The sequence below is a fragment of the Herpailurus yagouaroundi genome, unplaced genomic scaffold, assembly GCF_014898765.1.
Source record: "Herpailurus yagouaroundi ecotype Mexico unplaced genomic scaffold, PumYag 186, whole genome shotgun sequence".
NCBI lineage: Eukaryota > Metazoa > Chordata > Mammalia > Carnivora > Felidae > Herpailurus > Herpailurus yagouaroundi.
The window spans coordinates 2,474,126-2,546,214 of record NW_024412417.1 but is presented as its reverse complement, the minus strand read 5'-3'; the positions used below and the strand labels follow the sequence as shown (position 1 = coordinate 2,546,214).

At 37.6% G+C, this 72,089-nt stretch overlaps 2 protein-coding genes and 2 long non-coding RNA genes across 5 annotated transcripts; 1 reads left to right on the top strand and 3 right to left on the bottom strand.

Moving 5' to 3' along the window:
- Positions 1–5,718: 5,718 nt before the first annotated feature.
- LOC121042670 (uncharacterized) lies at positions 5,719–18,344 on the bottom strand. Its single transcript, XR_005796375.1, has 6 exons — positions 17,020–18,344; positions 15,889–16,014; positions 12,700–12,805; positions 11,265–11,369; positions 9,860–10,036; positions 5,719–5,964 (listed from the first exon to the last, which is right to left on the bottom strand). It is a non-coding gene; the product is annotated as an uncharacterized LOC121042670 (long non-coding RNA).
- Positions 18,345–19,003: 659 nt separating this feature from the next.
- On the bottom strand, positions 19,004–21,275 carry LOC121042671 (uncharacterized). The gene is made up of 2 exons (XR_005796376.1): positions 21,069–21,275; positions 19,004–21,002 (listed from the first exon to the last, which is right to left on the bottom strand). It is a non-coding gene; the product is annotated as an uncharacterized LOC121042671 (long non-coding RNA).
- Positions 21,276–22,902: 1,627 nt separating this feature from the next.
- RIPK2 (receptor interacting serine/threonine kinase 2) lies at positions 22,903–52,943 on the bottom strand. 2 transcript variants are annotated; one of them, XM_040493927.1, is made up of 11 exons: positions 52,748–52,943; positions 48,139–48,292; positions 45,785–45,940; positions 37,606–37,763; positions 36,854–36,903; positions 35,375–35,536; positions 30,758–30,843; positions 27,060–27,149; positions 26,093–26,186; positions 24,307–24,462; positions 22,903–23,710 (listed from the first exon to the last, which is right to left on the bottom strand). In XM_040493927.1, the coding sequence occupies exons 1-11, from the start codon at positions 52,918–52,920 to the stop codon at positions 23,373–23,375; spliced, it is 1,617 nt and encodes a 538-aa protein (XP_040349861.1). In that variant the 5' UTR covers positions 52,921–52,943; the 3' UTR covers positions 22,903–23,372. The 2 variants fall into 2 exon arrangements, with proteins under 2 accessions (XP_040349861.1, XP_040349862.1); XM_040493928.1 differs by lacking the exon at positions 52,748–52,943 and adding an exon at positions 47,186–47,286 and having other exon boundaries at positions 48,139–48,244.
- On the top strand, positions 52,882–54,717 carry LOC121042669 (uncharacterized). The gene is made up of 2 exons (XM_040493930.1): positions 52,882–53,304; positions 54,394–54,717. Exons 1-2 carry the CDS (start codon positions 52,883–52,885, stop codon positions 54,527–54,529), a joined length of 558 nt encoding a protein of 185 aa, XP_040349864.1. The 5' UTR covers position 52,882; the 3' UTR covers positions 54,530–54,717.
- Positions 54,718–72,089: the final 17,372 nt, after the last annotated feature.

The window sequence follows — 72,089 nt, the reverse complement described above, 5'->3', positions numbered from 1 at the left end:
CTTTTACTTCTTTTTTCTCTACAGAGAGGGATTCTAATCTATTTCTGACTCCAGCTAGTGTTCTATTATCGTGATTCTAAATCTGGTTCAGACATCTTACTTGTATCTGTGTTGGTTAAGTCCCTGGCTGTTGTTTCTTCCTACTCTTTCTTTCGAGGTGAATTCCTTCGTTTTGTCATTTTTTTTTTAATTTTTTTTTAATGTTTATTTATTTTTGGAGAGAGACACAGAGTGTGAGTGGGGGAGGGGCAGAGAGAGAGGGAGACACAGAATCGGAAGCAGGCTCCCGATGCGGGGCTGAAACCCATGAACTGTGAGATCATGATCTGGGCCAAAGTCGGACACTCAACCGACTGAGCCACCCAGGCGCCCCTCGTTTTGTCATTTTGAAGGAAGAAAAGGAATTAGTAAGGTAAAAAAATTAAAAAAAATTAAAATTAAAAAAATTAAAATTAAAAAATTTTAAAAAACATACACACACACAAAAATCAAATAAATGATGTTAGATCTTAGGTGTGTTTTGGTCTGGGTGTTGAAAGGGGCTTGATAGATTAGAGAAAACGGGGGGGGGAAGGAAACCGTTTGAAAATTTGAAAAAATGAGTACAAGTACACTGAAATAGAATAAAATGAAATTATGGAAGTCAAATAGAATTTGAAAAATTTACAAAAAAGTAAAAAAAATATAGTTGAAAGGAATTTTTAAAATATTTTAATAAAAGTTGAAAATAAAAATAAATATTTTCTTTCTGTATTCAAGAAAAAGAAAACGGAAAAGAGAAAAAAAAGAAAATTGAATAGATGGACCAGCAAACAGACTGAAATATGATTGAAATTACTTTATTTTCCCCTAGAAGTCAAACTATGAAGTACTTTATAGTGCGTAAACTCAGCAGGCAGAGACTTGTGTTCCTGAGGAGCGAAGTTGGTCCAGTTGGGCGGGGCTTAGTGTAATGGCTCCATTCTCCACTAGATGGCACTGCTTAGCTTACTGGGGTGGATTGTTGTGGCGTTCGTATGTGCATATGCGCATGTGTGGGAGTGGTGAAAATGGTGTCACCCAGCTACCCAGTCTCTAGTATCGGAGTTCTGTTTTCCCCAATTAGCAATCACGCACCTGTCCTTTGTCTCTGGCTTCCATCCACTTCCTGCTTTCACACTGTCTGTGATCCAGCCCCAGGCAGCATCTCCCTCCTGAGTTTTATCTCAGATGTGGCTGTTTTTCCCGACCCCTTACTTCTGAGGGACTGTGGCTTTGACCCATTCTGCCCCTCTGCCGGAGGGTCTCACCGAGCAATGCCTGGGTGCTGGCTGCACCCAGGAATGTTTGCAAGACTGTGCTGCTGCCGATGCCCAGAGACTGCGGCTGGGTTCCAGTCAACCCCAGAAAAAGTTCAAGCGATCATGTAGCAGCAGTGTTTCAGGGATTATGGAAAATCACAACACACATCTGGCACTAGGTTTCACCCTTTAGGACCTTGTTCCAGCACCAGCAAATGTGGTTGTTTTCCTGGGTCCACTGGGGCCTTTGCCTGTGGGAGAGCCACACAGCCTCTACCAGGTGTCCTCCCAGCAGGGGAACTGGCTCTCCCCATGTGGCCCAAAGACCTCCGGACTTCACTTTGCTCCTGAGGATTCACCTTTCTCACCAGACCACCACCAGGTTTGAGCTGCGCTGTTTCAGACTCTGTGCTCCCCCGTTTATAGTGTCTTAATGGAATTTAAACCCTTTCCTTTCTCCTTTCTCCCTTTTTAGTTCAGTCCCTGTGCCTGTTTCTACTTTACCACTTTCTCTCCAGCTGCTTTTGGGGGGGTGTTTTTCCTGTATTCTCCCCCCCCCCACTTCCCCCTCCATCCTCTGTCCACAAGCAAAAACAGCTCCCTGCCCTGCAGAGCTTCTCTTTCCCCCAGTTCACCTCTCCATGCCATGTACCTGCTGAGTTCTTTGGTTCATGTTGTGCAGATTGTTGTGTTAATCCTCAGATCAGTTTTCTAGGTGAGCAGGAAGGTTTAGTGTTGATCTGGCTGTATTTCATGGATGCAAGATGCAAAAAATACAATTCCATGCTGTTCCACCTGACCTTGGCTCCTCCCGACCTTCTCTTTTTCTAATGTAATCTCAGATATAATCCTCACTCCTGAACATCACTGAAAAGTACCAGGGAAATGTCTCTCTCCTTGCTTCCTGGTGACACCTTTGAGCAACTGTTCTCCTGCCATCGTTTAACAACCTCTCTTTATTCTAAGTCACTTCCAGATCTCAGTCAGCCATGGCCTGGAGTAAAAGAGGTGAGCATAAGGACACAGGATAACCCACCATATTTCTCCTTTCATAGAGACACTCAGCCTCAATCTACTGTATCTATTGTTTCCACACCTCCCAGTGGGGCTTTCTCTGTCTTCCTGATCCACTTGGACAAGCCAAGGCATCATCTCATATGATGTCTTCATATGAGAGTCCAAAGCAGGCTTTTTTTTTATTTCTAGAGGATAAATTCAGACTTATGAATTCTTGTAAAATGCAGTATTTCCTAATCTTTAATGGTAGAAATTTTAGGCAACTTTGAAGAGTAAAGCCAGTGAATTAAGGTTAAAGTGCCCATGGTCACATCACTGGACAAAGATAGGCCTAGAATTCAGACTCTAATTCTAGCGCTCATTCCTCTAAACCAGAATACCTTGGATGTGGAACCTAACTGAAGACCATGACATAGCTTCTGTTTACTTAGAGAAGGAAATGTGACAAAGCATATGTCATTTGTTTCTGTTTAAATGTTCAAGTTCCTCATCTTTTTTTTAAAGTTTATTTACTTTTGAGAGAGAGAGACAGAGCGCAAGCAGGGGAGACATAGAATCCGAAGCAGGCTCCAGGCTCTGAGCTGTCAGCACAGAGCCTGACCTGGGGCTTGAACCCATGAACCATGAGATCATGACCTAAGCTGAAATCGGATGCACAACTGACTGAGCCACCCAGGTGCCCCTCAACTTCCTCATCTTAAAGAATTTGTTGCATAACAGCTAACACTCAGGTTGGATGTTTCAGGAAGATTGTTTAGAATGTTTTTTAAAAAATGTGCTGGAGATTTTCATAGAAATTTCTACTTTTCCTGATAGCTTTTATTTCCTCATCTTTCTCTTTCTTCTCACATACACATGCAAGTTTTTCTCTTCCTACTGTTTGCACAGAAACAGGATATGTTGAGAACAAGTTCAAAGAGGTACCTATGTGGAAAGGTTCACAGTTGACACAAATCAAGAATAGATCAGTGAAGTGGAAACCAGTGGAACAATGTTATTATTGTTTATATTCAGGTAACATTGGCAAAAATACCCCGCGCACTGTGACATGAAACTGAGCTTCTAAATAAGCGATAACTACTTTAGTGTAGAGCTTTATTTTCGTTAACTTGTTTACTTTATGATTGTAATGCTACTTAGTAATTTTCTGTTAATGAACTTCCTAAGATCATTAGTGTATAGTCTTAAAATTAGGCATGCATCCTTGTTTTAATAAGAGCTTGCAATGCACAGGAGCCAGCTGTCACATTTTCAGTTTGAATATAAGAATTATCCTACACGCCCCTACTGAATCAGTATTGACATATATAAACAAGACTAATAGGAGATATAAAAATAATAAATGATTAGCCCTGTGAATAGGCATGTGGAATTACTTATTGCTTTTCCCTGTTCTGTTTGTTAATGTTTATTTATTAAACAGAGAGATAGACAGACAGACAGAGTGAGAGTGGGGGGAGGGACAGAGAGAAGAGGAAGACAAAGAATCTGAAGCAGGTTCAAGGCTCTAAGCTGTCAGCACAGAGCCAAACACAGGGCTCAAACCTACCAGCCGTGAGATCATGACCTGAGCGCAAGTCCGATGCTTAACTGACCTGAGATGAAACAGGATGCTTAACCTACTAAGCCACCCAGGCGCCCCTCCCTGTTCTGGTTGTTAACCAGAGTTTGATTACCTGTAATAAACACAAGCAAAATGTATATTGTTTCATAGGATTTAAAAAAAAAAAAAAGAAAAGAAAAGAAAAGAAAGGAATATTTCAGGCACAATATCCTGAGTTAACTCTCACAATACTTCTTAGAAAAAATGATCATCCCCATTTCTAGTAATGAATAAGATCATTCCCAGGGAGGAGAAGCAAGTGGTGGAAAGAAGATTCACACTCATCATCCTTACACCACACTACAGGCTTTTTCTGCAATGCTTGCTTCCTTCCCTCCTTTTCAAAGTTGTGTGTCCTTCCTCACAACACTTCTCATTTCCAATTCTGAGGCAAAGCATTTATACAAATACACTGACAGACACTTGCTTACTCACGATGGGTTATTTCCACTGTCCTCTTTTGAGTATTCCCAAAACTGAGGGGAAAAGGCTGCTTCCGATCAGCCTTTTCTAGTGTTACATATCCTTTCCTCTCCCTCTAATCTGAAGGAACACCACAAACATATATATAGCACTGAAGGTCATTCTTTTCTTTCTTCAACTATGTTTCTCCTTTCTCCTTCCCATTTTCTATTCTGGCACTGGAGAAGCACTGGAAAGCACATCCTTACAGACATGCTCTTTTTTTAGGGACCCTATTTTTTAAAACAATTAATTGCAAAAATACATGATGTAAAATTCTTAAGCATTCTCAAGTGTATAGTACCTTTACTATATTTACATTGTAACAGATCTCTAGAGGTCTTCTCTCCCGAAGCTGACACCCTATATATCCATTGAATAACTAACTCCTCATTTTACTCTCCTTCCACCCCAGTCCCTGGCGACTACCCTCCTACTTTCTGTTTCCATAATTTTGAGCATCCTAGACATCTCATATTTGTGACTGGCTTATTTCACTTAGTGTGGTGTCCTCAAGGTTCATCCATGTTGTGGCATGTAATAGAATTTCCTAATTTCTAAAGGCTGAATAGTATTTGATTATTTATATTTACTACATTTTCTTTATTCATCTATCACTGGACATTTGGCTCCTTCCACCTCTTGGCTATTGTGAATAATGCTGCAATGAACATGGGTGTATAAATATTTTTTTGGGATCCTGCTTTAAGTTCTTTTAGATATATACCCACAGGTGGGATTGCTGGATCATATGGCAATTCTAACATTTAGTTTTTTGAGAACCTTCCCTACTAGGTTCTACATATTTGCCAAAACTTGTTATTTTCTATTTTTTTTATATAGTGGTCATCCTAATGTGTCATTGGGATTCTGTTTTCCATTTCTGTAATGATTAGTAAGTATGCACTATTTTTTTAATTTAAAATGTTTTGGTTTTATAATTGAGAACATACTATGTGCTAGGTACTGTGTTAAGTGCTTTGTATGCAATAGCTTATTACTTTTAACAACCATCCTGTGGCCTAGTGGTATTATCCTTACTTTGTGTTTGAAGAAACTGAGAATCAGAGTTTGAGTAGTTTTCCTAAGGACAGAGAACTGCTACACGGTGAAATCAGAATTCAAAACCAGTTTTGATACCAAAGCTCACATTTCTAACAGTTGAGTTATCTCCCTGCTTTTTGCTTTAGCCATTAATTCGCTAAGCCAATTTTTGGTGATGTATACAGTTCTATACAAAGGAAAGGGAGAGTAATATTTGTTAAGTGCCTGTCTTGTGCCAGACACTGCTAAATGCTCACAGATTCGTAGGTGTGAGTGTGTTTTGGAGTGGGGTGAAAGAGGGAAGTCCTTGCATTTTACACACACAAGCTTTTATTCCATTTACATGGTTGGCATTGCAAGTCACAGAGTGCAGTGGAAACAAAGTTGAGTTTGTTTTCTTACCATAGTCTTTGTAAATTTGAAGGTCATTTTTGCTGATAAATATACTCTTAAGAAATATGCAGGAATTCCAGATAAATTCCAATTCCAATTAAGGAGTTGACTGTATCTCATAAAGAGGGTACACAAGCAATAAACTACTGGAAAGAAGAGTCTTAGCTAGGATAAAAGGAAACAAAAATAAATGAGTACATAAACTAGGAACTACCAGTTCGTTTATTCTCTTGAGCACTTGCTCTGCTGCACCAGCTCTATTTTCCCCATGTAGAGTGCCTACAACTGCTTCCATATTGTCTCCCCTGTTCTACTTCACCTCATGGTAGAAACAAAAACAGTGGGTCAAGAGGTATTTTAGTTTTGCTAACACAGTGAGAAATTCAGAACTGATGGGACATTTAAGATGACCCTAAACCCAGGAAAATTGAGTCACGTGAATACATGACTCTTGACTGCCTGTGGTAACCCCCTAATACTGACATCTTTAGCCCAAACTTCATTTGGTCATGAAAAGCATGAAGAAAATGGGAAGCTAAAATCATTTCATCTGTGCCTTACATTTAAAAAGCATATTAACCTCTTATCTGGATTGAAATAGTTTGGGATATATTACTGCAATATTTCAAATTCGTAATACCAATTATAAACAAAAACATCTTTAGGTAAGAGTATAAATCTCCCAATAAACTTACAAAAGAGGTGATAAAAATGGCTGCTGGTATTTATAATATTCGTCAAGTGCTGCTAATGTTATAGAAACCAATAAGCTAGCTAGTTTTTGTAGTTAAATATGATATTGCCACAGCCTTACCCCTAAAACGCAGGGACAGTGTAAGTGCGGTAATGTATTTTGAGTCACAGCCTTTAGTGTAAATCATGAGCCAGACACAGCATGCCATATTATCTCAACTTTTGTAAATTTTATAGATTTAGAATTGCTGAATTGAAATGAAACTACCAAGTAAAATTAAATGCTGTTCATAGATATCCTATACCACTGTTGGGAATCACAGCCATCTGTGAAAATTATACCCAGATTTATTGCTCCAACCCATTGCATTTGTGCTCTTTAGCAATGTTCTTTCACTCTTTTTGCTTTCTTTTCCTCTTATTTGTGATTTATTATCTCCTTCTTTCATCTCTATTAACAGTTCAACATCTCTTAATTATACCTGAATGAGGCTTCATTATATGCTCTTCTGAAGAAAAAATGGCTTATGACAGTAAATGAGAAAACAATTCAAGAAAACAAATGAAAGCCACAACTTTGCTATGTTATTAGTACTTTATTTCATATTGCTTAGTCTTAGTTCTTAATTTTTATGTATTATTCACCAGGAAGTTTGAATAGTTAGGCTTGCAAAGCACCCCATAACACAGTCGCAAGTTCTGTTAATTATTTTGGTGTTGAGATATAAAAGTTAAGTCTACAATGTAATGTATATTTCACAATTTCTCAGAGTCCATGGCTTTCACATGAATATTTTTAATGAGGCAGTTCAATAAAATTTTTATAAATGAATTTTAGTTAACAAAAAATTGTCCCTGTGAAATAGAATTGCTCTATTGGTATTTCTTTATTTATTTATTAAAAAAATTTTTTTTTAACATTTATTCATTTTTGAGAGACAGAGTGAGACAGAGCATGAGCAGGGGAAGGGAGAGAGAGAGGGAGACACAGATTCTGAAGCAGGATTCAGGTTCTGAGCTGTCAGCAAAGAGCCCAACATGGAGCTCGAACCCATGAACTATGAGATCATGACCTGAGCTGAAGTCAGACACTTAACCCGCTGAGACACCCAGGTGCCCTGGTATTTCTTAGTTTATAAATGAGAAAACAGTAGCTTAGTAAGGTTAATGGAGATACCCAAGTCATATGGGTCATAAGTAACTACATGTAATTTGGATGTATAAATATGGATGTCATATTCAAAAATCTGTGTTTGACCCAACATATCATACTACTAATGCTATCTTATATTATGTTATTTTCACTTAAATATTTTGTCATGTAAGTATTTCTATCATTTATATGGCTATTATTTTTTATTATTTATATAATTCCCCACCAAGTTGATCGATATTTTCTCTGGTTTGCTTTTGCTCTTGCAAATAAAGATATAGTTGACATTGTCACACATATGCTTTCATTTCTGTTAAATTTTATCTTTAGAATAAATTCCTAGCTATATCCATGTTGAGTAAAGAACGGTGTCTTCAAAAGTTGTCTATGCTTCTCATAGGTTATTTTATTTAAAAATTTTAACAAGAAATAGGGCGCCTGGGTGACTCAGTCGGTTAAGCATCTGACCTCGGCTCAGGTCATGATCTCATGGTTTGTGGGTTCGAGGCCTGCATAGGGTTCTGTGCTGACAGCTCAGAGCCTGGAGCCTACTTTAGATTCTGTGTCCGTCTCTCTCTGCCCCTACCCTGTTGATGGCCTGTCTCTCTTTGCTTCTCAAAAGCAAATAACGTTAAAAAAATAAATAAATAATAAAAAATTTAAAAAGAAACTACATAAATAATCCGTTATACTAGTTAAAAAATTATCAAGAAATGTAGTAAGACATTTCCAGATAGTGTATATGTTGCTCATTCTGATTGGCCTTGGTCTTTCAGACTGTGTTTTCCTTACATTCATTAATACTATAACGGAGAGCCTGGCATAGAACCAGTAGCAGAAGGAATGATGAGAGTTGAAACATGTCTTCCACCAGAAGATTCATCATGGCTACCATGCTCTACCAACGTAATGAATGGATGATATTTCAGTTCATTGGTTTATATTTCCAGGATTTCACAATGAATATATTCACAATGAATATAGTAATGCTTGCTATATTAAGATCCTTTCTTAAGAACCTTTTATAACATAGTTCCTCATGGATTATTATTTATCTCTTATCAACTCAGCCTTTAAGTTTTCTACTCTAGAAAACCCTACCCAGAAAATCTCTTTAAAATAATCTCATTTCTCCTGATTATGAACACTCATCAGCTTACTCATCCTCACGACAGTGATTCATTCCTTTATCCAACAGATGATTGCCAAGTTCTCTAGATACTGAGAACAGAGCAGTGTCTAAGAGACATATTAAGATCTTTGTTTCCACAGAGCTTACAGTATTGTTGGAGAAAGCAGATAATACAAAGCAAATAGTCATTTTCGGTTTAATCAGTACTATGAGGTTATATGTAAGATAGGGATATTGGACAAAGATAGTCATGTGGTGGGTTGGGGATAGATGGCTTCTATCTTAGAGTGCTAATGAAAGACTTCTCAAAGCCTTTGAACTAAGACCTGAAAGATGAGGGATAAGGGGGCCAGGAAACAATAAATGCAAATGCCCAGGAGAAGCAAAGGTTTGTCCTGTAAAATAGAAAGAAAGCCAGAGGGACTGGAGTGTAGTCGATGTGGCAGGAGATGAGCTTGAAGAAATTCTCAGGGCTGATCATATTGGGCACTGTGGGTCATGCTAAGGAATTTGGATTTTTACTTTGTAAGGAGAACCTCCCTTTGGAGGTTATCGAATAGGAGAATGGAATGATGTGCTAAAAGATCATCTGGCTGCTGTATGTCTTGTCCCAGGTCAATCACTTACCCATCTGGCGATGACATCTAGTATCTAGCACATAGGAAACACTGAACAACTAAGTACAAATTATCCGTTTTATGTTCAATATCTTCTCCAATATAATCTCTCTTTTTGACTATCCCTTTTTTCCTGTTTCCCTGACTACAGGGAAATTTCCAATTCATGACAACTCAGCGAAAGCATTACTTACTCTTCCTGGGAGCCTTCCTATCTTTAGAATCTACATCTTGTTTACCCCTGCTCAGTCTTTGGCCCAGGGTCTTAGTTCCCTCATAGAATAAGACGCTTTAAGATGCTGTTCTCCCTCGGGACTCGGCAAGACATAGGCCCTTGCATTCCTTATTTTATAGCTGGGCAGAGAGCTGAATATTCTCCAGTAAATGTATATAGAAAATGAGTGGGACAAGTGAGGAATTCTTGACAATAACAGTTTCTGTAAGATGTACATTGGATTCACTTACTTTGGAGAGAAGAGCAGGGACCAGTGGTGTGAATCATTCCACAGGGATCATGCTTAAACCAAAGGGAAAGTGCCCTTCCTTTGGGCCCACATAAAGGAGCCTGAAAACTGGGTGTGAAGAATGAGAGGCTTTGGCTGCCATCAGTTAGATGCTCTGCAAACATAGCAATTGGCATTTCTATTGTAAAAATTCAGGGCAAGAAAAAGAAAGAAATTCAGATGGCACACATAATGAGGTACTTTTTTTTTTTTTTCTGATTACTCCAGAAAAATCAAAGGCCACACAGGAACCAGATAGTAGCACTGGAAATCCCCTTGTACTTCTCATTTTGTTTAGTTGCTTATTACGAGTAAGGAAAAGGATGAGAAAAGAGCAGATAGGACTAAGTGCTGCCACTGAGGTTTTGTGCAACCACTAAATAACACAACCGAGAGAAAATGAAAATGGGAGCCAAATCCTGTCTTTCACTGGATGGAAGCAGAACTCAGTCATTAATAGCAAGGGGAGGCATGGTGAGGTGGAAAAGCCGTAGGGACTGGAGTCAGAAGATGTGAGTCCCAAGCTCTGCTGTTCACTGATATGACCTTGGATAAATCCGTTAGGTCACATTGAATGAGCTGATTTACTCAACTCATAATGGTACTATCGTTAGCAACAATTTCGCGGGTTTGTTAAATGAGACCAGATTAGCAAAACGGATTTGTTATTATCATTTCAATAAAAATAGCTGAGACCCAGAGGGTGGTGGGAACTGCTCCGTCTTTACTACACCCCATCCCAAACTAGAAACATTTTCCCCAAATCTCCTTCCAGCACACCTATACTGTAATCTCTCCTCTTTTTACAATTACTTTGTTGAGCAGTTTTCTGATGGCCCATCATGATGCTAGCCAGCTGTAGGGCTAAGGTGGCCAACCAAGGGATCTGATTTTAAGTACACTAGGTGAGCGGGTGTGTATTAGCATTGATTTTTCACAGCCTGTTTTGCTGTGTTCATCAGTTGGCTCTTCTCCCTTTGGATTCATGCACTCAGCACATTTCCACATTTGTACTTTGCTTTGCAATTATCCCTGACAAACAACTATTTGCAGTATGTGATGTTACTAAACAGTTTTCATGCAAACCCTGCTTTCCCACATCCCGGAAAAGATTGACTCTTTTTTAGAGTCTATTTAAAATGGGCCGCATTTATGCACTGACTGGTGAAAAAGACAAACATGACCAAACAGAATCTCTAGTTTAGCATTTGAAATCCCTGAAATAGGTTGATGGTAAAAGCAAGACCAAGAGGTGGTCAAAACGCTTGGCTGTTGTTCATTAGTGACATTAAACATAAGCAGTGATTGATTTCCCTTAGCTGAGCTTTGAAAACACAAATAACTTACAGCACATTTGATTTTCTTACCTGGATGCTGTAATGACTGATTGAGTTCAGTTCACTGACACAAGCCATGGTCACTGTAATAGGAATTAGTCCCTGAACATGGCTTTGGACCTTATTACCAAATGTCTGGGGGCAGGGAGGGAATAAGAAAAGAAAGTTATTAGTGAAAAGAAAACTCAATATTGGGAATCTAGTTTATTTTTATTAAAAAATTTTTTTTCAACATTTATTTATTTTTGGGACAGAGAGAGACACAGCATGAATGGGGGAGGGGCAGAGAGAGAGGGAGACACAGAATCGGAAACAGGCTCCAGGCTCTGAGCCATCAGCCCAGAGCCTGACGCGGGGCTCGAACTCACGGACCGCGAGATCGTGACCTGGCTGAAGTCGGACGCTTAACCGACTGCGCCACCCAGGCGCCCCTGGAATCTAGTTTATTTTTAGCACTAACCTCAGGATACAGAAATTTGGAATGAAATGGACTCAATACTAATTAAGAGACTGATGATCCCTATGGTTTGCGTCGAGAAGTATCAATGAACTGTAAGTCAGTCAATTAACATGTAAAAGATAAATAATACCTATATCACACATATTTGCAAAAATGTCTCTAGGTTGAGTTCCCCTCAACTACCTAACACTGAATTATAAGTTCATACTAGACCAACACTACTCTCATGTGAAGCCTCCCAATATTTTTCTTCCTTCTTTTTTTCTTGATTTCATAGGAAATTAGAATATCTATTTATAAAAATGTGGCAGTTTGGGAATCAGATCTAGGGGTATATAATCTGGAGTTTTTCCAAAGGTGGAAATAAAAGGTTAGAAAAGAAAAATAGCTAAACAAGACCGTATATTAGGATATTGTGGACACAGTCAATTCCTCACACAAGTCTTATCAACCAATCTCCTCATATGAATTTGTTATAAATGCAGTCTTAGTCTTTGGGCAGGAAAGTAGATAATTTAACTCAGGCCCTTTGAAAACCACGCAGGTCACCAATACAGTAATGTAAACATGGCTGGAAAATTCCCATTTCAACTCTGGTGACTACCTTGGCTGTAAGCAGATTTGATGAGGAAATCCTATGCCTGTTTTTGTGGGTCCATTCTAAGTTTCCACAGGGAAACAGAACCACCCCTCCTGATGCTGCCTGGTATGCATAATGTGGTCCTTAGTGGATAATTGTGACATTAATGCGTGTCTCATCCTGATCTGGAGTTAGTGCAACAACAACAATAGAAGAAAGGGAACCTTTCTTTATTCCTGTGCCACACTTTGTGGTAAGACATGCATGTATTAACTCATTTAATTCTCACAGTGCTCCCATGTTATTATTTTCCTCATTTTTTTCCAACAACCAATCTAGCACAGAGAGGTGCAAATTGCCCATATTTTCCTCTTATGAAAAAATTCTGAATGGAAGCAAGGAGCAGTGGATCATTTCAAACTTACCACAGCAACAGCTTCGGGAAAGAAGGCATATGTAAGATGACATTGTAAGCCACATTGGTCAGCAAATAAAGGACGGTCACAACGGGCATGGATACAGAAACGGACACTGGTAGAGTCCAAAGAAGAAAAACAAAAGGACATTTTACTGTTTGAACATTTGAAAAGAACCCAAGAATATAAGCATTGCATCCAAATGGAAGATTTTCCTGTGGGCAAAGGTGATGACTCTCCTCACAGTTTAGAGCACTTTCTCCAAGACATCTTTTCTCTCACTTTCTCTCACTTTCTCTTTAATCCATTAAGAAACTGTCATCCTGATGAGCACTGGGTGTTGTATGGAAACCAATTTGACAATAAATTTCATATATTGAAAAAAAAACAAAAAACAAAACTGAGAACAAACTGAGGGTTGATGGGGGGTGGGAGGGCTGGGAGGTTGGGTGATGGGTATTGAGGATGGCACCTGTTGGGATGAGCACTGGGTGTTATATAGAAACCAATTTGACAATAAATTTCATATTAAAAATATAAAAAGAAATAAAGTTATATAATGTAAAAAAAAAAAAAGAAACTGTCATCCTGAAATAAATAAACTGGTATGATCTGTTTTGAAAAAGTCAATTATATTCACTTTCCTACAAGCATATTTATAGCTTCCCATCAGAGAAAATATCTTCCCTTAAACTTTTGCTAGGTGACAAAGGAAGATATGCTGAGGCATTAACAGTGTGGAAGAAAGATTTTGTCCCCCTCAGTCTAAACCCAGTGTCATGCCTGTGAATATGCTGCATAGGTGGCAAAAGGAAATTAAGGTTACAGATGGAATTAAGGGTGCCAGTCAGACTTGAAGAGATCACCTTGTATCATTTGGAAGAGGGGCAGGAGAGGCTGAAATTTACAGAGAGGTTCTCCTTGTCCTTGTTGGCTTTGAACATGGAAGTGGACCATGAGCCAAGAAGTGTAGGCAGCCCTTAGAAGCTGGGAACAACTCTCAGAAGACAATGGCATAAAATGGGGACCTCAGACTTACAACTGCAAGGAACAGAATTCTGGCAATAACCTATAGGAGCCAGGAAATGGATTCATTCCTAGAGTCTAAAAAGGAATGCAGCTTTGCCTACACCTAGATTTTAGCTTTGTGAGCTCTGTATCAGGGGTCTTACACACAAACATAATAAAATACACACATATATACCTACGTGAATAAAATAATAAAGTTCACTCTCTGCCATAGTGTGCTATGTCCAATGCAGTGCTACATATATGAGCGCGGTCATATCCTTTAAAAAGTATGTTGAGGGGCGCCTGAGTGGCTCAGTCAGTTGAGCCTCCAACCTTGATTTTGGCTCAGGTCATGATCTCAAGGCTGTGAGATCAAGCCCCGCATCAGGCTCCATGCTTTGTACATTTTGGATAATTCTTTGGTTTTCGTTTTCTGCTTTTATACCGAGGCTGATCTCTTTAAAGGCAAGAATGCTTCTTTTTCATTTTTTTTTCCTCTCTAAGCATTCAAATATATGCTTGTTGAAAAATAATTTTGTGAAGGTTTTGACTTACTTTGAGGTATTGGAGCTTCTTTGGATGGCGCTAATATGCATGGCTTACAAGTACATTAGTAGTAAATAAAACAAATGCTATTACCAGAAGGTTTTTAAAAAGTAGGTACTTTACAAAAATAGCAAGCTCATAAGAAAAGGTATGTTCATCACACAATGATGTGAATGTTGACTCTAGACCTGTAAGTAGCAATTCTTAATGTTCATTGAATTTTTGGTACTGGTAGGTCCTTAGGAATTTCACCTGAGAGCCACTCGTTTAATGGCTCTGAAAATTGCAAGCTGGTATATTTCAGTACTTTTCTCAAGTGGCTCTGTGCTGCTAGAGTTACATTGGAATCTAAGTTTCCTGACTTGATATTAGAGTACCTTTTCCATAGTCTGTTAGAGCATTTAAAAAATTTTCCTACATATCTAAGATTTTGAAGACTTGCACTCATGATGGGATGTGGCTCCTCAAGGACAGGGATGTGCCTATTGATCTTTGATTAGCTAAAGCTTAGCACTATGCCTGGGCCAGAGTCAGCATTTGTCAAATGAGAGGTTTCATGAGTGTCTTCCCTGGGTAACCTTGGGAAATCACTTCGTCTTCCCAATTCTCACTTCCTGATCCATAAAATGGGAACAAAACTCACCTTATTTATTCCTAGGTTGCTTTAAAATATATATTTATGTTTGCTTATTAAGAAAATTATTATAGTTTTTCAAAATGGTAAATTTATTATGGCATACATATAATTACCATTTTGAAAAATACATACTTATATGCATAGGAAAAAATATATACATTATTTTATTTGATATATTAATAAGTTAATATTTTAAAGATTTATATGCATCAATTATTCATATATTTATATACCTGGATATAGCTAAATACAAACATATAAAAGTGCATTGTTAAATCTTTTACTGCAAATTTTTATATGAATGAACAAAAGGATAAAGGATTACAATCAGAACTTGGGTCTTTTTTTTCTTTTCTGTAAAATGACTAAGTTATTTTATGCCTGAAATAGTAAAAATTCCTTTTGATCCCACACAACTGTTAGTGCTTTTTGACATTCTCTCAAATCATGTTGTCAAAGATTCCTTACTTTAAAAAAATTATTTCTAAAAATATTGTTTCTAATAACCATTGTTGTTTGTTGCTGTGTATTTTGACAATGTTGCCTGTGAATATTTCCTATTCTTAAGTATTTATGACTTATATTTGATCTTCTTAACAATATTTTTGATTTTGCCTATCCCAAATTCAGACCCTGTAGTCAAAATTAAAAAAAGAAAAACAAAACTATTAAGATGTCTTTTGTGAATAAACAATATTTGGATTTCCTAAAATGGCCATCAGGTAACACAGGTTGGCTTTGATGATTAAATGAGACAATTATGCTGAAAAGCTATCGAGAACTGAAAAGCTAGATAAATTTACTTTTCTCAGGGCTGGAACATTTCATAGTGGCTACATGTGAAACTGCATAACGTAACTTGGAGCCTCCTCAACAGTCTAGCTTAGTCTCTGAGAACTATACTGTAGGTTAATATTCATGTAATACAGGAGTTTGTATTCGTTTAACTACTTCATAGGTGTTTTTTGTTTGTTTAGTTACATATGCCCAGCTTTTGGTCTTACCTTTAGAAACAAAATAGCCATTCATCAATATAATTAAGATGGACATCAAGATCTTCGCGTACATGAAGATATCCTTCACTCAGCTTTCCTACTTCACACTCATGCAGTGAGTAAATGCTATGGTTCCTATAGAAAGAATGAGTGTAGTGAGTAAAATACAACGTGCTGCTCACATCTGAGGCATGGGCCCTCACAAGAATCAGGGTTCAGGAAGGACTCTCCACAGGATAAAAGTCCATTGTTTAAAAAAACAAAAATCCCACACTTTCCGTTTACACGGTAGTTTTCAAACTTTATCTACTTTTATTTTCCTATCTATCTACAACCCATGGTGAAAGTGGCTTGATGAGTTCGGAAAATGATCCTGAAGTAGAACTTGGTCGCAGCGCCTCCCTGCATCTCACCAGGCTTCTCTTCTGCATATATGGGAAAAGTGGAGTTCACCTGTTGCACCCCTTGGGGAGGACATTCCCACAGAAGACCTCTCTTGTTTGCCTGTCCTCAGACCTTTGCTTGGCTGTTTTCTACAGATGGCATCCTCTACTGTACATGCCCTTGTGTTTGCCAAAATCCAGTGTTGCAAAGTCTATCTTGATAGTGACCTTCTTTAAGAAACTTCTCCTGACCCCCAGTGCAAATGTGATCTCCCTCACTTTTGAAATTTTACAGCACTTGTTTATACTTTTCTGATGGAATGTCATTTTCGCTTATGCTGTTCTTTATATGTCTTATGCTATCACTAGGATATATATGCTAATTGTGGAAGACCCTATTTCTATGTCCCCACAGTTTCTAATGTGTAGAAGGTTCATAACTGAATAGAAGGGAACAGAATTAAACTATCAGTCCAGGTTCATGAACTGTTAGTGGGTGATGAACCTGGAGTTACCAGTTATTTTTCATAAAATTTGTAAAATCAATATGAAATAAATGAATGTAACTTTCAGGGAGATGAAGGCCCCAACTTAAAAAATCTAGTATTATCAGAAATACAAATGACTATTTTCCACAAATAGACTAGTCGTCAGCTAAATTTGAAATATTAGGTTGGCAGGGCTTTAAAATAGCCTACGAAGTCTCCCTGATTAGAGTAAGATTTTATGAGTCTGAAGGGAAAAGTAATATACTCACATATGCAGGCAGTCACGATCCATTTCCCTTCCTCATAAGCGACTCACAATTTGTCCAAAGAGGTGTGATAACAAATTTCATAAATGTGATTGTCTTTATGGCCTGTCTATCCTATTGGCTCAATGAGTAAAGATGATGAAAGTCAGATGAAGACAGTAAATCCACAAAATGCTTCCAAGATGTATGCATAGCTTGTCCTTGACTACTGGGTGGAGCTTTCCATAATATGAAGCCCCAAACAGTGAAAAAAGTCTAGTAATAGCTCAAACATTCAGGAAAAGCCTAAGAACCTCTGTGGGCAATACAAGTGTGCCCGAGCCTCATATATCCCACTATGAGACAGATGCCAGTTAGTACAATATTATGCTTAATTTGGACTTTTTCTTCTTGGTCCTCGTCTTGCTTGTCTTCTGCTGGTTCTCCATTACTGGGTGTGACATGTTTACCACAGCACGAAGAAAAATGACCAGCCATTTTGTGCTGGAACATTCCTGTGGGTTGGTGAAAAGAAAAAAAAAATGATGCTATTCATGAGATGACACAAGAGAATGACAAAAACAACTTTTGACTCAAACCATAATAACGTAAAGAATGGTTGAAGGATATCCAGGAGAAAGTTTTGAAATGATGTCACTGAGGGAACACACTATGAGTCAATTTTCAGCATGATCTACCCATTCATTTATTCATTTTGAAAAGCAGTTAAAGAACTCAGGAGGCATAGTTCTAGGAACACAAATAACAAAGCCTAGTCCTTGCCCTCAGGGCTCTCAGTCTGCTGCAAAGAGTCAGAACTCAATGAAAAAATCACTTGGGCTGCAATAAGCTCATGAAGGAATCAGCAACTAACCTGTCTGGGATTTTACGAGAGTGTCCTTATGGTTGGGAATGATGACTCAGTGCCATGGGGTGCATGAGAGGAAGAGTAAGTGGTATTCCAGGTAAAGTTCACAGCACACGCAAGGCAATGACAAAACAAAAATGCAAACAAAAAAGTAGTCTGGTGTAGTTGAAGTTTAGGGCATAGAGAGGGTGATGCTAGAAGCAGAGCCTGAAAAGCTACACAGCTGCTAACTTAAATGGTTTCTTGCCATCAGGAGATTGGCCTCTCTCCTGTGGATGTTTGGGGGACCCTTGAAGATTAAACAGGTGTGACATGATACATTTCTATTTCAGAAAGGTGGTCTGGCATTGAATGACAGGGCATTTCTTTACAGTAATTTAAAAAAAATATTAAATTCCAGCAGTTCAGTTTTGAAATCAGGCCATTTCTATCCATTCTAGTCAAGACATCATCTACTGAACAGTCTCTTAAATGGCTCTCCCTGCTCTAGCCCCTCTCCAGTCATCTTTAGTAATCTTCAAACATACCAACCACAAGACGTCATGTCATTTCTCTGCTTGAATTTATCTAGTGGCTTCCATTACACATATCATGACACCCAAACTCTTCCCCAAAGTCCTGTGTGATTCTGGCCTCTGCCTACTATTTTGGCTTCAGCTCACAGCTCCCTTGTCCTCAGTCACCACCTCCAATAACACTGGCCTCACTCATTCTCATCTTCACCTGCAGACTCCTCCTCTTCCCTAGGGGAAATCTCTCAGAGCTCTCCGTTTTCTACCACAACAAACTCCCTAGGAATGAGAAGTGGGAGTGAGAAGTGGGACGTTTTTCAAGAAGAAACAGTTGCTGGGTTACTATTTTGAAGATCGTAGCGTGAAATTTTTCTAGATTTTACTTTGTGTCTACGTCATAGCAACTTCTACTTTTAAAGATATTCCCACTCAAATCTCTCTAAGGGTATTACTTATACTTATTTTAAGGTTGTCTTCTCGTTAGTCTTTAATTTTTATTTCCTTCAGATGTTGAATTTGGGGATTCTTTATACAGCTGGTCTACTTAAATCATGAGATTTTGGTGGGCACAGTGCCTTGCACCTAGATTTCATAAGCAGAGCCTGAACAATACCATATTGTTTCTATGTAAGGACAGGAGACAAGTTCCTTTTTAATATTTAATGTACTCATCCCCCAAACACCCAACAAAAGTATGCTTACCTTGAAACACATTTTGGATGAAAAAATAATCCAATGCTCTAAAAACTGACCTGGAAATAGATACTATTTTGGTGAAACGTGTAGATTACATAGTCTTTTATGATAATGTGTAACACTTTAAGAATATTTCCATTATATTCATTAGTGAGTAGGTGCATAGTTGTACCTAAACAGTGATGATTAGTTGAGCTTCGTCAAGTTAAGGGAGGAAGCCTGTGGCATTCTGCAGACTCTTCCTTGGCCCAGTACCATTCAACATTTTAATTACTAACTTGGAGGAAATTACAAACAGCAACTTTGTCAAATTTGTGGATGACAAGCTGGGAGATTCCAGATTTAGGAATCAAAACTATACTGAGTGGGTGGAACTAGGAATGAATTTAGAAAAATGAAGAGGGATAAAGGCATAGCCTTATATATGGGCCCCAAACCCAACTCAGCTTTGAGTACAGAAAAGAAGGCAAAACAGCATAGTTACAAAAGACAAAGGATTTTTAGCTCATAGTTAAATATCAACTCAGCATCATGTGAGTGTTAAAAAATGGGCTTTTAATATATTAATTACAAGGGAGGAGATATCCCAACTGTGCTGGTAAGACCTAAATGGATTAGAAGTAACAGATGCAGTTGTGGGTACCATATGTTAAAAGAAATACAGATCATACCTCTTAAATAGCCATTGAAGAAAGGGATTATTTTAAAGTACAAAAAAAAAGCCATCAGGAACAGAAGTTACCTGGAAATATATAAAGAGTTGCCATATGGGTAAGGGAATAGATGTACTCTATATACTATCCCAATGTTTGGAACCATGACCAATAGATATAAACAATAGGGAAATAGATTTTTAAATCACTGTAGGAAAGAAGTGACCTGTCTGGAGATGAAGCATATTGCCTGAATAGGTAAATGTTTCTCCCCCTCATCAATACAAATTTTTGATCATGAGATACTTACCTATCTAAAGTCTTTATTTGAGGAATTTGAGGCATAACCTTGCATAATTATTCCTTTCAACCTAGACATTCATTAATTCTAGGACATCAAATTTTAAAAGATTAAGAGTGAAATTGGCAACAAGATTAAAGGCAGCATAATTTTCCAGGAAAAGTTTGAGAAGGGACAGATCAAATAAAAGAATTTTGTTTCTAAAAGAAATCTGGGTGTGTGACTTTGAAAAGAAAAAAAGTCCAGGGAAGCGGAGGAAAAGCAGGAGGTTGTTTGGGAACTGGGCTTGAGAGATGAGAGTACAGAGAAAAAAACGCATTTCTGAAACCAGTGAGAGGTTTTGAGGATGGCTACACATGAAAGATTACTGATTCTCCTGTTCTCCCAATTGGTCATAGTTTTTCATCATAAATTAGGAAATTGAGTTGGGGTGGGGGAGGGTGAACAGAGGATTACCGACAGAAGGGAGATAAAAACCAGCTGCCGCTGCTGGGTACCTCCGCTGCCACGCCCCGGTCTTTTCACCGTGATGCCAGTTTCTCTAGTATAACTTTCAACCCATCCAGTCTTGCTTCTTGGCTTTCCCCACATCAGCTCTGCTCTTCTGCTGTCGTAATTCAAGTGTCTGATCCCTTCTAAAGTACTTCTTTAAAGAGCTGAGTGATAGATCCAATCAACTGATCTGATTATCATATTTAAGCAATCTTTCCAACATGCAAAACATGTCTAATATTGTTTTGGGAATTCAAGTGGATGCAAAAAACCCCAAAAGTTAAATTTCCTAATCACACCTCAGTTCTGAGACTACACCTCCTGAAGACAAGTGTGGCAGACACAAGGAAAACTGATCTGTGAACTAAAGGGAAATTATCTTATGCATAGTTCTATTTTGTTTCCTAAAAACAAAGGGGCTTGAACTTTAGCACACACATAATGGTCTGGATGGTTTATTGACATAGATTTCTGAACCTTACTACCTGAGATTAGTTCAGGTCTGAGAGAAGGGCCCCGGTTTATTGACATAGATTTCTGAACCTTACTACCTGAGATTAGTTCAGGTCTGAGAGAAGGGCCCCGTGAATTTGCCTTTCTCACAAGTTCCAAGTGATGTGAATGCAGCTGTTCTGTGGACATTTGTGGGTAAGACTGTTTTAAAACAGATGAACATAAGGGAAACAAAAATAATATAAAAACAGGGAAGGAGACAAAACAGAAGAGACTCATAAACGTGGAGAGCAAACTGAGGATTACTGGAGGGGTTGTGGGAGGGGGGGCGGGCTAAATGGGTAAGGGGCATTAAGGAATCTACTCCTGAAATCATTGTTGCACTATATGCTAATTTGGATGTAAACTTTAAAAAATAAAAAATTAAATTAAAAAAAAGTACAAAGGAATGTCTCTCTCAAAAATAAATAAACATTAAAAAAAAAACAAAAACCAAAGTACAAAAAAAAATACACTGCAAGGAATGCCACTTTCAGATTATCTAGTACTATCTAGTTAAAAAAGAGATAATTATAGATTATTAGGTCCCTTCCTTAAGTGACTGAATCTTACTATCATCCTTCTACTACGCTTCAATGATAGCTGGTACACTCACATTCTACCTATAATTCAGTATTTTGGATTGCCTTGAATATAAAATGAAACTTTATATATTATACATACACAATTAGTACCACTTGTGATATGTGGATCATTTTCAAATAAAATACAATTTTTAAAAAAAACTGTAAAATTCTTGCTAAATACTGTTTCTGAAGTTTTGAGACTGAAGCCTATTCTTTTTCTTAACAAGGGGGATTAAAACATGACAGCACAACTGTGACATTCTCCTTTACTTAATTAGAAGGCTCAAGGGAGAACTGAAAGAACTTCTGTACCATATGACTCAAATGTTATTTGGTGCTGTATCTATGTACTACCTAAAACAATCTCATTTTCTCAACTTATTTCCCAAATTAAATCCTTATCCTAACATTTAAAAATAGGAGATAGAATAGATAACTCATATACTTAATTGGTTTCCATCTTTCCCTAGTAATTTCCGTATTTCTCAGAGATACAGTAATGAGGCACCACCAGTTAGTGTCAAGCTCCAAATGGAGATTAAAACACTCATCGTATAATCTTAATAAAATATTTAATTGCCCCAATACCTTCTGGTCATTTAAAAAAGATGTTAACAGGGAGAGGGAAGAAGGGAGGGGCAGAGAGAGAGGGGGACGGACAGAGGATCTGAAGTGGGCTCTGCATTGATGGCACATAGCCCTATGAAGACCTTCTGATCATTTTGACTCTTACTTTTTTTTATAATACTGTGGGTCTGATACCTCTTGAAAGTCTGTACTTTTGAATTTATCCTGCATCACACTTTTTGCTGACATTGGTAATAAACATTTTCAGAAGAGAGATTATTCCTTGTAAGTTTTCATTTAGTGACATAAGCTGTTAAACATAAAAATAACTCATGCTCTATCTTTATTGTTTTGGCTAAATCTGGTGAACAGCTTAATAAGATAAAGATGCAGCCTTGATATTATGCAGCAATTAAAAAGGATGAGTTAGATTTATGTATGATCTGGAAGGCTACACATGATGTACTATTAAGTGCAAAAATTAGTGCCGTATAACGTATTAAAATGATAATACTAATGAAAGACCCTTTCCCAAATGAGCATATACTTTACATAGGAGTAGGAAGAAGGGTAAAGAAGGATACACATTATGTTCTTAACTTTGGTTACCTTGGTTGCTGGTTGTGGTTAGAAATGAGGGTGGAAACATGCTGAAAGATAAATTTTTTCTTCATATATTTTGTATTTTATCTTCGAAATATTTTTTTAAAGAGATTCCAATGAATAAGATTTAAAAATGTAATCTGGATAATAAAGTTTAATGAACAACTTTTTTGGAGAGGATTTGAACCTGGGACTACGCATGAGAAATGCTGTACCATCTCTAATTTAAAGGTTACATTTCAAAAAGCCAAACTGTATCTGAGACAAGTAATAAATAATCCAAAAGAAAGTGAATATGAAAATGGCTTCCATGAGAAATGCATGATACCGTAAGACATTGTTATGTACAAGAATGACATTATATTTGAAAACTAATTTCAATTAACCAAAGAGAAATCGAACTATCTAGCAAAATGCAAACCTTCTACCATATTAATTAAAAAAAAAAAAACTGTAATGTCACAGGAGAAGACTAATATTTACCTGAGGAAGAAACTCCATGAAAGCTTCTAATACTCATGTGGATTTTGTAAAAACAATATGATAAAGGCAACAGAAATATAAAATACTCTCATAGAATAACTTTTCTTCTTGAAAGAGAGTCACTTACAAGCTTTTATTTTGACATAAATTTAAAGATTGTGATAGAGAAACCACAAGTATTTCCGGGTAAGGCTGAAGACCCATTTGCTTGTTATCTTTCAACTTTTGTACTATAACTCTGGCAAATTCTTCTCCTTGAATGTCAGTGGTGTCCAGTAACTGTCTGACTTTTGAGGTTCTTGTAGGTTTGGTACTAATGAGTTCATAGTCCTCCTTCATGATCAAGTCCCTGGACAGAAGAGCATCCAGCGACTGGTTAAGGCAGGCTTCTGTCATCTGGCTCACAATATCTTCCCTTTTGCTCTGGATCCACTGTTGGGCTATGCCAGGCTGTAATCGCTCTGTAGGAGAGCAAGGGATGACAAATGAGTTGAAGACAGATAGACAGCTATGAAAAAAATTGGATGAAAAAAGAAACAGTAAGGAATAAAACCCAACTTTACTGTGATTAGGCTAATATGAAATACAAGTACTTTGGGGGATGCTGTTAATTTTCAGGAAACATACAGATATTTGGGTTCTCTCTTCTTTTCCCTTCAGTTCCCTTCCCAGAAAAAGCCTTTTTATATGCTACAGATCCATAGGAGCAAGCCCCACTCTGTTGCAGATATCTAGATCTATATTTCTATATCTATATATTTAATATAAAAGATACCTGCATATTTTTAAAAAAACAAAAATAACTCTACCTTTAGTAACATATTAAGTCACACCTCCTCCTGGCAGTCCCTCACTAGATAGGTGTTCATGGAATACCATGTGGGCCTATTATTACATGTCAGCACTCACAGCTTCCAGGATTGGAAGGGCTTTCTTTCTTAAGAAGGTACATATTTATCATGTTGAAGAAATAAAGACAAAACTTCCTGTATGGCAAATCTACTGAACATATAGCTGTGAAGTAAACGGCATCATTTACAAAGTGTTGTATACTTACCTGAATTTCCCTCAGCTGAGAGTGGATTTATCACTGCTAAAGAGCATGGGGCGGTCCTGTGCTCACAACAGGTCACCTTTTGAGCTACAGAAATGTGACCATCACAACTGTGATTTACTGGATAGTGATACAGCGTAGAGAAGTCTTGAGTTTTTCCTACAAAACACAGTATCTTCGTTAGGGGCAGAAGAGTCCTTAGCTACTCTTATTAGCTAAAATATCAACATCTGGATCATACAGAGTATAGTATTCAATGTCTTTACATTTTTACTGGAATTAAAGCTGGTTCATAAATCTAATCCACAAGTAAATACATTTTAGAACAAAAAGGGTTTACGAAAGTTTTTTACCATACTTTTGTGTTTATGTAAATTATAAATTATGGAATTTTACTTCTTCATATAATCACATAATTCTTCTGTGTCTTCTTTCTCCTTCAGCACGTTAAGTGTGTCCTCTAAATCTATTTATGATGTGTGTTTTTCTACACCCTTCTCTGGTAATCCTATTCAATCTCAGGGCCTCAACTGTCACCTCTCTTCCCAAATCTATGTAATTAAATTTTCTGTCTTCGTTGAGCCTTAGTCTTAAATTTTCAACAGCCCACTGGACATCACCCTCATGTGTGCTGCTAAGCACCTCAAATTCAAAACACTAAAAACTTAATTACACATCTAACTCTAAAATCCGTTTCAACTATTTCTGTTAATAGCACCAATGTTCTCCCAGTCACCAGGCTTGATAACTTGTTCAGTTCTTTTGTCTTCCTTCCTATAAGTGGAGATCTATAAATTCTTTCTTCCCACAAGTGAAGAGCTATAAAGCCCCTCAGTGTGTTCTCCATAACATCCCTTTCACTCTTTCTTCCTTCTTCTACTCTGAGGTCTCATAATCTCTCGTGTACTGCAGTAACAGGCCAAAAGTCTAACTGATTGGTTTCCCCACTTCCATTCTCCTTTTCCTTCCAAAATATTCCACATATTCTAGACAGGATGAGTCTTCCTAGAGCAAAAAGTTTTTTATCAAGTCACACCCTTGCTCAAAAATTTGCAATAGTTGCTTCCCACCCAAGAGAAAAAGCTTAGCCTAGTGATAGAAATTGTGATGGTATGACTCTACCCTACTGATCTTTTATCTTTATTAATTCATATCCTCTTCACCAGCTAAACCCAACTACTCACTGTTCTTTGTGTTTTCTTGCTTCTGTGCCTCTATGTTGTTCCTTTTGCCTGGAAGGCCCATCTTTATAACTATAGGTCCAACCTTCAGTCAGAAACAATTTCTTCATGATGACAACATGGTGTAGTGGAGTGACATGAAAATATTTATCAAAAGACCTGGCTTCGAGTCTTGGGTTTGCCAGCTACTAACTATGTGATCCAGGAAGTCTTGATCTTAAAAATCTGTAAAATGAGGAATATCTCCCTCACAAGGTTGTTGTGAAATACTTTGTAAAAACTGTTACTTTTCCAGTGTATTACCATAGCTTTACATCCATATCACTTTCTATCTCTTTACTATGGTTATTTAGAAATATTACTCTTCCCTTAGAAGATATGTTTTTTTAGAGTCTAACATAATGCCTTCAATATTTTAATGTATTTGTAGAACATCCCAGTACTATTTTCACATCTTTAGATTCTGACACTTAAAAAAAAAAAACGAGTCACGACTGCAAATGAAAGACATGTTCCATATAAACCATGACTGCTTACCAATGATACGATCTTAAAAAAAAAAAAAAAAGGAAACCTTGACAGCAATAGTGATTGAAAAGTTTACATACTAGGTAAAAAATCACTGTCTTGAGACGCTGACAGGGACTTTGAGGCTCCAGTGGAACCACCAGTTTTATGGAGCTGAGAGGATCCACACGATTCCTAAAGTAAACAGAGGATAAATGATTTAGGTTAATAGAAAATCATTTTAAAAGTTACACTGTTTTAATTTCTAAATAGTTGTTGCTTTTGGTTTACTATAAAAAAGAACAAAACTATTACAATTTATACCTTACAAAATTAAAGAAACACATATATAAAATAATAAGCTTTATATATTCTTAGGAGAAATTATTAACTTGAAATATGAATGAATGTTACTGAAGAAATCTTTCCTTTTAGATGGTCATGCAAATGGCATTTTCCTTCCACTAATCACTGCAGGAGGTAAGGATAAGGGTGTACATTGGATAGTTTACATTTGGATAAATATAATGGTAAAACTATAATCAATGATTTGTCTATATACCACACAGGAATACTGCTCATTGTATAAAACAATGACAGGACAAAAGTTAATGGCAAACAGAAAAGCAAGGACTATGTATGATTCAATGAGATGAACATGGCATGAGAATTAGGAACACTGGATTTCAAACTGGAGATTGCCATGGGCTACCTAATAAATCCTAAAATCTCCCTAGCTTAGCTTTAGCTTCCCACATATTAAGGAAGGAATTAAGACTAATGACTTGTTTTTTAATTTAAAAATTTTTTTAATGTTTATTTTTGAGAGAGAGAGAGAGAGAGTGTGAGCATGGGAGGGGCAGAGGGAAAGGGAGATCCAGAATGTGAAGCAGGCTCCAGGCTCTGAGCTGTCAGCACAGAGCCCAACGCAGGGCTCGAACCCATGAACCGTGAGATCATGACCTGAGCCAAAGTCAGAGGCTTAACCGACTGAGCCACCCAGGCAGCCCAAGACTTAATGATTTTTCATATTCTTCTCACATTTTGAGTTTATTGACATAATTTTACCTCTTGTGGCTCATGAGTTACAGGTATGTTCAGAGATGACGCCATTTCCTTCTTGTCGCATAAGTGAATAGTGCTCAAAGTACTCTGTAACTGGAATGAATGCATACATGTACTTTAGTTGGAAGTGATTAGGAAGCTTTATGAATAAAATACAATCTACTTAACATAATTTATGTTTATACAAAACAAATGGAAAGTAAAGTTACATCATTTGAGGATATATGATCTAAATGTAGAGACAGTGTAGTATAGGAGTAATAACTTTATAGAGAAACAAACTTTGAATCCTGCCTCATATTAATTGGTTACCTTGAGCACATTTATCTTTAAAGATTGACTAATACCTACATGCAGGATCGTTTTAGAGATTAAGTGAGGGAATGAATATAAAGTGTCTGATAAAAACTAGGTACTTAATAAATTTCAATTTATGTATGTGTATGTATCTATCCATAATTCTTAAGCATTTACTATATTTTAAGCACTGTGCTTGTAAGTACAGTATTATTTTACAGATAAGAAACTGAGGGCTGGAGTAAGTAAAGGATGCAGAGGGTACTAATGGAATGATGGGGGCTACGTAGCCAATCAGGTCTGGTTTAGAATCTCAGGATACCTAACCATTGGATTTTAGGTGTGAGACTTAATTTCAGTTTACTTATCTGCAAACTGGAGATAAGAATACCTACTTTTCAGGAATACTGTAAGGAGGATTATAAACAAAAAAAGCCCTAAGATTACTTAGTTAGCCTTCAATAAATGCTACTAGCTATTAAGTAGATGAGTTACATACATGCTATACCTCTCTATTAAACTCATTTAGTGATTTATTCCCATCTCTATAAAGCAATCTTGGATTAACTGCCATCACTAGTGAGTGATTTAAAAAACAAACCTATCAGTATGCTTTTTTTTTTTTCTCCAAACCAACATAATGCCAACTGCTCCCAGCCCTACATTATTCATACTTATTACGGTCTTCTCCATTACCGGGTAAGGAATTTTAGAAGAAAAGCAACTATTCATCTGTATTTATAATCTACCTACCATAGCACTTTGCACAAAGTAGTCCAATGAACATTTGTTAAATACATTTTTATGTGAACTTTTAGAGTTATTCTTTGGGTCTGTCTCTGTTATACAAGGCTTTTCTGTGATTTTAAATTTACTGAAACATTTTTGATAATGCAATATCCTTGAATTAGTAACATTATTTTTCATAACTAATCAGTTATGATAATTCAAGTTATTTATGAACTAGTAAATCAATCCCTAGAAGGAAATGAAATGGAATATTAAGGAGAAACTCCTTTTGGTTCAGTTGTTATTATTTAATTTATAAGAAAGGCTATCTGTGAAAACATAAATTACGGGACCTGGTTCAAAGAAATGAAAAAAATGTAGGAACCTCAAACGAGTCACCTTAACTGGTGGTCTTTGTTTTCAGAAGTTTCTTGATGAAAAATCTTATTAAATTTGTATTCTATTGTTGGCCCTGCCATTAACTAGCTGCGTAGGGTATTATGTAACTTTCACTATACCTCAGTTACCTCATCCATCAAACAGAAATGATATTCTTTCCCTACTAGTTTCACAGAATTGATACAGAATTTCTTTTTAAAAAAATGTTGAGTGAAAACAATATAGCTATTTAAAAACGCCAAAGAAAGTAATGCTTTTTTAGTAATTTAGCAATGCTATCATCAAAGGGTATTCAGGTATTTGAAAATATGTACTTTAAACTATTTTATTAAAAAAAACAAAATTTCTTCTAAAATTTAAGGTTTATTTAATTTTTAAAAATTTATTTGTTTAGAGAAAGACAGAGACAGTGTGAGTGGGGGCGGGGCAGAGAGAGAGAGAGAGAGAGAGAGAGAGAGAGAGAATGAATATGAATATATCCCAAGCAGGCTCCATGCTACCATGCAGAGCTGGACGTAGGGCTCAAACTCACAAACAGAGATCCAGACCTGAGCTGAAACCAAGAGTTGGACACTTAACTGACTGAGCCACACCCCAAAATTAACCTTTTTTTTTTTTTTTCAACGTTTATTTATTTTTGGGACAGAGAGAGACAGAGCATGAACGGGAGAGGGTCAGAGAGAGAGGGAGACTCACAATCGGAAACAGGCTCCAGGCTCTGAGCCATCAGCCCAGAGCCTGACGCGGGGCTCGAACTCACGAACTGCGAGATCGTGACCTGGCTGAAGTCGGACGCTTAACCGACTGCGCCACCCAGGCGCCCCCAAAATTAACCATTTTGAATATAGGTCATAGTATTTAAGTAGTTTGGGGACAAGAAAAAAAACTGATATGGTTCTCTTCCACTTTACAACCAAGAGAACCAATTCCTCTATTCACCTTTGCTTGGCAGAAGAAGAAAAAGCTGGAAGGAGACAAAGAGAACTGAAAAGATAAAGCAAAAATAAGTATTACAGAAGTCTGTAGCTACTAAGAAGTGGAGACACTGGAATGTGCTAAAAAAGATTGTACCTACTGAGAAGTAGGAAGGTCAGTGAAAAGCTATCAAAAGAATTAAAACACAGTTCTTTAGTGCCTTAAAAAGAGGCACTGATACTGCTATCTTCAATTTTCAGTTTGGTTAAAGGTAGTCGTCTTCTTCACACATTTCCCTTTTAAACCAAGGTTATGTCAAAGATACAGCAAATTGCAAGAAGCAATCAAGGTCATGTAGTGATACATAAATTGTAGACTATGCTTGTTCACAACTTAAGACTTTGGTTAATAGCTGATTATTTTTATTATTATATCTCAAATGCAATTTAATGAAACTCAGCACTTGCTGAGCTCAACTATGCTTACTTTGTCCCTAAAGTGCTGTATGGTTACTTTTTAATACATTTTGATAAATTTTTAAAAATGTTTATTTATTTTTGAGAGAGAGAGTGAGAGAGGGAGACAGAGAATCTCAAGCAGGCTCCATGCATTAGCACAGAGCCCAATGTGGGGCTCAAACCCATGAGCCATGAGATCATGACCTGAGATGAAATCAAGAGTTGGATACTCAATCAACTGAGCCACCCAGGCATCCCTCAAATCTATAATATTAAGAAAATGTTTCAGTAATAGGGCCCTTCAATTGTTCTGATCTACAAAAGCCAGAATGAGTCAATAAGACAATTGTTCTAAGTAATTCTTAGCAATGGTTACTTGGATTTATGTAACATGGAGTGTTTGAGTGGGAAAACAAACCAAAATAAAGCAATAAAAAATACACATTTTAGTCTCAATTAATACAATTCTATAGCTTAACTTTTTATAAATCTAAAAAAAGCCCAAGAACATTGAATAAAAAGAAGTGAAAGAACCCAGATTTCTTTACTCTGTATATATTACAACATTAGGGAAGAAATACAGGTTAAAAAAACTCTAGTGACTTAGGGCATTCATTGTACATAACTGGTATTCATTACACATTTTAAATTTACATTTGATATATGGGAGTTCTAGAAATGTCTCTGAAATCTAGAATTGGCCATTTGAATGAAATGGAAAAGCTCTTTGGTGACAGAGAAAACAGTATTCATAGTCTCTGGTAAACTCTACCGCCCTAATACTGTAGCCTGTATTTGTGAAAAGTAGATACACAAAAATGGAATTTAACTAAGCTGAAAATCTCCATGAATTATATATGATTATTTAAATTTCAATTTCCATTATTTCATTTAGCAATTTACCTTTGTTTTCTTTAGTTGAATAACAGCTTCAAGAAAAGTTATCTCTTCAAATGTCCTCAGAACTGGTTCAAGTTCTATTAAACATTCTACATGAGAAAAAAAAAAAAAAACTATTTGAGTTCAGATCTAATCATTAAATTGAAAAATATAAATGCTAATATTTACCTGATAAGGCCCTAGGTCAATTTTTCCCCAAACTGATGACACTCAACTCTGTTAAGAGCCTTTACATATGCATATAGATAGAAATATAGATCATGGAATACACTTGAGGGTCTAAAAATAAACCTTTATAGTTACGGTCATTGCTTTTTGACCAAGTTGCTGAGGCAATTCAATGGGAAAAGGATCATCTTTTCAACAAGTGGTGCTAGGACAGCTGGATATTCACATGAAAAAAGATAAATAATTTAGACTCTTACCTCATGCCATACATAGAATTAACTTGAACCGTATTGTGCACTTAAATGTAAATACAGGAGAAAAATCTTCATGACCTTTGGTTAGGTAAATAATTTTTAGATATGACATTAAAAACAGGGTCCATAAAGAATTGTAAATGCACTTCAAAAAAACTGAAAACTTTTGCACTTCAAAAAGCTGCTATTAAGAAAAATGAAAAGACAAGCCCCAGACTGGGAGAATATTTCTTGCATATCATGGATCTGGCTAAGACTTATACCTAGAATATATAAAGAGCTCTGACAATAATAAGGCAAATAAACCAATTCAAAAATGGGAATATAACATGATGCAACCATTTTGGAAAACATTTAGGAGTTTCTGAAAAATGAAAGATAAATTTACCATGCAACTCAGCAACTCAACTCATAGGTACCAATATAAGAGAAATGAAAACATGTTCACACAAAGACTTGCATATGAGCAGCCACAGCAGCATTATTCATAATAGCCAAGAAATAGAAACAATCATAATCACTACAACAACAACAACAACAACAACAACAACAACAACATATAAACTTGTTGCCAAAGGGAGAGGCCAGGGCTCCGGATATAAAACTGAGCATCACTAACGGATGGTATATAAAGCTTTGGTGTGGACTGGATCACCTAGGGGGAGAGTATAGATAGTAAATAGGTAGTAAAGGATCCATGTTAGAGCTCTGAAGCATTCCAACAGTTAGAAATTGAGTAGAGGAAGTGAAAGAGACTGAGAAAGAGAGGATGCTGAGAGTGTAGCTTCTTCTGTCTTGAAGCCACCAGAAAGAAAGTTTCAAGGAGGGAATGTCTAATCTGGTGAGAAGCCAAGTAAGATAAGCAGGATTTTCTAACATTACCATCCTTGGTAACTCCAACAGTGTAGCTTTCGTGGAGATATGAAAACAGAAGACTGATGTAAGTTTGTCAAAAACTGAATTAGACGGAAAGAAGCAGGGAAAACAAGTACGGGTAATTCCTACAAGGTGTTTAGATTTCAATGGGGGCAGAAAAATGAGGTGACACTGAAAGATGATATGGGGTTAAGATTTTTTTTCCTATATAAAGATAGGCGATAATAATGGAATATATCTATATGACAGCTGAATGACCCACTAGATAGGCTGAGATGGACACTCAAGAACAGAGACAGAATATAAGGACGAGAAGCTGAAGAGGGCTTGGGAATTGTATCCAGAGCACAAGTGATACGTTTACATTTGTGTTAAGTATATATATGGACACTTTTTTCCACTGGAAAAGAGACAAGGCAGGAAAGATGGATACAAGTACAATGAAGTTTGTGGATACGGTAGTGGAACTGTGGGTAGTACTCTCTTATGGTTTCTATTTCTTAGTGCAGTGTGAGAACAGGTGATCTGTTAAAGGGAAGATGGAGCATGGGACGAAGGAGGTTTAAGAAGGGATGCCATGGGGCACCTGGTTAGCTCAGTTGGTTGAGCGTCCCACTCTTGATTTCAGCTGAGGTCATGATCCCAGGGTAGTGGGATGCTGACTGTGGAGCCTGTTTAAGATTCTCTCTCCCTCGCCCCTCTCTCCACTTGCATTCTCTCTCTCTCTAAAGTAAAAAAAAAAATTTTAAAAGAAGGGAGGCTAAGGTATTAACCCTGTCTTCTTTTCCTAAGCTCAGAATCTACCAAGAAAAGCCACAAAAAAAATGATAAATGATGATTAAAGTATCACCTTTATGACCAATAAAGATTAATAGAGAAATTACCTTTAGATCTGTAGCCAAAGGGCTTGGAAAGAATTCACAGCTTTACTCAGCCAGAGTCTACATCTACTTCCACATGGGGGAGCAGAAAATGTATGTATCCTTTAGATAGGCTGACATCTAAAAGAAGGAAAAAAACTGAGAAGGGACCAGGTAAGCACGCTCAGTTTTTCTCCAAAATTAACAAATAAGATAAAGTCTGTGGAAGACTGTTGAGGGACACATAGAAGTTAGAAAATATTCTCCCTATACTTTGCTTTTTTGGGGATTGAAATGGAATTTCATCTTCACTTTGGAAACATAAAAAAATGGGACTTGTGTGTCTCCTACAGTAATACATATAATCACTGATTAAGACAGCAAATCTCAAACTTTTAGGTCTCAGGACTCTTTAAAATTATTGAGTATCCCAGTTTTTGTATATGAGGGTCATATCTATTGATACTTACTATATTAGAAATTATAACTGAGAAAATTTTAAAACATCGGAGTGTATGAGAACACATTCCATTAATTGCTGGAGCAGTGAAACCATCATACCTGATTTAGCCTCTGAAAAAATCCACCGTGTACTCATGAGAGAATGAGAATAAAAAGGGAAATTAATATCTTAGTATTTCTTATTCTGAAAACAGTTTTGATTTTGTGAATCCTTGTGAAAGTCTCAGGAACCAACCACCCCAGGGGTCCTTGTACCACACCTTAAGAACAGTTGATCTCTGAGAATGGAATACTAGAGATGTATTTGAGAAGCATAATAGAATTGCTAAGTAGTGTTTAGTGTGTAGTTTTGGCCACTAATTTAAAGAGAAACCAATAACTTCCACTTCTGGAGCAATAGGGTAGGATTTACCGTCCTGCCCTAAAATGACCAAAAAAAAAACAAACAAAATACACGAAACAGTGGTTTTCAATACACTAGATACTGGGCAACAAAGGACAGAGATCTCTGAGGTGGGAAACAAGGTGAGCCCTAGGACTGCCCAGGCTTGCTGCCTAGAGAGAGTTTCCAGCTGCAGCTTATAGGGAAAGTAAGGTGGGACCTCACTTCTCAACTGAGTGGGAAGTTAATTGAGGAGAGGGGGCTGAGAGTCTGGGCAGACCAAGGCAGATAGAGTTCAGAGGACAATACCAAAGAGGGGAGAGGTAACACAGAGAGACAGCTCTGTGATCTGCAGAGGGCTCCTTTAAGTACTGATCAATGCAGGGTAGAGAAATCATTAAGCCAAAAGTCAAAGTCTTCAAAGAACAATAAAGAAAAACCAGGAAGTCTATAGAAAAGTAAGTATTGCCTAATGGTATGATCTTCATAGGAGCTAGAAGTTTTAGAGAATGGAAAAGAAATGAGTATTTGGAAGTGGCACTGGGGACAAGGGAGATATAGACCCTCCCAGATAGCTCTGGGAAATAAATGTGAATCCATTACAAGCAACTTTTGATTTTTTTCAACGTTTATTTATTTTTGGGATAGAGAGAGACAGAGCATGAACGGGGGAGGGGCAGAGAGAGAGAGGGAGACACAGAATCGGAAACAGGCTCCAGGCTCTGAGCCATCAGCCCAGAGCCTGATGCGGGGCTCGAACTCACGGACCGCGAGATCGTGACCTGGCTGAAGTCGGACGCTTAACCGACTGCGCCACCCAGGCGCCCGATTTTTTAAATATAGTAATGATAAGCAGTGAACACAAATTGCGAGTAAAAAATATATTTCATTGCTTTTATAGTTAAAAGATGTTTCTTTTAACTATAATTAGATATATCTTAATTATATGTTTAAAATATGTTTTAATTAAATATATTTCATTGCTTTTATAGTTAAAAGCCTAGTCTGTGGCTTATTTTTCACTTTATCTTAATCACATCTCTTGAAGTGCAAAAATTTTCAATTTTTTCCAAGTCCAATTATCCTTTTTTTCATGTATCTTGTTTTTGATGTCATATAGAGAGTTCTTTGCTCACCATAAGGTCATAAAAATATTCTATGTTTACATTTAGATGATGATCCATTCTACCTCTGAAATAAATCTTAATTCTATCTATCTAATTTTTCTATCTAGGATTACCACCTTAATTAGTAAACTCTTGACAGTCTCTTAGCTGGTCTCTTTGCATCCACTCCTGCCCTTCTTCAGTCAATTTTCCACACAGCAACAAGAGTGCTCTCTTCAAAACTTAAATTAGATCATGTCATTTCCATACAACACACATATTAATGCTATTCTATTGTACTTGGAGTAGATTTATAACCTTTTGGTGGTAGCCCAACAGCTTCTCCTTATCTCTCTAATCTCATCTCATAAAATAAAAACAGCACCTGAATTAAAAAAAAAAAACCTTTAAGTTTGCCATCTAACTTGTGTAATTTTTCAAGGAATATTTTATTCATAGTATAGTCACTATTTTTCTAATTCCAAGTGTCCAAATTAAAACTGTACACTCACTTAGGAAAGATGGTCTTTCATCTGGATTTTGTGCCCATCCACTTTCTATTAGAGAGATCATGAGTGCTCGATGAGGTATATCCAATGGTAAATTTTCTTCATTAGTGTCAGGTCGATGTCCTTGTGACACACTATACATGATCTGCAAAGGATTGGTGACTTCTGTCAAAACAAATATATTTCATTTATTAGAAATATATTATGATCTAATAGATTACTTAAATACGAGGGAAACTTAAACTGTTGGGAATAATGCATTATCCCCGCCCCCCCCGCTTTCTGTTAAAGAAATATATATGTACAAATATATATTCCAGTCATTGAGATTTGTCTGCCTCCTGTGGTGGAGTTTATAGCTTCACCTCACCTCATTAATTTCAAGCTTGGTCATGTATCTGATTTGGCCAATGGAATGTGAATACAGCAGAGCACAAGTAGAACTGAGTAGAACCTAGTATAGCCAAGGATGGCCACTCACATCATACGTGAATGAGAAATATACGTTTATTTAGTAAGCTACTGAGATTCTGAGGTTGTTACACATCAAACTGACCCTTACGAACAGAATGGAAGAATCAGAATAAAGAAATGGACAGTATTATCAGAAAACTTTGAAATTATTCTTTAATGATTGCTGGTTATTACAGAAGAAGCATGAATAAAATTTTCAAATAAAGAATTTTAGAACTGGACTGAATCAAAAATAAATATTCAAAAATTTCATTTTGCAAATGAAAAAAAAGAGGACTCAAGATTTAGTGGCGTGATCACAGAGCTAATTACTATCAGAACAAGAATTATAATCTACCTTTTTCTGACCCTTAATCCAGTATAGTTTCCAATATACAGTGGATTCAGAATTGATAAACTATTATGTTTTTATAGTATGTTTCCACAAAATGAATGGTAGGCAGATTCAAAATAAGATGGGCTTTATTTAGATAGTTCTGAATGTGGCCTAGCAACCTGATGTCATCCAGAACAAGGAAGTGAGGGGAACCTGGGTAGCTCAGTCAGTTAAGCATCTGACTTTGGCTCAGGTCATGATCTTGCAGTTCGTGAGTTCAAGCCCCATGTTAGGCTCTGGGCTGACAGCTCAAAGCCTGGAGCCTGCTTCGAGTTCTGTGTCTCCTTCTCTCTGCCCCTTCCCCACTCACACCCTGTCTCCCTGTCTCCCTCTCTCTCAAAAACAAACATTAAAAAAAAATTTTTTTTAAAGATTTAAAAAAAGTACAGGGGCGCCTGGGTGGCTCAGTCAGTTAAGCGGCCGACTTCGGCTCAGGTCATGATCTCGCGGTCCGTGAGTTCAAGCCCCACGTCGGGCTCTCTGCTGACAGCTCAGAGCCTGGAGCCTGTTTCAGATTCTGTGTCTCCCTCTCTCTGACCCTCCCCCGTTCATGCTCTGTCTCTCTCTGTCTCAAAAATAAATAAACGTTAAAAAAAAATTAAAAAAATAAAAAATAAAAAAAGTACACGTACCTTCAAAAGGCTGTTTTCTGGATAAGACTTCCCATGTGATAACTGCATAGCTGTTTAAGATAAAAATATACATACATTATAAACTAACTATGCATAATAAACTAAAATAGCACTGATTTTAAAAGCTGACTACGGAGAGATCATTTTTGAAAGGGACAAGGTAGTGAAATACTGTATAAAGAACTACCAATACAACCAAGACCATGAATATTTATATACAGGTTTGCTTTGAAAGGGAATTAATCCAATTTGAAAAATTAGCAAATTACTATAATAAAAATGTGAAGTTACAGGAAAGGATGATTTGTTGTGGATGATTCTTTAAAGACCTCTAATTACATGATTCTATTATTCACACAAAACAAACAGCAATAAAAAAGATGGTTTTATGCAGCCCTACTCTATTGACTTTTTTTGGTCTAAATACTATCTCCTTTTGTAGTGTTAAGTGTTGACCACACTGTTTCCTTCCCTCCTCCATCAATGTCAGATATGATTAAAAAAAAAAAAACCTTTGAGTACTATATTATAAATTCACAGGACAAAAAATGTGCCTTAAATTTTTTTCAAGGATGTAAAAGTAGCTTAAAGCAAGGAATCTTTTATTTGAAAAATATTAATCACTGTGGTCTCTATTTTTGCCACACTTATGAGAGAGAAGAGTAAAAATCACATTTTAAAATGTAGCTTTGAAATTCTGATTAATCTTATTTTTATACAAAGTTAACTCTGAGCAAAAGTAACAATTATACCTATATATATCATGCTTGACACTGGCCCTTGATTTTTGTCCAGGTTCATAGTTCTCAGGTGGCATATAGATAATTGTCCCTCCTTCTGGTGAAGATTTACTACTTCGTGATTGTGAGAGGGACATCATACGCCATTTTGATAAACCAAAATCTGCAATCTGTAAGGGAAAAGAGTAAATAACTGAATTTAAAATTTTTTTCTTTAAAAAAAACAAGAATTGACTCTCTTTGTCTATATTCACTGTATTGAGATATGACACTAGAGGAAATGTTCTATATTAATATTTTCTTTCTATATATTCTATCAGTTTCTTTATTAATTCTAGAGTGCTGAGCCCAATAACTCTAGAAGCAATAGATACTGACTTGAAGTTCGGCATAATATCACAGATTTTAAATTTTTTTTTTTCAACGTTTATTTATTTTTGGGACAGAGAGAGACAGAGCATGAACGGGGGAGGGGCAGAGAGAGAGGGAGACACAGAATCGGAAACAGGCTCCAGGCTCCTAGCCATCAGCCCAGAGCCCGACGCGGGGCTCGAACTCACGGACCGCGAGATCGTGACCTGGCTGAAGTCGGACGCTTAACCGACTGCGCCACCCAGGCGCCCCAATATCACAGATTTTAAAATGGAGAATGAGTTTTGAAAAATTAAGCAGGAATATTTTGTGCCTTAAATTCTGAATGAGCATATACACCAAACACTACTTTTTAAGACAAGTAGTTTTATAGCATGTGCTTTCAAAATTCACCCACACCCCAAAGAACTGCTAAACTACTGGTATCTAGTATGATTGCCACTGGGTATTGTTTGCAACTCAGATTTATATGTTCTTATTTATAATGCCCTAAAAATAGTAAGCTTCAATTGTGAAGTAAAATTTCGATATAGTATAGGTCATTATTATATGATTTATGCTTACTGCTAAAAGAGTCACATCTGTTGGCAAGAGTCTATTTAGCATATAAAGCATATTTATGTCCATGACAAGGACTGCTTGAAGAATTATGTGTGACATTCTGTGCTTCTGATATATCCTTTAAAGTTTTGCTTCACTAGTAAATTTTATGCAGATATTCCACAACACCTTATAACTCTCTATTTAAAAGGTTCCTTATTTTTTTTTTTTAAATGGAAGACAAAAGGGGCACCTAGGTGGCTCAGTCTGTTGAGCATCCGACTTCGGCTCAGGTCATGATCTCAGTTTGTGAGTTCGAGCCCCACATCGGGCTCTGTGCTGACAGCTCAGAGCCTGAAGCCTGCTTTGGATTCTGTGTCTCCCTCTCTCTGCCCCTTCCCCGCTCATGCTCTGTCTCTCTCTGTCTCTCAAAGATGAATAAAAGTTAAAAAAAAATTAAAAAAAAATGGAAGACAAAATATAATAACAGAAATAGTATTTTATGGACAAAAGGGTATAGGACTCTAAAAACATTTAATTTGAATTACTTAGACCTTCACACTGCATAATTTAGGATCAACAGAGGGAAATGAGCTCTATCCAGTACATCATTTGTGTTTCAAATACTTAACTCTTCCATTTTTACTAGTTTTAATAGAAGAAACAATTTGTTCAGTGTTTAAATGTTTTTAAAAAAAAATTATGGCTCCACTCTAAAAAGGGAGGGGGTAGGCTATATGAATTTTTCCATAATTATTAAAATAAAAGGGTAAGTCTAAGGAAAAAAAAAAAAGTAGAAAAGACCCAGAGAAAATATGGTGCCAATACATGAAGAGCTACGCTGCATTGACTGAAAGGCAATACACCATGTGGCCAAGAACACGGGTTCTGGAGCCTAGGTTATTTAGATTTAGATTCCAATACTACCACTTAATTAACTATGTGTGAACTCAAGCAAGTTTTTAAATTTCTCTGCCTCAGATGACCCATCTGCACACATGTGCAGTGGGGATAACAACACTGTATCACAGGTTTGAGAAAATTAAATGCCTTATTCTAAGCAAAGCCCTCAGAACAATATCTGGCACACAACAAGTGATCCGTATGTGTTAATATTAGTGTTTTGTATATAGGTTGCTCTTATTCAATACAATCTGCTCTTCCCACCTACTTTCTAAGAGCAAAAACAGCACTCCAGTTGCACATTTGCTAGAGTAATAAGCATTACTATAAGTAGAGTTTATTTTTGTGCCACAAGTGAAAAATTCTAAAAAAAAATCTGAGATGTTGTCTCACCTTATACGTGAACCATAATTTGCAAACTCCTGGGATAAATGTTGGTTTGAACACAGCGTTACAGAAAATGTATTCCTGAGCTTGCCTCCTTATGTGCTTTGTCACCTAAGATCTTCATCTTCCTCTTTTCAAACCTGACCTAAATTCTCTCTGAGCTGATTTAGTTTGGTTTTCACGTGGAGCTAGACTTCTCCCCTTTCTCTATTACAAACAATACCATTACAAAAGGCATGATGCAATAAATCTGGATCTTCAACAGGAAAAAAGTGAACAATGTGAGGGAAGGAATGATTTCTTGAAGGTCTTAATAAATCAATCATTCAGCCATGAAGACAGAGAATAAGAACTTTCCAATACTATGCAAGATTTTAACATGCATTTCAAAGCTAAAGGCTTTCTTTTTAAATAAGAAGATTATTTTAAAAATTAGAGGAAATTAAAACACACTACTATAAAAATCATCCACAATCCTACCGTCCTACTAGAATAGCTACTTTCATTTACATATACTATCCATTATCTATAAAACTATAAAATCAGCAGCAGCAAAATGTTTTGAAGATTAATCCTGAAGTATTCTGTTTTCTACATAAGACTGACAGAATAGCAGAGAAAGCAAGTATGGTACATATAAATATTTTCATTTCAAAGAAGCCTATCACTGGTTCATTTGTATATACAATACACTAATGAACACCTGACAGATAACCAAACTTAATGTATTCTTTTTAAAGTAGAAAAGTCTCAGTTGATCTAAATCAGTAGTAAATATTTTTCTTTCAGCTATTATGCTTCTGGCCAGCATTCCAGTGAAAAAACTTACTTCAGAAAACGGCAGCGAGGTGTAAACATCCATTTAATTTTATTGAGTATTTTTAAAGATACGTACTTCATTTAAATGCCTTTCCAAGATGATAGGTAGGTTAAATAACTTAGTTTTTTATGAGTCAGTGATGAACTTTGAATTTTTTTTTTATTTGAGAGGAAGAGGGAGAAGGGGGGAGAGAGAGAGAGAGAGAGAGAGCGAGCGAGCGAGCGAGCGCGTGAGCGCGCAGGAGCATGAGAGTGAGCCAGCAGGGGAGAGGGGTGGAGAGGGGCAGAGAGAGGGAGGGAGTGAGGGAAAGAGAGAGACAGAATATCAAGCAGGCTCCATTCTCAGCACAAAGCTTGATGTGGGACTTGATCCCACCACCCTGGGTTTGTGACCTGAGCCAAAACCAAGGGTTGGATGCTCAACCAACTGACACACCCAGGCACCCCCGTACTGTGACTTTTAAGGGACATTTTTAAGTAAAAAATAGAGACATATAGGATACATGTAAAAGAATGCTACTAATTTATAAGAATAGTATTAGAAAGGTCACAGCTCTCTGTACTAAAATTAATAAAAATTACAAAACTAAACAAAGTCAAACTATTTTAAATTCTATTCATATCAAAGAAAGACCAAGAAAGGATACCCTATTGATCAGTGAAAAGAAAGTAGGAATCATTACCTAGTACTTTGCTTCTGTTTTCTCTAGTTTCCAGACTGAGATGAAGAAACTCAAGTTCAAGGATGTTGAAAAGGTCAAGAAGGGCAAATCTCAGATTATTATATATATATATTTCAGGTTATTGAGAATAGCAAAACTTTGGTTTGCAAGCATAATTCATTCTGGAAACATGCTTATAACCCAAAGCACTTGTATATCAAAGCAAATTTCAAGAACCATTGGCTAAGCTGTGATCATGCGACGTTCAATGTAATGTATTAATCATATTACAAGACACTGCTCATTTATCAAGTTAAAATTTATTAGAAATGTTAGCTCATCTTGTGGAACACTCGCAGGAGAAGTTACTCACAAACCAAGGTTGTACTGTACTTGCAAATACCTCCATGGTGCTATTAGTGCTCTTTGTGGGACAGAATGGATAGTATATAAGAAAAATAAATGTCATTCTGACTTTTAAAAAGGAAAGAAATACTCAGCAATCAAAAAGAATGAAATCTTGCCATTTGCAATGCCGTGGATGGAACTGGAAGGTATTATGCTAAGTGAAATTAGTAAGAGAAAGACAAAAATCATAGGACTTCACTCATATGAGGACTTTAAGAGACAAAACGGATGAACACAAGGGAGGGGAAACAAAAATAATATAAAAACAGGGAGGGGGACAAAACAGAAGAGACTCATAAATATGGAGAACAAAGTGAGGGTTGTTGGAGGGATTGTGGGATGCGGGATGGGCTAAATGGGTAAGGGGCATTAAGAAATCTACTCCTGAAATCATTGTTTCACTATATGCTAACTAATTTGGATATAAATTTTAAAAAATAAAAAATAAAATTAAAAAAAAATAAAAAAAAATAAAAAGGAAAGAAAATGTTGATTTTGCAAATCTACATATTGGTAGAGACTGTGCTCACTCCTTGCTTAAAAAAATTTAGAAAATTTAATAAAAGGGGTATGTTATGAGTAATTAATGAAGAGCCAGCAAGAAGTCATGAAAAACAAATTATATTGACTGGTGGTCAATTTCAAATCTAATCTGATATATCCCAAGTGCTTGGCACAATGCTTGCCATACTACTGTTGCTCCATAAATATTTACTGAATAAAACAATGACCAATTTCATTTCCTTTTTGACAATAGTATGACTGTCAAAGCATAAATGTTAAAACAGTTGTATATTACACAACACTTTGTTATTCAAAGTAACATGTTTGACTATTAAGTTATCAGGCCTATCTGGTATATAGAGCAGATCTAGAATTCATTCGTTTGTTTATTCAACAAATACGTAGTTAATACTTCAATATGGCATGTACTGAGCAGGTGGCAGTTAATAAAATAGACTAAATTTCTATTGGAGTTTCTCTTCTAACTGGGGGAGACATTCATAAATACACTAACAAAATATTATGACAGGTGGTGAAAATAATATGAAGGAGCATAAATCAAGGTACAAAGACATAGAGAAATTGGGTGAGCTGTCAGGGAAAGCCACTGTGAAGAAAGTGAGGGAATAAGCCAGGAGGATACCTGGGAAAGCAGTCCACTAAGGACTCTGATAAAGGACAAAATGGAGAAATATGGGCTGTCTAACAGCTCTCTTAGAAGTATTCCAAACAAAATTAATGATTATTCTCCAAAAGTGCTAATTATAGATTGATAGCGACCTAGAACGTGAGTCCTAGCAGTATGTTGTGCAGCTCTGATCGGAGTTGTGTACTGGTTAATATATTATCATTAAAGACACAAAAACTAGCTAATTAAATCTGAGGGTAACACCAATCTGGGAAATAAAATTAAGACGCCTGGACTAGAAAAGTAAAACTGAAATAGATCTTAAGAGGCTGAAGTAATCAAGCAAATCTAACAAGACAAAATGTGATGATGTTCAAAAGTATTCTGCAAAGTATGTGACATGGCTTAAGCCTGAAAAAAAAGAACCTCTCAGGACTTGTTGTTAATGCTATTTAGGGACCTGGGAAATGACACTTCCATCCAAAAGTACATTCATCAGGTCACATCAGGAGTATTTTCTTTGTGAGGATAAAAATTGAGATTTATGCACAGAAGCATCTAGATAGCACCTGTGATTAAAATCCATGTAATAAGGAAATTGGTTGAAAGAACTAAGGATGTTTAGAAGGGAGAACAAAACACAAGTGTATGTGAGGGGCGGGGGATTAGAGTCATCTTCAAACATTGAAAGGGCTGTCACGCGAAGTAGAATTGGACTTACTCAGGTTATCACAAAGAGTAAAACTAGGACCAATGGACGGAAACAAACGGAAGGTGTTTTGATAGATCATATAAGAAAATGTCACAGTCATTTAAGGATGGATATTAAAACTCCCTGTTATAGGATATTTGCCCTTGGGAGACAAGGGACTATCGCAGTGAGGATTCAGGGGACTAGCTGACCATTAAGGCACTTCTACCCACATGGTTTTATAACTGTTGTAACAGATTAGTTTCTTTTTTTTTTTTTAGTAGTACTGAGGTAGCACCTAGCTTCTGTTTCCTTTCTGCTCCCATTTTATTCTAGGGAGAGGAAGTGCCTTTAACAGAGGTTTAGTTTTTCCTTTAACTTTTCTCACACTTTTTGTATTAATTTTTCTATGGTTCCAACTTCCCTGTTACTTTTTTCTTTGAACATTTTTTGATATTTACAATGATCTTCAATTATATATATTATTGTAAGAGGTGTAGCAAAATAACATAAAAACAAAGCAAGTTACATTTCATATTAGCTACTTAGCAACTACTTTTTATTTGCTGTCATCAGTTAGATGTAAACTATGGAATCACTACATGTGATGCCTTTAGGCACCTAAATCTCATGCTTTATACAAAAAATTCAAACTAGATCCTAGATTTAAATATAAAGCATAAAACTCTAAAACTTTTAGAAGGTAACATAGAAGAAAACCTTCAATACCTATGGCTTGATGAAGGCTACTTAGATATGACAGAAAAGCATTGTCATAAAGGGGAAAAATTGATAAACTGGACTTCATCAAAATTAAAACTTCCTTTGAGAAAGACCCTGTTCAAAGGATGAAAAGAACAAACAATCAACTGGGAGAAAATATTTTCAAACTACATATCTGATGAAGGACTTCTAAGAAATCTAAAGAACTCTCAAAACCCGATAGTAAAAAGCCAAAAAATTCAAATAGAAAACGGCTTAAGAGGGGCGCCTGGGTGGCGCAGTCAGTTAAGCGTCCGACTTCAGCCAGGTCACGATCTCGCGGTCCTTGAGTTCGAGCTCCGCGTCGGGCTCTGGGCTGATGGCTCAGAGCCTGGAGCCTGTTTCTGATTCTGTGTCTCCCTCTCTCTCTGCCCCTCCCCCGTTCATGCTCTGTCTCTCTCTGTCCCAAAAAAATAAATAAACGTTAAAAAAAAAAAATTTATAAAAAAAAAAAAAAGAAAACGGCTTAAGACATGAAGAGACACTTCACTGAAAAGGATATATAGAGAGAAAATAAGCAAATGAGAAAGTGTTCAATATCACTAACCATCAGAAAAGTGCAAATTAAAACTATGATAAGTTATCACGGTATACCTATTACAATGCTAAAATAAAAAACTGTGACAATACCAAATGCTGGTGAGAATGTGGAAAAGCTGAGTCAATCATACATTGCTGGTAGGATGTATGGTCATTCTGGAAAACAGTTTGGTAGTTTCCTAAAAAACTAAACAAACCCCCCAGCCGTTGCATTCTTGGGCATTTATCTAGAAGAATGAAAACTTATGTTCATTCAAAAAGTTGCACAGGATTGTTCATAGGAGTTTTATTGTAATTTCCAATGACTGGAAACAATGCAAGTATCTTTCAATAGGTAAATGGTTGAACAACTTTGGTATACCCCTACTATGAAATACCATTCATCAATAAAAAAGAACCAATTACTGATATAAGCAACAACTTGGATGGATCTCAAATGTGTTATGCTAAGTAAACAAAGCCAATCTCAACATATCACATACTGCATGATTGCATTTATACAGCATTCTCAAAATGACAAAATCATAGAGATGGAAAACAGATTAGTGGTTGTCCGTGGTTAGGGACAGTAGAAGAGGGTGAGTATGAATATAAAGGGGTAGCAGGAATGATAGCTTTGTGGTGACAGAACAGTGCTGTATATTGATTGTTATGGCGGTCACACATGTGATAAAGTGACATAGAACTACATACATGAATCTGTAAGAACTTCAAAACCAAAAAAAAAAAAAAAAAGGTTTACGTGACAATTTCAATTAAGGACATAATGACTTTGTGTTTCGTACCATAATTCTATCTACCTCTGGAGTCTAGAAAGAACTAAGCCACTGCAACAGGAAGAAGGGGCACTGAAGAAAAGAATTGCAGGCTATGGAAAAGTGAGATATTAAATCGGCTAGGTGGGATGAAAAAAATCCTAAAAAGTCTTCAACACTATTAAACTCAAGGATACAGATAAACTTTTTTCCAAATTACCTTAACATGAAATTCATTATCCAATAAGATATTTTGAGTCTTCAAGTCATGATGAAGTAGAGGAGGATTCATATTGTGCAGGTAGTTTACACCCAGTGCAATTTCATGCAGAATGCGAAATCTCAGTGGCCAAGCAACAACAGGATATTCCATTTTCTTCATATATATGAAAATAAAACCAAAATAAGTGACCACATTCATTACATTTCCACTTAGAAAATTAAATATTCCGTGTGGAAATACAGCATAAACTCAGGTCAAAACATATACTCATTTTTATTTCATAGTATCATGCTATCAATTATTATTTAACATTCTTGTATCTTATTTCCCTCAGTTTTTAGAGAAAATAATGCCTTTATAATACTGATATTTCCTTTTGGTTTATGTCAGTAATATAACTACTTGGTATAGGCTCTTCTTTCTTCATTTAACACAGTTTCAATTTTTTTCTGTGTAATACCTGAACACATATACTCACACCTATCTCTTCATTCTATGGTTTACATCAAGTAACCTACATGTACCCACACAAACACACACAAACAAAATTTGCTTCTAGTACCTAACAAACCATTAATACAAAATTTATATATTAACTTTCCTATTATGAAATCATACTTTATTATAATTATCATTACATCAACTAAAACTAGGACCATATTATATTTACTATACATTAATATCTCATGCTTCTTATATAATTTTTGTATTCTAACGAAAAATTAGCCTTTGGACATTTTGCTTTTGTGAAAGAGACAAAGATCATCTCCATTTCTAAGCACATATAATACAGACATATTTACAATAGAATCTTTTATATTTCCTTGTACTTACAAGTGATATTAATCTGAACTTTAGAACACAAAAGTTAGGGTAGCTTCCAAGGAAAATGAATAAACCCAGAAAAATTTGGTAATTTGGGAAGATCTGACAATGAATCATCAGGCACCAAGCTACTGAATACATTTTAAATGACATGAACAAGTATGCTTTTACTAAAAGCTCAAATCTGTTCTTGAGAATTTTTTCTACAAATGGGTAAGCTTATAGCTCATTGACTAGACATCACATGTTAATCCACTCACTGACAGGCTCAAAATACTCGGTTTTACATTGCACTTTGATTTTTTTCAACAATCTTTTTTGAGGTTGCAGGAAGAATACTTTCAAGGTAAATCCCACCCTAATAATACAACACAGGAAACCAAAAGAGACATAAAACATTACTTCCTTTGGTATACACAGACCCCCACCTTGGTGAGTAACTGAATCTTTTAATCCATAAAAGGTCATTTTTTTCTGAAAATTATGTAGTTCAAAGGAGTAACGAGGCCTCTGTGCAGAACGGTATCATATGGAGGGTTTTGATCATGGAGATGGAAATAGAAGAGCACTCACTCTATATGTTCTGATTCCTTCTAGGAGTTGGCAGTCCACTGAAGGAGGCTGTATAATTTCTAATGGGCTCCAAATTTGGGTACCAGAGTATCTAATGGGTACTGGGGTGTGGGAAGAAAATATCAGAATATATATATATATACACACCACACACATATACACACATATACATACATATATGTATATACACGTGCATATATATGTATATATATGTATTTTTTTCCCCTTAGAGGGGGGGGGTGCCAGTGGGGGAGAGGGCCAGAGGGAGAGAGAGACAATGTTAAGCAGGCTTAACGCAGATAATATTAATAATATAAGATCAAGCAAACAATAATAGATGAATACACATAGTTTGAGATTAAGGATCCAAATTTGCTTACTGGTAGGATTTGCCCGTCTAGTTGGCTCACTGATGGGATTTGCAATCAAAGCCTGAGTAACTGGTACCTTGATAGAAAGGTAAATGGCACATGCCATTGTCTATTATTGGAAAAACTAATATATTTGGTACTCAGAGACAGATTTATTTGGCCTATTCAGAACTTAATGGGCTGGTATTATTAATATTTAATCTGAATCTTAAATTGTTTTTAACATAAAATAAAATCTGGCTTACCTAACAGGGTATTATATAGTGTGCAGGGTTTATCTCTTCTCTTTCCTACTCCTTTCTCTGTATATACACATGTGGATACTGGAATTCAGTTTAAACCTCAAAGTCAGTAACCTAAGCAAAATAATCTAGGTTCCGTAGAATGCATGACCTGACTCTATGGTATTTTTAACAAAACAAAAGAAGACATAAATTGTGTAACTTTACTACTGTAATTGTTTTCCATTATTCTTACTTTGATTCATCTATATATCTCTAAATAATCTGATCATATGTAAAGGCAAAACACTAGATCACTTGAATAACAGAATTATAGCTACTGAAAATACACAATACTTACCCTATGTAGGAGTTCATTTAATGATCCATTTGGCATGTATTCCGTAACTATTCCCAAAAATTCAGGCTCATTGCAAATTCCCAAAATTGGAAGAATGTAACTAAATCTAGCTTTGTGTAAAATTTCAGCTTCTCTTAAAACATCATTTCTTTCGCTAAAGAAAGAAAATGCATAATTATTTCATGGTAATGAAAAATACACAATAATCATATCTATAGTATTAATTAAGCCTAGATTTTTTTTCATTAATTGACCTCATGTAAATTATGCAACTTCTCTGTCCCTTTGTTTCTTTATATTTAAAGAAGGGATAACACCTGTCCTATATATTTCACAGGTCTGTTTACAAATCAGAATAACTTCTCTAAGCCACTGACAGAAAAAACGTGCTATACACAGGTTATTATTATACTTTCCTGGGAAAGGGAAAGGACACAATATTTTAGTAAGTTTATAATGTCTATATTAGCATGATTGCTGTTTGAATTAAAGTTTACGTTGTATTACAGTATTATATTAAATTTTATGGTTGCATACCATGTAAATTTTTTTCAGATATTCAAACAATATAATTTAAATGACTAGATGTAGATTTAAACGACTAGATGATAATAGTTGCATAAAGGTCAAAAATACTTAGAAATTATACAATGGAATTCAGGAAAAGAACACTTAGAACAAGCAAATGCTTGTAACAGATCCCTGGGTAACTCTGGATCTCAGGTTGATTTGCCTATTCATTCACAAAGCAAATAAATAAGTATTGAACATTTATTATGAATAAAGGACTATGCTCAGCATTATGGAGAATATAAAGATAAACATGGTCTGTGTCCTCAAGCTGCCCAGAAATCTTTTAAGAAAAACAAATACTCATTGTGGTTTTGGTTTGCATTTCCCTGATGATTAGTGATGTTGAATACCTTTTCACATATACCTATTGGCCATTTGTAGGTCTTCTTTGGATATGTTAATTATGTTGATCTTGGTAATATGTATATGGTATGTATATGTTCATCAAATCATGTTGTATACTTTATATATAATTACATTTGTCAATTATTCCTCAATAAACTTAAAAAAAGGAAACCATATAAAAGAGAATACATACTTGAAATATAAGGTAGAATATGGTAAGTGCTGCCAAAAACAAATAAGTAAGTAAGCAAATAAATAAGTATAGGAAACTTGGAAAAAGAGTAAACTGAGGGCTAGAGGAGTTGTCAGTCTTTAGAGAGGGATTTCAACTGTACTTTAAGGATGGATAGACTATCAACTACTGGTAAATGGGCAGTCAAGATGGATGTGGTCTCTAAGAGGGGAGGGACTTTTTTTTTCACCTGTGTGTCCCCAGGACCTGAAACAGGGCCTGGCACCTGGTAGATATGTAATAGATATGTATCAAACGTATTCAAGGGAGTTGCAGTGAAGATTGTGTTTGGAAAATGGCAAATTGTTTCATATGAATCAGGATATGTAACAGAGCATGTAAAAGGAATGAAGGTGAATAGGGTAGGCTACAGCCTCATCTCAGAGCCTAAAGCCAGGTGAGGGTGTTTACACTTTATTTGGTAGTCACCAAATCATGACTGCAGGTTTTCAAGCAGGGTAAAGGCATCAGCAGAACAAACTTTTAGGATGATTAAGTTGGCAAAAAGATGTAGGATCAGCACAAAGGGGCAGCATATTCTAATATTCTATAATATTAGATTATTATAATACTAATGAAGATGTGAAGCAATGAGAGTCTGAAACTATACAGGTCACAGTGAAAATGGGAAGAAAAACACTAGCTGAATAGAATGCCCAGGCTGTGGTGACTACGGTGGATATATTTAAAAAAAAAAAAAAAAAAGAAGAAGAAGAAAGAAAAAAACAAGGCAAAGGAATTGGAGATGTCACCGTTTTTACCCTGGATGGATGTATGTTGGTAGCAGCAATAATAAAAACATCTCCAGGAGAAGCTTATTAAGTAAGCAATGATGATTAGTTAGTGCTTAAACCACCCAAGCCCTGGATGAATGGCTGTTGAAATAAGAAAACAACAGACATTCCAGACCAGACTACAAGGCTTGCTTTAAAAACAAAAAGCAAAATAAAGCAAAACTTTGGTAATATACTTACATATTTTAAAATTCAAGAGTTACAAGTTATCATAAAGTAAAAAACTTTTTTTACTTCTCCCTGTTCTTCAGCCTCCAACTCCTTCAGCCCCCTTCTTAAGACCCCAACCGTAAGGCAACCAGTTATATCAGTTTATGAAGCTTATCCTAATTAAACTTATCTTCCCTAAAGTTAAACAGTTCTGTGTTTGCCTCAAGAGCTGTAGATCAACAAGAACAACATATTGTTCAGCACTCTTGCAGTGAGACAGAGGATGGACTTAAAGATTTTTGGATACATTGAAAAAAAAACAGAGAGAGAGAGAGAGAGAGAGAGAGAGAGAGCGAGCAAGAGCACATGCGCGCGAAGGAGCACGGGCATGCTGGGGAAGTCTCAGTGATACTTCATACACTTGTTCATTCTCCCATTAAGAGTATCAGGCATTCTTCCTTCTACTGTCATCCTATTATGTGTCAGCCACTGTTTATGGACTACCATCTAAAGACCAACCCTCTAAACGTGGTTTTATATCACCACCTTACATATGAGGGCACTGAGGCTCAGATAAATAATTTTCTAATAGGCCAACATTAAGTGGCAGAGTTGGAGTCAGATTTGAATCACAATTGTAGGACTCCAAAGCCTGTGTTCTTTCCATTCTGGTGTTTGATCAGAGAAAAGAAAGAATCAAGTTTTTGAAGTCAGATTTCAGGAAGATTGAGTGAGTGGCAAACCAGAAAAAAGGTCAAAAGTAGGTTTTTATTTAAAAAAAAACACAAAAATGTAAAATAAAAATACAGCTTTTATAGGTACATCACCAATATTACCCAGATCAAAATTTGAATCACAAAACAGTTATGTGATCCACACCGGATGTTTGAACAACCAATCAGACTCATCTACACATACGGAGTTAGGAGATTGTTGGGAAGGCCCACTCACTGAGCAGAAGTCAGGCTTGGGAGAATGACTCGTCACCGATCATTAAAATGAGAACACGTAACTGCAAATAAACTTTTTTCTTCCAGGTGGTCTCAGAGAACAATGCAAACATTTTCCACGCCAGAGCTCAAGAAGTACATGTATTTATTATTCCCACTTTGTAAGTGAGGAAATGGACATCCTGAGTCAACTGCATAGCCCAGCCCTATGCTCAGGTTACATAAATACTGCTAATGTTAACATCATAGGCAACAAGTGTGAGAAAGAACGTGATGCAGTAATGCCAGAGGGTTTAACTGGTCCTTATGGCTTCTTTGACAACAGAATTTCCTACTGAAGAATTTTAGGTTATGAAAATTGTTAAAAAGAATAGAAAGGGAACCCCCTCTTCATTCCTTTGCTCTCAAATAGCGCAAAATTTGGATAAACGAAAATCCTGAGCAGCTGCATCCAAGATGGGAAGATCACTTTGCTTTAAAATACCACAACGGTCTACTAGGGCCAGATATCCGTAATCTACATGGCTGATTCTAAACTCGATTCACCCCTTCTAACCAACCACCACTCTTCAAAGTGGACTACATGTACATACCCACGTGTGCCCAGCACTTGCCCCACAGAACTCAAGGCCCCGGTGAAACAGACACCACATCTTATTAATCACTAGACCTGGTTTAGGATATACAAAAGGCGGGAACAGTCTCGAATCTACTGTGAGAGTGGCCCATCCAAGCCTGATAGCAACACAGCAAAGAAAAGCCACAGGCAGATGAAAGTACAGTAACTTTGGCAGAGCTGAAACTGAGGAATTTATCTGACACTGGATACTAACAACCTCGGACCAATCAGGCATCTAGCATGATGAATTCTGACATTAGATACACGGGAGGTGAGGCGAATGTTGCAATCATGGATGTTAACTCACTGATTGCGGGACTCAGTTATATCCCTACTGGAAGGGAAAGTACACAAGACTAACGACTAGACCCTACTGACCAGTCCCTTCGCTCCCAGGTCAATGGTATAGGGTTGAAATGTTTTCCTGTTAATAGAAACTAATGCCAGCCTTCCCCTCTGAAACCTAGACAGTGCATGTAAATGGTTCCAGGATGTGAGAGGCATTCAAAATTTCTGGCCATGTAATAGTCTTCTGATTCGGTTTACTGTTAGCCAAATAATCCACACCCCCTGGGGACAGGCCTCCCTGCCGGAGTCAGAAGAGAAACTAAGCCAAGTCGAGTTTGGTATCTCAACTTTCACGACCACACGTAGTAAACCGCAAACAAAACAAGAACAAGAGCAAACCCACGCCGAACAGACTTTGGTGTGGGGAGGGACCAAACCCAGAGTAAGAGGGAAGGAGGAGAGGGCGGTGGAGGGAAGAGGTGAGCAGCAGAGGAATGCGACGGCTGAAGCTCCTCCACACAGCACAGTTCTCCCCACCACGCGGGCCCCAAGCCTCGAAGGACTGCCCAGAGGCGACGAAGGGGTGGGGCCGACCCCCAGTGTCACCGCCGTGTGGGCTCCAGAGCCCGGGGTTCGGGGCTGCGCGCGGGCGCCCTACCTGTCGAGCACCGGGGTGTGGATGTGCAGGTGCTTCACGGCCACCTGGACGCGCCAGTCTGCGTGGCGGGCGGACGACACGGTGCCCGACGCGCCGCGGCTCAGGTAGCGCAGGTCGGCGAGCTTGTGGTAGGGAATGGTGGGCAGGGCGCTGCAGATGGCCTCCCGGCTCATGGTCGCGCGCGGCGCGGGCGCTCGGGCCGCCGGCCGGCTCTGGGTGTGCCCGCCTCTTCGGAGGCTTCCGGGGCTCCTCGGCCGCCCTCGGGCGCCGGGACCCGCCCCCCGTGCCCGAGCTGGAGCGGCCGGGCCCTCCCAGCCGCCGCGGACTAGGTCACGAGGCAGCCCATCGCCCGCGCGGCCCGAGCCCGCCGCTGCTTTTTGGAGCCGGAGCGGACTTTCCCGGGGGCCGGGGTCAACTTGGGCTGCGGCGACGCGTCGAGGAGGAGCTTCCTCGCCCGACCTGGCCCTCCTAGGCGCGCCAGCCTCCCGAGCCCGCCGGTCCGAGCTCCTCCCTCCCCGAACTTCTCGGGCGACGTCAGCGGCGGACACTGAGGCGGGGTGAGGGCCCCCCCCCCCCCCGGGCCCCGGGATCCCCGCCGCTCTGGGCGACACCCGCAGGGGCGCGGGCGGGGGGTTGGGGCGGGGAAGGGAGCCGGAGAGGCTATTTGTCTTCTTTCCCCCCAGCTCCCAGGTTTGGAAAAGTTTTCTCTGAGGGCAAAAAGTTCCTTTTAGTAGTCTGCCGTCCGGTGGGTCTGTGGGCTCTCAAACCGGGGAGGAATCTCAGCTGAGATGGCGTCTTGGGGGTGTGGCCCGACCCCATATGTTGCAGCAAGTACTCGGTGCCCGGGAAGAGACAAACAAGCCAGGCGCACTCGGGGAATCAGAAACAACAACAACAACAGCAACAACAAAAAACTGTGTTGGCCACTGGTGTGCCCTCCCAGCGGAATCACCTCCAAAGGCTGAGCCCCCGAACCTTGGCATCGGCCTCCTTTTATGTATGGCTGGGATGGTAGGGGGTTGAGAGACCCGAGAAAAAGGGGAGGGAGCCTTATCGCCGGTGCTCCGGCCAGGTGGTGGACACAGGAGGCAAACGATTATAGAAGCCAAAAGAATGCAAGGAGAGGATCCAGCCTCGGCCAGATGGCCGGCCCCTTCTATCTCGTTTCTACGAGCTTTTCTTCTCACCCCCAGGCGGCAGGGTGTGGGTCGGAGGGCCCTGGGTTCCTCGCTCCGCGCCTGCACAGGAAACGCTTTGGGTGGGGAGGAGGCGTGACGGTGACCGCCCAGCGCCCCTCGGTGAGTGGGGAGAACCCCGTGGGGGTGTAAATGCACCTGCCTACCCTCACTTCCAGTGTTGCTTCCAGGTGCGTCAGGAGGGACAGGTGGGTGAGAGGGCTTGTCACGGTTGAACTCGGTCAACAAATCGCGGGTTGAGCTCCTGTTCCGTGCTCTTCTGCTAGGGACCTACTTTTCTCTCCTTTGCTGTCCATAACTATAGAGAGGGTGAAAAATAACGGAGAAGAGTCGATCCCTCTGATTCCAGGTAAGACTGCAAAAATTTCCTTCTCACACATCTGGGAGGAACGCAATTAACGTTTAATGTCAACCCAAAGCAACCAGAAATCTTTTGTTTTTTTACCTTAGAATGAAACACCTTTTCTACTGGGATGACGCTCTTGTAGAGTGCGAGTGCAAATATTATATACAATACCAAGTCCATACTAGGCATTTTACTTCTTTATTTTTATTATTTTTATTTTTCTGGAGAGAGAGCAAGTAGGGGAAGGTGGGAGGGGGAGAGGGGGAGGAGAGAGAAAGAGAGAATCCTAAGCAGGCTCCTCCCTCAGCACGAAGCCCACTCAGGACCTAATCGCATGACCCTGAGATCATGACCTGAGCAGAAATCAAGAGTCCCCATGCTGTACGGGCTGAGGCCCTTAGGCGGCCCCATACTAGTCATTTATTTTTATTTTTTAAATTTATTTTTGACAGAGACAGAGCACAAGTGGGGGAGGGGTAGAGAGAGAGGGAGACATAGAATCCCAAGCAGGCTCCAGGCTCTGAGCTGTCAGCACAGGGCCCTATGCGGGGCTCGAACTCACGGACCCTGAGATCATGACCTGAGCCGAAGTCGGACGTTCAACCGACTGAGCCACCCAGGCGTCCCCATACTAGTCTTTTTTAATGAATTCTAAGGCCACAATAATAAGGAATACCTGACTTGAATAGGGGATTTCTGCCTGTAAAGAACCAGTGTTTCCTGTATTTTTGTGTTGCCTGAGATGAGAGTAGCAATGTTACTACAATACTGGGAAGTTGTAGTGAAACACTGTGTTTTTGTTGTTGTTTTTTGTTTGTTTGTTTTTGATTCTTGAGAGAGGTCAGGCTGGAAAGGGAGAGGGGGAGAGAGAGACAGAACCCTAAGCAGGCTCCCTGGATCCAGCGCTCCATCTCACCACCTTGAAATCATGACCTGAGCTGAAATCAACAAGAGTCCCATCGATGCTTAACAGACTGAAGCACCCACATGCCCTGAAAACACCGTGTTTTAAAATTTTGGTCATCTAAAATCAAATGCTTAGCTTTAAAGATATGGTCTGATGCTTTGTGCTTTTTTCTACAAAAAGTGCTCAGAAAGCTTTTCCCGTTCATTCATTCATTAATTCATTCATTTTTTTCCAGTCAGTTAACAAACTAAGAATTCCAGAAAAAGAGAACAAAAAATAGGAAGGGAGGACATGATCAAAATAATAATTCAAGAAATTTTAGCAGGATCAAAGGACAGGGGTCTCCAAATGGAAAGGGCCACCAAGTACCCACAGTGAATGAAAAAAAAAAAAAAAAAGCCTACATGTAAGCACATTATTAACAAGGTTAAAACCCTGAGAATAAATAGAAGATTCTAAAGGTTTTCAAAAAGAAGAAACAAGAATAAAGTGATGGGGATTAGAATGACATTAGATTTCTCAGCAATAACACTAATGCTAAAACACAGTGAAGTGAAATTTCTTCAAAGTCTGAAAGACAGTAACTTCCAACCTGCAATTCTATAGTCAGCCGAAGTATCAAAAGGCAGAATAAAAATGTTTCCACATATACAAGGATACAAATGTTTCCTTTCCTTCTATCGACTTTTTTTTTTTTTTTTTTAAATAAAGCTACTGGAGGATGTGCTCCAACAAAACATGGGACTAAATCAAAGAGAAAGACATGGGATCTGGAAAACAGAATCAAGAGAAAAGGAAGGTAAGCCCAGGATGAGGCAGAATTAGCAATCATTTTTTGTTGGAGCGGGAGATGACAGACTCCAAGAGAAAGACTCTAGTTAAAAAAATTGAATTTACAGATTATCTAATTTTGAGTTTTGGGGAAATTATAGATGTTTGATAAATGAAATATGTGATAAAATTAGAAAAAGAACTTACAAAACTCCAAGTGAAAAGGCAGCAATTTGTTGAGAAATAAAAATTATACAAAAACATTTCTACAGACTGTTCAGTGATGGTGAAAAGAATAAGACTTCAGAGCTTTTGCAATGCTAGTAGTTTACAATGTCCAAGAAGGAGAGAGTACTCTATAAAATTTATATTTTAGTTACATTGCTTAAAAAATAGGTAACATAGGGGCGCCTGGAATGCACCTGTTGGTTAAGCGTCCGACTTTGGCTCTGGTCATGATCTCACGGTTTCTGGGTTCGAACCCTGCGTCGGGGCCCTGTGCTGACAGCTCAGAGCCTGGAGCCTGCTTCGGACTCTGTGTCTCCCTCTCTCTCTGCCCCTCCCCCACTCACACTCTGTCTCCCTCTGTCTCAAAAATAAATAAACATTAAAAAAAAATTTTAATCATGTGGTTCAACATTTAAGAGTATAAAACAGGGGCGCCTGGGTGGCGCAGTCGGTTAAGCGTCCGACTTCAGCCAGGTCACGATCTCGCGGTCCGTGAGTTCGAGCCCCGCGTCGGGCTCTGGGCTGATGGCTCAGAGCCTGGAGCCTGTTTCCGATTCTGTGTCTCCCTCTCTCTCTGCCCCTCCCCTGTTCATGCTCTGTCTCTCTCTGTCCCAAAAATAAACGTTGAAAAAAAAATTAAAAAAAAAAGAGTATAAAACATAATCCCATGGAAAACTGGACAGAAGACCCAGACAACTCACAAAAGAGAGTATTTTAAAAGCAAATAGCAAATGAGGGAGTTGAGGCTCTTTCAACACTGTTAGTCATCAGGGAACTATAAGTTAAAACCGCAGTGTGATACCGCTATACAAATAGTAGCTAAAATCAAAAAGATAGAATATACCAAATGTGGGTGGAGATTTATAGCAGTTGGAACTCGTATACTGGTAGTGCGGGTGTCAGTGGTACAACCAGTTTTGGAAACTGTAGAGCAGTTTCTGTTAAAATTGCAGCTGTGCAGATTCTGTGACTCAGCGGTTCCTCTTCTAGTTATGTGGACACACAAATGCTAGTGTTCATAAAAGTGCTATCTATAACAGCACACACTGGAAATTACCTAAATACGCATAAACAGTAGAATGGGTAAATAAATTGCGGCATATTTATGCAGTGGAACACTAAACAGCAATGAGATTGAACAATGTACAACAAGTTAATCACACAAATATAATGTTGGATGAAAAAAACAAAAGAATAGATTGTATGAGTCCATTTCTGTTAAGTATAAAAATAAAACTATCTGTGCTTTTAGTAATCAGGATACTGATCACTACTCCTACTCTCGTAGGGAGAAGGGTAGTGACTAGAAGGGGCATAATGAGGCTTCTGGGTTGGTTGTAGTGTTCTGTTTCTGGATCTAGGACGTGGACTCTAGGTGCCAGTTACATGGATGTGTGTTCACTTTATGAACATTCTTTGGGGTTACACTTAACACGCACTTTTTTGTATATCGTTATCCTTCAACAAAAAGTTAATAGGTTTCAACATAAAATAACTATATATGTGGATATGTATTATGTCTCTCACTTTATGTAATTAGTTTCACACTATGTTCACCTTGCTTGTTTTTTACTTAACAATCTATCTTGGATATCTTTCCATGCAAATACATAAGATGTTTCCTTATCCTTTGTTTTTAATGGTTAGTGTCTATACCATAATTTATTCCCCATTGGTGGATACTCAGATTGTTCCCACATATTTGCTATTACAAATAATGCTGCAAGAAATAATCTTCACAAATATCATTCACAAATATCTACATATGTAATTCCTAGAAGCTGAATTGCTGGACCAAAGAGTTAAGCCTATGTGTAATTTTGGTTTCTGTTGAATTTCTCTTCACTGAGGTTGTACCAATTTTTTTCCTACAAACAGTAAGAGTGCTGTTCCTCCATGCAGTGGATTTCATTTTCTTTTGAGATAGATGCTACAATGTTGGCCTGTTGATTGCTGGAGTTCAGTGCTTAATCTTAAATGCTAAGATTCTTTTTCTTGCAAAACTTCTAAATATTTGGGTTCAATTTATTTGTCATGACCACACGCCTTTAGCTTTCATGATAGTGTTCACCATTATGCGGTTTAAAAATGTATTCTTAGTCATATATATATTGTTAAATTAATTTCCATAATTAATTGGCTAAAGACAGAAAACTTAAAGAATACTGATGCTGAATTACATCAACTAAGTGGAAAAAAAATATGCAAATTAGATGAGAAGACAAGTATCACATCTGTCTGTTGAATTCATCTGTTCAAAATTCTGTAAAATCACATTAAGGATTGTTTTTCCATTAAGTGAGAATTAAGGTTATTTATACTGCAAGTGCTACTTTAGGAAATAGCAGTTTAAATCTCTAATATCTCTTTAATTAGAAAAAAGATGGAAAATTGAAAAATAAGCCACTTAAATCCAAGAATTTCAAACATCTCATATACATTTTTTTTTCTAATTTTTTTCAGTCTGAAAGCACCTAGTAAGTTTTGCATGGGAAATCTGACATTTAGGGCACGTTTAGTATATCTTCCCCCCAAAAAAATCTCAAAAACAAACCTGATAAACTCTGTAATGACATGGAGTCTGTAATTATGAAGAGTCAGAAAAATACACGTTTTTGCAGTTAATGAGCATAATCATGTTTCTCATTTAGCATTCTAATTGTGCTCAATCCTAAAATTGAACATGTAATTTTAAAATTGTTGAAGATGATGCTTTTTCTGGTAATTAAGCTAAGTTAAACAAAATTTTCATCTCAATTGGAAAAAAGTAAGCATTTCTCACACTAGAATTATTAATAAAGAACATTAAAGTCAACCTATAAGTATAGTTAATATAGATAATAGTTTTCTCAAACATTTTTTTTTAAATTTTTTTAATGTTTATTTATTTTTGACAGAGAGAGAGAGAGAGAGAGAGAGAGAGAGAGAGAGAGAGAATGAATGGGGGAGGGGCAGAGAGAGAGGGAGGCACAGAATCCGAAGCAGGCTCCAGGCTCTGAGCTGTGAGCACAGAGCCCGACGCGGGGCTCGAACTCACAGACCGTGAGATCATGACCTGAGCCGAAGCTGGTGGCTCAACCAACTGAGCCACCCAGGCGCCCCAATCTCAAACATTTTTCAATCTAAACTTGCATCTTTATCATTGAGCAGTCAGAGAAAAATGAAATGATTTTTACAAATTCCTAAAAAGTTAACATACCTTTCTGTGAAAGTGCTGAAAAGTTTAAAAAAAGAAAAAAGTTGGAAGACACTGAACTAGTACAATCTCCTATCTAAACAACACCTAGGAAAGAGTTGTCCGGCTTCTTTTGAGCGTTTCCTGGCAGTAGGGAATAAACTACATTTTGAACAAGATGTTTTTGTTAGTTATAAGTTTCTATTATTAAAATTCTCTAACATTGAGTTTTACGAAGTTCTGGTCTTCATATTAGCTGTTTATGCTGTATTGAATAACCCTAATTGTTCTACCTAGACAATTTGAGTTTTGTCATTCATTAAACAAACACAAATGGGATGCCACTTTTTTTTAATGTTTTTTGTTGTTTGTTTTCATTTTTGAGAGAGAGAGAGAGAGAGAGAGAGAGAGAGGGAACAGAGCGCGGGCTGGGGAGGGGCAGAGAGAGAGGGAGACACAGAAGCTGAAGCAGGCTCCATGCTCTGAGATGTCAGCAAGGAGCCCCATGCAGAACCTGAACTCAAGAACCATGAGATCATGACCTGGGCTGAAGTTGGTGGCTTAACTGACTGAGCTACCCAGGCGCCCCACAGGGATACCACTTTTTCAGGTGATATGAGGGATTTAAAAAAATGAATACTTGGAAAACAGTTTTGTCATCTTTAGTTTTTGGCATCTTAATGTATCTCATTTACCTTAGTTTGGTTTTCAGACTCATGGTGGTTTTCCTATGAATCTACTTCACTTCATCAGTATTCTCCAAAATCCATATAGATTAGAAAATTCCATATGAAGTTTCATAGGTGAGAGGGGCATGTGGCTATGCCTGTCTGTGATCTGAATCTATTAGTCCAATGAAAAACAATATTTATTTTTTTAAAGCAGTCTTATTAAACTATTAATTTAGGTTGGACCTGTGGTCAACTAAAACTGGAGATTTTTGTTTGTTAACTTGTTTCTTTGCTTGCTCTTTGATATAAACTGCCTTTAGGCCAGGTTTTCTCTCCTGCATTTGTGCAGTTGATTCTTTTAACCACAGGGTTAGGGGTTGAATTGTATTCCCCCAAAAGATGTAGAAGTCTTAGCCCCCAGTAGCTGTGAATGTAACCATACTTGGAAATAACATCTTTGCAGCTGATCAGTTAAGATGAGGTCATTAGGATGGGCTCTAATCCATATATGACCCCTTATAAGACAGGGAAATTTTGACACAGACATATATAAAGTGAAGATATTGTGAAGACACAGGAAGAAAGCTATATATAAGCCAAGGAATGCCAAAGGAAGACAGTCTTGGAAGAAATTCTTTCTCATAGTCCTCAGAAGGAACCAGCTCTGTTAACATATTGACTTCTAGCCTCCAGAACTGTGAGACAACATTTCTGTGGTCTGGGCCACCAAGTTTATGGTCCTTTGTTATGGCAGCCCCAGGACACTAACAGGTACAATTTTTAAAGACCTTTTTTTTTTTTTTTATTTGGGATAAAAATAGATCCATAGGGAGTGGCAAAGATGATTCAGAGTGGCCCCAGTATCCTTCACCCAGTTTCCCCCAATGATTACATCTTACATAATTACAGTGTAATATCAAACCCAGAAATTTAACATTCATCCAATGTGTGTATGTTGCTCTGTGTCATTTTATCACATGCATGGATTCCTGTACCACCACCTCAGTCAAAATACAGAACTATTCTGTTACCACAATGGTCTTTCGTGAGCGGACACCCCCCCCCCCCCCCCCCCCCCCCACCTCCCTTTCCCCATACACTTCCATCCTTAAAGCCTGGTAACCACTAATCTGCTTTCCATATCTATAATTTTGTCATTTCACAAATGTTATGTTATTGAGATGTATGTGATATTTTGAGACTGGCTTTGTTCACTAAGCATAATGCCCTTGAGATCCATCCAACTTTTTCTTGTATCAGTAGTTGATTATTTTTTATTGCTGAACAGTATTCCATGGTACAGGTATACCAAAGTTCTTTAACCATTCACCTATTGAAGGACATTTTCACTTTTCCAGGTTTTAGCTATTACAAATAAAGCTGCTATGAATAATTACATACTGGTTCTTGTTTGGATATACATTTTTATTTGAGTTTTTTTAAAGAAACTGCCACACTACTTTTCAAGTGACTATGCCATTTAACATTCACACCAGTGCTATAGGAGAGACTCCATTTTTCTTCATCCTTACCAGCATTTTGTATTTTCTCTATTTTTTTTATTTTGGCTATCTAATAAGTGTATAGTAATATCTCATTTGTAGACCCATGTTCAATTTTTAAGTTTAATCATATTGTTTTATCATATCTTTGTAGGTCAATTCTTCTACCCTTCCATGATTCTCTTAAATGTGTACTTTGCCATATTGGCAATCTTTTCCAGGAAACGTGATGTTTGGAATTATACATATCTGACTCAGTTCTCTGCTTCTTTATTTATGAACTGTGTAACTTTGGGTAGCCTGTTTAAATTCTTTAAGCCTTATTCTCCCCCTTTGTGAAATTATTGCTGTAACACATTTTTTAAATATGAAGTATGATAATGTATACAAAATGGTTAGTATATGGCATATCTTCAGTAGATGCTATGTTCATTCCGTTCTGTGTTTTTAATTCAACAAAAACGTAGACCAGAACAAAACAAGTTCAGAATCTAGAGGTAACTACTAGAGACCTCTCTTTATTAATTAACCAGATAAATTACTATATAGAAAATATCTTATTTTAAGTTTATTTATTTATTTTGAGAGAGGGGAGGAGAGAGTGTGGAAGTGGAGAAGGGGCAGAGATGGAGAGAGAGAAAATTCCAGAGCAGGCTCTGCACTACCAGCTCAGAGTCCAATGCAGGGCTCAAACCCACAAACCTCTAGATCATGCTATACAGAAAGTATCTTTTACATTTTAGATTATAGCCTGGGAAAATTCCTTGTTTTATTTGCTCACTGAAACAGATCATGTTGTTAAGACTTCATTTTATTTTATCGTTATGTTTTTAAAAGTGAAAATATAAAGCATGACTTGGCAGAAAATATTCAATTAGTGTATAAATTCTGACTCAAATCTTTTGACATCAGCATGATCTTATATGTATGGCTAAAGAAACAGAAACCCTTTAGAAAGACTAAAGGGTTTATTGTGGTCATTCAGAGTAAGATGATCAGCAGTGAAAATCTTTGGAAGTATTCCATGCAGGGAAAATTGATTACTAAAAAGTGCAAATTGCTAGTGGGTGGAGTTTGGGATGTTGGTGCTATTTCATAGTATTTGGAAAAGAGACTCAAGAGTAGCTATATCATGCCTCAGCTATCTTGTTCCATAAGGTGCCCTGATAGAAGCCAAACACACAAAGAACAGTGGCAAAGAAGGAAAAGTCATACTACACTTTCAAGGCTCTGATTAGCTGACTGGAGCACTAGGCAAAAGATGCAATTCATCTTTCCCCTCACTGTCCTCCTACACCTAACCTCAAACTGTAATGTTCTGGATTTAAGATAGAACTGGCTGGTCTGTCACTTTTTCATAATAAACTAAAAATTACATCCACGTAAATTTACATTTTAGTCCTCAATTTATACATATGGTTTATTATGTAGAAAAATCTAGAGAAAATAATTTGCCTAAATCACCGACTTTGATCCCATGCTTATTAAACAAGAAAGGCAACTGAACAGTACTGAGTGGCTACTATTCCTTTACCAACTATTTGTTGGCAAGAAACATTTTCTCCCTTTTTTCTTTTCATGTAAATATTATTTTTCATTAAAAATAAATACGTGTACCAAGTCGGCATGGTAAAATATTCAAAATTTATAAAGAGGTATGTAAAAGAAAAGTAAACCTTCCTGATTCTCCAGGTCTCCAGTTCATTTCCCCTAAGGCAACAAATACATTTTACAAATATTTTATGTGCCATAACGTTAGGTCCTGGAAGTACAAGGGTAAAAAAGTACATATGGTCCCTACCCTCTAGATGCTTCTAGTGTTCTAAGTGGGACAGAAACCTGAACATAGAGTGTGATAAATGTTCTCATAGGGAAGTCCAGGGTACTCTCAGGTCATAGAGGAGAGAAGCATGCATGGTAACTTAATGAAAGAGAGGTTAGATGAACTGCCCAGAGTCACAGGGCTTGCGAGTTACTGTGACAGGATTTCCTCAACAAATCTGAATCAGAGCCCGTAGTCTTTCCGAGAACTGCTTGATATGTCAGTAGAATATTCTATTTTCAGTTTCACTTTATATAATGTCTCAGGAGAGAACTTTAATAGCAAGAGGGAAATTCCCAGCTCAGAAATACAATGCTGGACAAAAATTCACTATAAATGGACATTTCATGGGAAATTCCATTTTCCTTTGACATTTTCCTTGTCTGGTTTTCAGAACTGTGGAAAGATATGTTTTTAGCAGTTCAGTTTGCATTCAAAAATTTCAGCCCCTGAATTTAACAGGATATTCTGCTTTTTAAAATTTCTTCAGAACTCAAAATCATGTTTTCCATCTGCCATTCTGATATTGTAAGCAACATATACTATGATATATTAACTCTTTAGGCAACACACACACACACACACACACACACACACACACACACACACACTTTTTTTTTCCCCCTCTAGGAAATGACTGTGAAAGAGGTTGGTTGTAAGTTCAGTAAACTTTCTAGCATCCTGTTTTGGGCAGGCACAAAGTTGTAGAGGAAGAGGGCAGAAGGCAGAACTTTTCCTATTTAGTAGCCAGTGTAGTCTAGGTTGTAACAGAGCAGGCTGAAGAAATTGTGAGGAAATGGAAACTATGACTGAATCAAGGATCTAATAACAGCAGCTGAACAGGTTGCCAGAGAGAACTCTAGGGTTTATTGGGAAATAGAGAACGCTCAAGAAGTTTCTCTGACTCAGTTTTCATAATTGCAAAAAGGAATAGGGCAGATGTATTCGTATTACACAACTCTAGGGGACACTTCACATTGGAGAGGTACCAGTCAATGGAATATATTATGAATGGGCCCCCTGGAGTTGTGCAGCATGGGGGCCCAGGTTCTACTTATCTCCCAGGATTGTTCTGAGAGGCTCAAGTTATACAATGAATATAAAAGGACTTTATAAACTACAAACTTGTCAATACGTGTAAATAATAACAGTAATAGTTGTTCTTTTCCTGGCCGGCTCTGCCCTTCAAGCAAAACATTCTCCTCTCTTTTGAGAAAGAGAAAGGCAGCCCCTATTACTGGGAGCTGGCCTGGCACTCACAGTGAACTGTAAAGTTCTCTTGTTGAGTATAAGCACTTTCACTAAAGATCAACCTCAGACAACACTGCTTTGTGACTCAGTGGAGCAAGACCAACATAGGACCACTTCATGATTATGTCTAAACAGACATAAGAACATCGTCCAAACCACAAAAGAGAGTAAACATCCTCTTTGCCTGGTTAATAATGAGTGACCACTGCTTTTTTTTACTAATTACTTTAGCTCAACTTCATTCGTCTCATGGATAAGAATTATTGAGATACTCGATCAGACCGTAGCCCCCACTTGCAGACAGCATCCAAGGTGGGGAAGATGCCTGTTTTCCTGAATACCGCCCCCCCCCACCCCAACAAATCACCTAACACAAGGCCAAACTCTATAATGTTTTTTCCTAACATCTTTTTACTGAGATGTCCTATGGTTCCCCATGATACACATTTCTTTCTCCTTGCAATGAGTCAATATACCCAGCTTTCTAGAACTGCAGATGTGGTCGTGGTGGTCTTTGGCCAGAGAACCTTGATAAGTTCATACAGCAGTTATACCCAGCCAGGAGTCCTCACTATCAGCATTTCAGTCAGAGAGCTGACTCCTGTGACTTCTCTAGTGTCTTGTCTATGGTGTTGGTGCTATTTTAGAGCCCAGAAGTCCTGAAGAAGAGACTTTGGCCATGATCTCCACAATCTCATCTTTCAAGTCCTTTGTGGATTATGGGGATGTAGACATCAGGTGCTAAATTTCTAAAACGAGAACAATAGCCATAACAGAACACTTATTTAATGTTTGCTATGTGTCAGGAACTTTTCCAAATAATTTATATATAATAACTCATTTAATACAGCATTGTGAGCATTAGATGCCATTGTTATTCTCATTTTAAAGATGTGGAAACTGAGGTACAGAGATGTTAATTACTTAAGTGGCACAGCCTGGATCTGAATCAAGAAAATTATATTGCTGTATCCTGAATCTATTCAACTGCTCTCACAAAGTGGTACTAGACTACTGAGAGATGGAGTGTGAATGATTTGGTAAAGCTCAACACACTATTATATGAAGAGTTATTTTATATGTGAGCAAGAATATCTTTTAAAACAGTTCAGTCTAACAATTATAAAAATGTCGGTGTATCTCTTTAATAATAGCTTACTGTTAGGAATAACGTAAAATTTATGGAACCAATTCTATTGAGTATAATTTGCTTTTTCTTTTTACATATTAACAATTTAATCCAACATTTATTGAGTGTCGATGATGTGAATGGATCTTTGGTGTATGATAAGGGACACCAAGAGATAAATAGGCTCCCTACATCGTTTCCTACAAAGCTGATGACTGAAGTCTTTATGGTCACCATTTTTATCCTTTAAAAATCTTTCTCGGGGCGCCTGGGTGACTCAGTCGGTTGAGCATCTGACTTCGGCTCAGGTCATGATTTCGTAGCTCATGAGTTCCAGCTCCGAGGCTGACAGCTCGGAGCCTGGAGCCTGCTTCAGATTCTGTGGCTCCCTCTCTCTGCCCCAACTCACTCGCATTCTGTCTCTGTCTGTCTCAAAAATAAATAAACATTAAAAGTTAACAAAATTAAAAAAAATCTTTCTCGTTATAATAACAACTCTGACTTGGGATATAATTGACATTAACTGATTCATTTTAGCAGGGAAAAGAAGGGTTTTTGGAATCCGATGGCTTTGAGTTAAAATTCTTCTTCCTCATTGACCAGTGTGCAGGACCTCTTTGGCAACATGTGATTTCAATGAACCTTTCTTAAAGGTGTTACAAGAATCAAATCAGGATTATGTGTATAAGGTCGTATCCAATAAATATTTGTTTCCCTTTTCAAAATGAAGCATTTAGAACCTAGCCAGTTTTAGTTTAAGTGGGAATTAGCAAATTTTTAAGATGACTATTAAGCCTGGTTTGTGAAAAATTGAAAAGTGATTTGAAAACTATGTAGCCATGCTCTTTTTTAAAATAATTTTTTTTATTTGCTTATAGTTGACACACCATGTTACATTAGTTTTGGATGTACAACATAGTGATTCCACTTCTTTATACATTATTCTGCGCTCACCACAAGTATAGTATGTGGTCATGCTCTTGTTTCAAATGTGAGCTCTGTGAAGACAAGGGCCATGTCTGTTTTGTTTACCAGTGCTTAGGACAATGAATGAATGTGATAATAACTCACCTACTATCACTTTAAGCTGTGGAAAGATGTTGTTATAGCCAGTCAAAGGCTGCAATTCTTTGGTTAAAAGCATGCAGAATTATCTGATGTGCTCATTTCAGGCTTTTGTCTATTCAAAGTTATAAGTTCACATTTAAAAATCCTTGTAGTTGGCGGAGGTAAAGTTATGAAAAAAGTACCAGATTTTAAAAAAAATCTTTGCGGCCAGTATTTCAATAATTATCTAAACTCTAGACTGTATCCAGTGCAGTAGTATTTTCTGTCACCTACTTAGAAAATTAAAATTTTATTAACTATTAAAAAAATTAAGCACGTGGGGCGCCTGGGTGGCTCAGTCGGTTAAGTGGCCAACTTTGGCTCAGGTCATGATCTTGCGGTCCGTGAGTTCGAGCCCTGCGTCGGGCTCTGTGCTGACAGCTCAGAGCCTGGAGCCTGTTTCAGATTCTGTGTCTCCCTCTCTCTGACCCTCACCCATTCATGCTCTGTCTCTCTCTGTCTCAAAAATAAATAAAAGTTAAAAAAAAATTAAAAAAAATAAACCATGTACAGCTGAAAACATTGGATGGAAGATAATTTACTTTAAGCATAATTAGATATTGACTTAAGCTTAGTCCTCCCAGCAGATTTAGTCAAAACTCTGTCATCTCATTGAATGAATAAATGAATCTTAAAAATTTACTATGAAATAAATAGATAAAAGAAGTATTAAAATTTCAGTACTGCCTGCTTATACATTAAAAATGTCTTACATTCTATAAAATACAATATCATTAAGACAATCTTATGTTCTAACCGTTATCCCTATTGAGTTATGATGGGGCTAATAAATGATATTCTTTACTCAAAGTTCAAGGCCAACTGAGAAGCAAGTAAAAGAGCAGTGGGGATGGAGGCCAAATTGCCTACTTTTACTAAATTTGGAGAACACGATTTAGAGATATTGGGCAAGTGGGTTTGCTAATCTTGTACCCACTTAATCATAGGAAGAACAAACTGAGGCCTGTCCCCTTTTTAGGCAGTGTTACACGTAGGAGTAAGGCAGAATCTATTCTCTCTGAACGCAGGAAGATTCCAAAGAGAAAAGGAAGAAAGGAGATGAGCATCTATGTTCCTAAACTCACCAGTCAGGTAAGATACTCTTATTCCCCTAGGAAGCAGTACTGGGAATAAATGGTGTGGCAAGAGGCCAGGTATGTGATTCCAATGAAAGAACTCTTCTCCTAGAAGGAAATACTGGAATAGGGGTAGGGGTGATAAGTGTTTTACTCAATAGTTCCCAACTTAAAGATGGAAAAACTGAGCCTTAGAGTAGAGTTCCTGGCCTCAAGTATTACAAGTAGACGATGATAGAGCTGGGAGTAACCGAGATAGTCTAATTCAAGTTCATTGCATCAGAGAGCTCTTATTAATTAAGTCTTTGATAAATATCTTAGAGCTACAGTGAAACAAGGACATAAACATAAAAAAGAGCTAAATATCATAAATTTCCATCTTTATTTTATTTTATTTTATTTTATTATTTCTTTTTTGAGAGAGAGCATGAGAGCGAGAGTGCAAGTGAGGGAGGGGCAGAGGCAGAGGGAGAGAGAGAATCCTAAGCAGGCTCCATGCCCAGTGGGGAGCCCACTGCAGCTCAGCTTGATCTCAACTGAGCCTGGGATCATGACCTGAGCTGAAATCAAGAGTCCCCATACTCAACTGACTGAGGCACCCAGGAGGCCCTGCATCTGTCTTCGTATTTTCTTTGTGATTAGTTGATGAATTCTATAGAATAAATGCATTGTGTATATTTCTACTTAGTGAGTACTCAAATGGTGCATCTGAAACTAAATAGTTATTTAACATAGGGGCGCCTGGGTGGCTCAGTCGGTTAAACGTCTGACTTTGGCTCAGGTCATGATCTCGTGGTTTGTGGGTTTGCGCCGCATGTCAGACCCTGTGCTGACAGCTCAGAGCCTGGAGCCTGCTTGGGATTCTGTGTTTCCCTCTTTCTCTGCCCCTCCCCTGCTCATTCTCTGTCTCCCTCTCTCTCTCAAAAATAAACATTTAAAAACTTAAAAAAAAAAAGAAATACTTAAGGAGATTCAGTAATATTCAAGCTAAAACATGGAGGTTGCTAGATAGGTAATGAATGACAAATTGAATCACTATTATTTTGTGGAGTATAAATGATTGGGAAAACATGTCAAGAGGTGATCTGAAGGTGCAGTTCAAAGGAAGGAACCATTTTTTGTTATTATAGATAGGAGAAAAGCTGTTCCCAGAAACTTTTTGGTACATTAAGAGAGGACTACAAAGTCCAAGAGTGAAAACCATGCCTTTCAGGACCACTCATAGGCCTGCAGGATGCAAGGGAGCAAAAACCATAGTGAGTCAAATCGGTACTCTACTATACTCTGGGACAATAAAATGTTTTAAGAGTTGAATTCCATAATATGAGTTTGTAATATCTATATATATGGGTGGATGGTCACGGGCTCTAATTCTGTATAATGTGTGTGTGACCTTAATCACACATATAAAAACATGTTAATAGTATTGTGCTCAATTTCAAGCTCAGTCTCTATTTTAGTATCCATATTGCCTGTCCTTACTGAACTTGCTGTCCTCATTCATAAGGGTTAGGAGAGGAGTGAATGAGATAAGAGATGTGGAAGTGCTTCCTGAATTGTGACACATTTACTTTAGTTTTGAATCATGCCTCTGCTTTAAGATTTTCTTTATTCTAGTTCTAGAATAGTTCTCTTTATTCTAGTTTAGTGTCATTTGAAGGCAAGCACTGTGCTAGGCACATATAGAAAAACACGGTATTTCCTGCCTTCAAGGAGTTCCAAGAGAAGAGACAACAGTTCTTAGAGCCTTAGCAATTATTCACCCTTGTATCTTTTCCTGTTAACATAGTTTCTAAAATTTCTCTCCTGTGGGGACCTCAATAAAGGTTTCTGCACTGACTAACATAAGGCAGGGGGATTAGGTAATTGATGTAACACTTTCATCCACACAATAAAGCATGTACTCTTACAGATGGAAGTTGGTAAAATGTGCAGAGAGTAACCCGACTGGCTTTGGGATCTAGCTGTGCCAGTCAATTTTGGTTTATTACCTCTCCTATGCCTGCTGTAAGTCTTTTGTTTATACAATCTCCTGTGTCATATCTAAGCTCTTAGCCAGAGTCTAATACAATGGCTTTGAGTGCAGGTAAGTCACAACCTGATTAAGGAATTGTTTTTTAATGCAACTTTTTGCCTAAGTCCCCAAACATTTAAAGTGTTCATTCCAAAGCCTTCAGATGCCTTAGTTACTGCTTGTAGCACTAATGCGGCAGGTTGGCTGCCTCAGCATCATAGGGTGCTTGCTTTGACTATTGAGCCTTCCAATACTCCAAGAAAGCATGGATTATTCATAAAGTGCAAAGGTTCGATATCTTCCCACAAAAACAGTGGTGGAGTTATTTCATTAGCTCTTTAAAACAAGATCACAGTAGGGTACCTGTTGATCTATGCGATAAAAAAAATTCCTTTCAATTGCAAAGTAATTTATTTAGTTATTTAATGTTTATTTTTATTTTTGAGAGAGATAGAGACAAGAGCACGAGCAGGGAAGGGGCAGAGAGGGAGGGAGACACAATCCAAAGCAGGCTCCAGGCTCTCAGCTGTCAGCACAGAGCCTGATGTGGGGCTCAAACCCACAAGCCGTGAGATCATGACCTGAGCTGAACTAGGACCCTTAACCGACTGAGCGAGCCATCCAGGTACCCCTAAATTGCATAGTAATTTAATAGACAAGTATTGATGCCAATCCACTGTTGATGAAGTGGAGCCTAAGGTGTGAGCATGAGGCCAGCTGGCAGACACTATCTTTGAGGCAGGTCAGAATGTGTAGACCTTATGACTCTATTACTGATCATGGATCGTGGGGGTAAATGACATGATCCTGTGAGATTTCTGAGTCAGTTCTGAAGTAGGTTCTCATGCATGTTGGGCAAACATGTAAAAGTAATGCAAAATACCTGGGCACTAGCCCAACCTTGAGTTAGTGCTTAGAATGAGGTTGGTAAACAAACAAACAAACAAACAAAAAAACCCCTAAAAAACAAGAACAAAAACAAAAACAAAAAAACAAGGAGCAATTTTTTAAGCCAATGAGAAAATTGCTGAAGTAGTTTTACTCAGGGGCGGGGAGGGGCAGAATGACAAGTGGCTTATCCTGAGCTCTTAAGTGTACTGAGAGTAGAAGCCCGGTTTTACTGTATAGCACTTTGAGTCTGTAAAGATGCTCTTATATACCCATATCAATACATTTCAGATATAGATTATACACATACTGTATGTGTGTGTACATATGTGTGTGTGTGTGTGTGTGTGTGTTTTGCTAGCTAATACTTGTGTATTATATACAAATTTAGAAGAATCAAAAGGGGATATATGAAAACTTAGTCCCCACCCCCTTCCATGCCTCCCAGCCATCCAATATCCCTCCTGAAAGGTAAATTAAAATACAATTGCCAGTTTCTTAGTTCCTTCTTTCTTGTTCTTTGTTCTAACTGATTAACCTCTCTAAGTCCAGGAATTGCTCAGAAGCTTTTCAGCCTCTGCATTTTCCTGCCTGGTTAAATTTTTCCTTATTTACATGTCTTTCAAAGCATCGGTGCTTTATACATTCTCCTTTAGTCTCTTTTTCCAGTTCGCCCTAACAAGCTGTCTACGTCTCATCTTTACATGGACTTTTCCCCATTTCCTAGGTATCATTCATATTCTCCATTCTCTGTCTGTGAAATTTCTGCTTCTTGGAGACTTAAGTCAGACCCCATTTCTTCTGGCAGCTCTTCATCCCCACTGATTTCCTTCTTCTCTGAACTCCTAGGCATCTACAAAGAGGGTTATCTGAGTTTCATCTTCAATATTACAAAATGATGCCAAAACATATTAAACAAATACTGTGTTGCATTATTTTGTCTGGAACTATATGAATCCAAAAAGAGGCAAAGAGATTAGCTCAGAGCTATCAGATGTTACAAGTAACATCAATTGTCTTTGATTAATGAAGAAAAACATTTAATATACAAAATCTTTCAAAATAAGGTCCCTGGGGGGGAAAAGAGTAAAAAGAGTTCATGATGGGGAAAGGTTGCTAACCACTAAACATATACATATTTAATATTTAGTTATATGTAGGGAAGGGGTTAATAGCATGGTGTTTGAAGTCAGGCAGAGTTTGACATTATCTGTACAAATTGAGTCAATTTGCATTATCTCTTGGAGTCTTGGTTTCTC

What these genes read in the sequence shown, in the direction of transcription:
- LOC121042669 (XM_040493930.1), top strand. Translation starts at nt 52,883, where the DNA reads ATGGTGGGCAGGGCGCTGCAGATGGCCTCCCGGCTCATGGTCGCGCGC. An exon ending in GCGGCGGACACTGAGGCGGG is followed by an intron (nt 53,305 to 54,393) that starts GTGAGGGCCCCC and finishes TTTTTACCTTAG; the next exon opens with AATGAAACACCTTTTCTACT.
- RIPK2 (XM_040493927.1), bottom strand. Translation starts at nt 52,920, where the DNA reads ATGAGCCGGGAGGCCATCTGCAGCGCCCTGCCCACCATTCCCTACCAC. An exon ending in ATAATGAATTTCATGTTAAG is followed by an intron (nt 37,764 to 45,784) that starts GTAATTTGGAAA and finishes TTTCCCTTACAG; the next exon opens with ATTGCAGATTTTGGTTTATC. An exon ending in CTCAGCTGAGGGAAATTCAG is followed by an intron (nt 23,711 to 24,306) that starts GTAAGTATACAA and finishes GCTCTCCTACAG; the next exon opens with AGCGATTACAGCCTGGCATA.